The 65,438-nt window shown below is 42.3% G+C and overlaps 1 protein-coding gene across 2 annotated transcripts; it reads left to right on the top strand.

Annotated features, from left to right (window-relative positions):
* The first annotated feature begins 6,402 nt into the window (after positions 1 to 6,402).
* Positions 6,403 to 60,703, top strand: LOC137872318 (glutamate receptor ionotropic, kainate 2-like). 2 transcript variants are annotated; one of them, XM_068710512.1, is made up of 16 exons: positions 6,403 to 6,976; positions 23,757 to 23,924; positions 24,597 to 24,860; positions 27,329 to 27,510; positions 28,814 to 28,867; positions 30,225 to 30,398; positions 41,507 to 41,650; positions 43,147 to 43,254; positions 43,411 to 43,524; positions 43,625 to 43,831; positions 44,521 to 44,744; positions 48,300 to 48,418; positions 49,239 to 49,456; positions 51,401 to 51,626; positions 55,189 to 55,439; positions 57,867 to 60,703. In XM_068710512.1, the coding sequence occupies exons 1-16, from the start codon at positions 6,853 to 6,855 to the stop codon at positions 58,029 to 58,031; spliced, it is 2,742 nt and encodes a 913-aa protein (XP_068566613.1). In that variant the 5' UTR covers positions 6,403 to 6,852; the 3' UTR covers positions 58,032 to 60,703. The 2 variants fall into 2 exon arrangements, with proteins under 2 accessions (XP_068566613.1, XP_068566614.1); XM_068710513.1 differs by having other exon boundaries at positions 24,597 to 24,854.
* The last annotated feature ends 4,735 nt before the right edge of the window (positions 60,704 to 65,438 follow it).

Genomic DNA, 65,438 nt, shown 5'->3' on the forward strand with positions numbered 1-65,438 from the left:
GTCTGGGACATTTTGTTTCCAGTCACAGTAGCTGATCCCTTGATTGAAAACATTGAATGCTGAGAGGGTGTTATCCCTGTTTGGAGTTTCTGATCCTGGATGTTTGAGGCGACTGCTGGGCCCTTTCATCCCCCTGCTGCAACAGTTGATCCCTGGATCTTTGTGGAAACAGAGTGGATTGCATTACTGAGATGGAGGTTAGGGATGTGCGCCTGCTGTAACTCATCCCCGACAAGACCTTTTCATGTGTCAACACAGTTTTATATAACATGTTGATCTGCTATTGTGTACATTTACAGGTTGTTTCCATGTCTCTTTTGTCAGTGCTCTGTGAAATGGTTAGTATTAGATCAAACCCTAATTAGTTTCTAATAGGCACCAAGAGAGCCCATTAACGAAGCCCCAGATGTATGAAAATCAACCGTGCGTGTCCGCTCTTTGTTTACACTTCCATGTCTGTCTTGGAAAGGCCCTCTTCTTACTCTTGTTCATGGACACCAAATATGGAGATGTCTTTGCAGAAAGAAAACTTTATAGGAGACTTTCCTGTATCAGAATGTTAAGTCTTGTGATTCTCTCTTATTCTCCATTCTGTCTCTGCAGGCAAACCCTTGGCAGCTAAAAGTCCAATGGGAAAAGTCACTTTTTGCAAGCATTGCCAAGATTTCTATTTGATGGCCAAAATATGTAGGCAGACAGATGCATCTGTCCACATTCTGTCTATTCCTCTCTTCCAAACGTTCTCTCTGGGGTATCTATCAGTCTCTCTCTCTCTCTCTCTCTCTCTCTCTCTCTCTCTCTCTCTCTCTCTTATACACACACACACACATTGGGCCGTTTCCTCATCGTTCACACTGAGAAATGCCCTGTAAGGACGTCCTTATCCTGCAAACCAGACTCTGCTGGATGCCTTGTAATAACAACTCCAGCCGTCCACCATCCAATCAGCCTAGTTTCGTTGCTGTTTGTGTGTGCGTTGTTGTTGTTGTGGGTCTGTGTCTGTGAATACGTATGATTTCTTTCCTAAGATAAACCGCAAAGAACAGAAAGCATTCATTTTCCTGACAAGAACAAAGACATAAACAACAAAAAAGGGGGACATTTCTTTATTTGGACTTATTTATGTTGTTATATGTTTAGGGGTTATTTTTTGGAAAATCTCAGCATCTTATAGTTCTCTTATAAATAATGCTGTTGACAGTGTCATGACTATTCTGAACACCATAGGTAGAATGGGCAAGAAAAAAACATTTTAATAATGAGTGCTTGGAACATGACAGGACAGACAGAAGTGGAATATGCTGCTGGAGAAGTTTAAGAAGTTCATATCGACATTCTGACTTTTTTACACCAAGCTTTGCAATCCAGCGTGAATTGCTGTGAACCCAAACTGACTTTTCAGCCCCGCCCCTCAAGCCTATGTGTTTTATACTCACAATGTAGGGTTTTGAGTATTCCATAGTGGCAAATAAGTATGTTTCAATAAAGGCAGCCAGGGTCATCATTTGTAAATGTAGTCTGTTGGCTTTTATTTTGAACTTTTGTACAAACGTATAAGGGTCTTTTAAGCCTATGAAGCATAATCTTTTATTTGTAGCCTTTTTTCGTCCTTGTCTGAAATTGTGACGCTATCTTTAACTCAAACTAATTAAAAACTATGGATCCAGAGAGTGAAGTAGATATCATTTAAGATATATGGTTTATGTAAAATCGGAACAGGAGCCAATTTGAAGGCCCCACAAACGGTCTTTGCACCCTCACCTGTGTGGCTAATAACAGTGACGATGGCTCAGTTCCATCGTGTCTCAGTAAGCCATGGCAGTGCACAATACCTGTAAATCTAAATGGAATGCAGTTGTTTTTTTATCGTAGAGATTACACCATGCTTATCGTGTTGCGAAATGTCAAAACGTTTGAAAAACCTACATATCTTTACAGATATTGTAAAAAATTGTCAAATCAGCCACCAGTACGGATTTGAATCATCAGGAGACACTGCATTGCAGATGTACTGGACTACACCACAACAAACAAAGAACAACTCATGGAAGCAATGTCACACATGTATTTAAAATACCTCTATTCTTCCGAAATTACTGGTGTTACGATAATCAAAATTGTTCGTAAACCCTTCCTCACAACTGGCCCGCCTACAAGTAACCTGATTGGACAGGTTCAGGTTCGAATCAGCCAATCTGTGAACAGCGTTTATCTTCCGGTTGAATCGTTTCAAAACAATCAATTAGGCACCGCACTCTGGAGCTAACGTCAATACGATGATCCTGGGTAAGCAAGTTATGCTTTACCAACTGTGACGACCGGTCCGTTCTTGTTTTGATAGGAACGGTAGCCCTGATCAGGACGTCACAATACGCAGGCAACCAAATTGCGGAGGTATTTCTGTTTGCATATGTTTGGTAAAGCTTCATACTTTTGCAGAGGAAAGACAGTTTTCCCTAGTTTAAAATAAAAAAAAAAGTTAAGGCCGTGTTGTGTTTTCTGTTGGCAGTTAGAGACAGAACTGTATGTCATATTGGCACATTGCACGAATTTCAACTAAGTGGGACGTATTAACTGCTGTAGTACTGCAGCATGGTAATGTAGTCACTGCAGTAATGTACTCGGGACTCTGGTACCACACAAGTTAAGTGACACAGGTGTTTTGGTCGCAATCATGATGCTACGATCATAGAGCTGGTTATATTACGTTACCATCATGCTGCTGACTTTACTGTATTTCAATGACATCTTTTTGAAAGTGTAACCATGGTAGACAGAAGTTGCAGATGGCTGTCAACAGTGTGCAGCACCAGAAGAAAGTCTGCCTGACTGCAATTGCTGGGGGGGGGGGGGGGGGGGGGGGGTTTGCGGGCATCCGTCAGCACTAACTGGAAGTGACAGTTTGCAGAGAGGTCCTAATTACTGTCTCACTTGACTAATTGTCGTCTCTGAAGAATGTATTCCCACTGAGGTCCCTGGGATCTCACTGACAGCACTTCTCAAGACATATAGGCCAGTGCTGACTTCGGCATGCTGTTTTGTTCAAAGGCATTTGCTGAAGCAAAGCCACATGCCGGAAATGTAAATATGTCGAACTCAAATCTGCCACGATTTCAGGCTCGAGTGGGCCACGCATGGTGTGATGCATTTTCAAGGATGAACGCTGTTCTATAGTAGCAAGAAAAGGAGCAGGTTTAAAGGTTTTGTATGTGGGAGTGCAAAAGGAGTAGCCTAAGTGTGTGTGTGTGTGTGTGTGTGTGTGTGTGTGTGTGTGTGTGTGTGTGTGTGTGTGTGTGTGTGTGTGTTTTTGTAGGGTCCTTCTTCAACTTGCCAAAGTGTTAAGACATCCTCAGCCACAGTTGTCCTGACACAATGGGCTGATGAAGTGTGACCATTGTTGGTTTTCTGGAGCCAACCGTGTTAGAATAAACTTGTAGCATTTAGAATAATGCAGTAGTGATGAGCCTTTAGCAGGGCCGACTGAATTGAATGAATGTCTTCTCTTTCAGGGTCTTACCATTCAAAGTGCATCAGCTTCTCGTTTCCATGGTTTCCCTCCCCGTGCCAATGCTATCTTTCCACCAGTCTGCCTGGGCGAGAGAGAGAGAGAGAGAGAGAGAGAGAGAGAGAGAGAGAGAGAGAGAATGACAGAAGGCTTTTAGCAGTGGTTATCTCTCCTTTGCATAAAGTCCCCTTTGCATTACTCAGTGCATGAATGGCGTCTGAATAAACACACCAGCCAGCTCATGTGGAAACCTCCCTGGGTTACAAGCAAGTGGGTGTGTACAAAGTAATCTAATTTGTGGTCTCCTTTAAAGAACGACACGGTTTGATCTGAGATGAAAAAAAAAAAAGGAGTACATCTCCCAAATGGTATTTTCCTATTAGTCACAACGAGCTAAAGGAGCAGGAGTCATTTTAACATCATAATGAGGCAATTTGCTGTTCCTTTCACCTCCTCTTTTCCAACTGGTTTACAGACACAGTTATGTTATGCTGACTGGCTTATTGGGGAGGAAAAAGTGTGTTAAACTAAACTACAAACGGAAAATGAACTAAGGAGATTTAAAGGGGAGCGTTCTGTCGTCCTTAAAAACCCTCTATGCTGATGCATAGACTGTTTTGATTAATATTAAAAAATGAAGTCAGAATTAGTTGTGGCAGCCTTCATTCTATTCTGCAAATGAAATGTTGGGTGCATTGACTGTAGGGGCACCTGAGGGCATTACTTGGTGCAATACCTCAGGATTTGGCCAGAGGGCGCTGTGACTTTAAGACGAAACCAATGTGCCTGTCTGTTGTCTTCTCCCTGAGCTCAATGAGCATTCCTTTCATGCTGTGTGAAGCTCTGCTGACTTCTACGGAAACCCTGATTTTCTTCCATAATTATGCTAATAGTCCAGATGGTGGCATGATGAGTGTCATTCTCTTTGATATTCTCACGCTGCAGATTGCTGGTGTGCAGACCCACGCAAACTGACACGCGTTCAAAGTCAGCGTTCACACCACCTACTTGATCCCATGTAATTACTTTGTGTTTCCTTTAGCAGATACGAGCACCCTCTTCACTATTAAATGCATTCGCTTCTATTTGTGAATTGGCATTTGACAGATGTGGTAACGCATTATGGAGTAGCACTCTAATAAAAGAGAGGTTGTAAGTATCCTTTGCCTATCCACACATTTACTTTTAATATCACTATTCTGCAGTCTAATAAATATACAACGCATGTTAGCAGCAATTTGATACTTTTAGAATATCTTTGTGACATCTGAAGAAATAAAGGTGCCATGAAGTATGTCAAGATCACCCGGAGGATCTATTTGAACAAGGCCATACAGGAATGATGAAGTAATTACATGTTTGAGTATAGTTATACGCCACACACACACACACACACACACACACACACACACACACATATAGGCAGGCACAGACCAGCCATTCACACTTCAGTGACACAATGACTGTGTTCATCCAGGCTTTGGACTCTGGTGGCGTCGATCAAAGACCTCCTTTCACAGCTCCGTTGGGATTAAATAGCTCTCCACTCCTCTTGGGGCGGGGCGCCCCACTGTACCCAAAGCTCCAGCTGATGCAGTGGCCCATAAAGAGCTGCTCATTGGGCTGATAAGGTGCATGTAGTGTTAAATCAATAGCATGTAGACCCACACAAGAGCCGCAGATGTCCATATTCTTGGTGCATTGCATCCTATATAGGATACAGCCTCGTTTGAACTCGCTAATCGGATAGAAACACGATAGGCCTGTTACCATCTCGAGAGTATGGCGGTCCCTGTGAAATTTAGCGTCGTATGCCACGTGCACCTTCACGTCGGAGGAGGGCTCTCACTCGAGAAGTGTCTGTTGCTGGAAGGCTTTTAAGTCTAAAGTGGAGCTATTTGCATATAGGTTAAATATTCGCCCCTTTCAGCAGCTTCTGTCGGATTTGCATGTTCTGCCATTTTTGATCTCCGCACATTTCTGGAAAGATTGTGGAAATTGTTGAAAGGTTTCGAAAGGGAAGTTGTGAATCACCCAAAGTGGGCCTGTCACTCGGATGCACGGGAGGAAATAAAAAGCGGTGCAATGTCCCGCAGACATGAGGTTGTATCGCTAGTGTGCAGAAGTTGGCCGGGTGTTGTGTGCAGGACAGTGCGTGAGCATATAGTTATTTCTGTATGTGCCTGTACAAGAACGTGCCTCTAGAATTAGCCAAAGATGAAAGATTCTCCAGTGGGAACATGGACTAAATCATGACTGACTGTTTGAACCCTGACAAAGTCAAAGATTCCTATTTCTGTCAGATTCTCATTGCTTTCTGTGGCCGATATACAGGTGTGCTGTGTCTCTGCCCATGGTGCTGAATAGCGATCTTACACTAAAGCGAAACATATTAAAAAAAATATTATATATATATATATATATATATATATACATTGTAAAATATAGGTTGCTGTTTCCCCTTACCACGAGCAACTTCATTACAAGTTGACCACACTTTATTTTCATCATCATATAGATTTACCCATCAAAGATGCTTTGCTTTTGTAAATGGATCCATATGTGGTGGTAATCGGAAGGCTTGCACATTATGGGGGCTACGGGTTCACGCTGAAGTTACTGCTGTGTGCATCTGAACGATTGCATCGTTACTGACACGTCTCAAAATGCATGGGAGCTTGACGGGAAGTTTTGGGGCTAACAGAGAAACTGGGATAAAGTTCCCCGCTTCTCCTTCCCTCCATCCACCTCCCTCTCCCTACATCCCCTCCCTCCCTCTTTTCCATTTCTTTCTATCTGTATATTCATCTCCCTTCTCTCTCCCTTCTCTCTCCCTCACTCGCCCCCTCTCTCTCCCTCTCTCTCTCTCTCTCTCTCTCTTGGTGCGCGTTCACAACACTAACCTTGGCTCGACGTCAGAGCCTGTGCAGCAGTGCAGTATAATGGGAGCGCAAGCAACCCAGAGCGCCTCATAGGGGGCTGTGTATCGCTGCTGTATCCTATGCGTGGTGCTCTGTAGCCCCTCTCCAACCCTCTCCAGTACCTTACCTACAGCCCATGCTTGGGCTCCCCCCTCCCCACTGGATCCGTACCCCTCGACATGGATGTCCCGCCGTCCCTCGACCCGAAGGATTGTTGCTTCTTGGCGCAGTGAAGGAGAAGGAGAAGGGGAAGGAATCATGCCGGGACTGCTAATGGATTTAGGGAAAGCGCGAGTGACCATGCCGTGATCTTGCGCATCCAGGGCCGCCGTCACCCTGCCTTGCCCAACGAGCGTAAAATAATTACGGGGGAATCAAACCCGCGCACCGGGGGGATTAAACCACTGTGCATTTTTTAAAAACAACATGAAGATTACCTCCCATCATCTGATGATAAGCAGTCTCGTTTTCAGGTCCAACCTCAGGCTGATCCCGCTTCTGCTGCTGTTTCTTGGTCACTCTCGCGGGATGCCACACGTTTTAAGATTTGGTAAGAATCTGTTTGTTTATAATACGGTATCATCTGTAACGATGTCTGGCCGCACGCTGCCTGGATTGTCGACAGCGAATGCATGAATTCACGGACCGCAATAAGCAGATGTATCGAGACATTTCGTCCCACTCTTGCCTTGTTTTAGTTGGCAAAACAATTTGACCAGCACTCTAAAGATTCACGTTCGTTGATGAATAGTTGACAGTTGTTTCATTATAATCTCATAATGTTTTGTAACGATATTTTGAAGGCATTTTACACCGTCAATGATATAGTGAAAGATGTTACAGTAACTTTGAACGAAAATCCACTGTAGCTAACCCGTAAAAGAAGGAGCACACATATGCAACAGTTCACGGACAGAAGAAGGGTATCTCTACCAGACTCGTTGCTCACGGAGTCTTGTATCTTCACGGCCTTTTAAACTGCTGACACCCCCAACATGTCCTCTGCAGTAAATGTATACATGTAAACATTACACCCGGAGTGCAGATCAATCGCTCTGATCTGTCACAAGAGCCAATCGATATGCCGGGCAGTGGGCTACTTTTCATCCTTAATCCCACTCAACTGCTATCCAACGGGAATCCCTGCGATTTGGCTTATTTATACCAGTATTGGCAACGATCAAACAGTCCCAGTTCTCAGTGTTGATTGGCTGAGGCACGTTGGGAGCCAAATGTACCAAAAGTGAAATGCACCTACAGAAAATAATACCTCATACTGAGACTATGTGTAGTTCATTAGCCTAAACGTTGATTAGTCACTTCTCTTTAAGAACGCGCCTGGTGGCAGAATGATAATTAAGGATGAGGATTAAAGTAGTTCTTCAACAGTTACCACTACATTGCATTGTTGCTGATTCACAACCTCAAACTGCTGCTATTAACATCTGTGTTCCCACCAAATCACGGCCTCCTGAGGTTTCGCATGTTGCTTAATTAGATCCGTCTCAGGATGGTTGTGTTTTCGCTTTTTTTTTGTCGAGAGCATCTTGGAGTGACAGGGGAGCTCCCCCACCCCCCACACACCCCCACCCCTTCCCCTCCCTGACAACGGATGTCATCAAGTGTTGACAACACATCCTTACAATCCCCAATTCCCCCGAGGGTCCTGTTTAAGAGTCAGGCTGCGTCCGCAAAAGCCGCCGCTATGGTAACGGGATGTGCTTGTCTTCCCTACTGCATCCTGCATCCCGATGAGCGGTTTTCCCGTCTCACACGTTGTCTGACAGTCGCCGGGCGTCTATTCGGTGATCCTTGGGAGACAACAAAAGTCCCTGCATGGTAGCATTTGACACAAAACTTTCCATGCCGGCAAACAAGGAGTAGATTCCTGGGAGAACCGATGTCGGGGAAAAAAATGATACGATATTTGTTACACCTCGGGGGGGAATTTGGGTAATTGATATCACGGTAATTTGATAAAGTCAAACAGTATCAGATTAGATTCGGACTCATTAGTTGACTGTACGTCGCCATGCCAAATACATTGCATGCTGAAACCCTGCAAGGCATCCGGCATCAGGGAAAATAATCATGCGAGATAAGAGGCGATCCATGTCACCTCATGCCTGATTTTGCCTGTGCTCTGGGGGCAGGAGCGGCTGAAACGAGGCTAAACATAGGCGGGTCTCTGTCCGTGGTCCTGCTAGTGCGACCAAACAAGCCACTGAACCGCCTGTTCAGGACCACGGACAGCGAACCCGGCAGCGCGGCCTGCTGCCGGTTGCTGACCAAAAAGCCCACTTCTTCTGCTTTTAAATCGAGTATGATGTGTCGCTGGGTTTTTAAACAGCGTGTTCTCTGTCAGTCACGTAGCAGCCACGTCTCATCTATCTGTTGTAAGACGGCTCAGTTCCGTGTCGTGTAATTAATTCTCTTTAGAAAAGATGATATGCGTATCTGTCTTGAGTTTCCAAAAGACAAAGATAAAGATAGACTCGTGTCTGCTTGATTTTTATTAAAAAAAAGAAGAAAATGTAAGTGTGTGTGATGTGTGAGAGAGAGAGAGGAGAAATACAAAAATAACTTGAGAGTCAATGGAGCCCATTGGTCCTTTTTGCGTGCATCTCCTGTCCTGCAGGATGTGCTTGCTCAGCAGATAATCCCAGCTGCTTGCAAGAGGCTGACTAAACGAGGGGGTCAGCTCCCCCAGGTCTGTCTGTTCCTGCCCCAAGTTCCATTCTGCCCAGACAGGCGCTTCACATTGTACAACCACTGTTCTCCTGTCAGGCGGAGACCTTTACACATGCACACACACACACACACACACACACACACAGTAACACCAAAACATAGTCAGCCCTTTGTATTCACAGCATCGGCCTCGCCGTGTAGAGCGACAAGTGTCAGAGAAAGATACAAAAAAAAAAAAAAAAAGTGTTCTGGCCACTAGCTGCAGGCAAACGTGCCGAGCTAATTTTCCACACAGAAATTAATTATTGTGTCGAAAGTTCCTCATTTATAAATCTTAAAGGTAATTAATTGACTTTGATTCTGAAACGGGGCCCGGTGCAGCCATACGCGACGTAATAAGATACGTTGGAGATAAGATTCTCTTTTTATAATAATTTTACACTCGCCTTTTTGGGAGCACCGAAAGAGACTTTGTAGTTACTGATGCTGCGAAGGCTCTCCCAGAACAAGATCTCTTTTCTTTTTTTCTTTTTTTTTTTTATCACATTGCCACTTCGGTATTCTCTCCACATGCATTCGTACAATGTAGGCTAAAGCAAAAGCTGTAAAATGTCCACTTCAAACGTAAAATGTAACAGCTTAGTTGCGTGGCACGAACGGCTGAACTTATTTGCAAGCTGAGCTACGGTTGGCTAACATCATTTTGCCCTTCAGTTACAGTTCACTAAGGTGGAGATGCAGGGCTACATTATATTCTTCAGCTTTATGCGTCAGCTAGCTGGTATAGGCGGGAATAAAAGAAGCTCATTTTGCACTCTTCCATGGAAATGGCGCTTAGCCGTCTCCCCTTTACAAATGCTCAGTCACTCGAGCGATGAGTCATCACATCTGCCATTCCACCAGTGCTAATTGAGCTTTACTAACATGTGTCTAATTCATACAACAGTCCCAGGAAGAACTTCAACGGAGGGAAAATGAAATGAATTTTGATGACCATAGTTGTTCTGCGGCTGTGAGACATTATCGCCGCCATCTTCAGACCGCTCTGGCAGGAGCGTGTCCATTAGCTGCAGCTGAAAGTATTGTTGACTCTGAAATGCTCATTTTGTTTGTTTATTTCCTCGTTACATGTTTGTATTTTCCCCAATACAGACGCGTGTGGGAATATTTATGACTAAACACGACATTGTTTTTAATTTTGGAAAGATAATCAAGGCATTTTCTTCAGTCCTCTGGCAAATGACAGCTTTATCCAACTACTTCCACAACGCGGTGCCAGGATGAAGGCCTTTTATTGCATTTCTAATATTGAACACTCTTCTCACTCCATCAGCTGTGTTCATGGAGGCAAAATTACAAGGTTGACAAAAACAAGCAAGGGCAGAGGGAACAAATTCAAGGAGAGTTCGTCGCTAATTGACTTTCGCTTTCCGCCAGCCTGAATTATCAGCCTGGAGTTTAGTTTGGGATTGCAGGAATTAAGGATAACACCCTGTGCCCTGGCCCAGTGCCAGCGCGTTCACAGCAAACACATTTAAATAGGCACAAAGCTGCTTAAAATATTCATGTGTCACTTGGCCGCGCTGTAGCTTATAGAAATATGAAACCTTCTCCTCTCTACTGGCAAATGATTTCCACGGTTTAAAAATACCCACTGTGGGTTCCAAGAACAAAAAAAGGAGATCTGTCTTACATTATCATGCGGCACCACACATGGGCTTGAAGCAGAGAACTATCTAGATGGATTTCTTAAACATGTTTACATTCCTGAGACTTTGAAGGTCTTGCTGTCATGCCTCAGCTACAAAAAAAGGCTCGATGGTGATTAAATCTTGGTACAGATGTCTTGGCATTTTGAAATGGAAAATATCTGTGAGGTATGAAATTAGTTTTCTTCTTTTGCTTAGTGTTTACTCTTTTTTTTTTTTTTTTTTTTTTTTTTTTTTAGATTTACCAGCTTCATTGGAAAAGATTACTCGCTTCAGAGAGGAGGCTTTAGATGATTGACCGTGTTTGCAGGGTAACACGTTCTAGCATAACTGCCTCCTATGACATATTGTCTATTTTTAAAAATCAAATCTGCGTCCTGTATTCTTCTACTGCCTTGTGGAAGGCTCCTCTACTGCATTGGCTTTCATTATTCACAGCCTATCACTCCCTGTCATTGCCACTCAGGCATTTTCCCTGCGTATCAGAAGGGTTAGGGATTATATGTGCGATTGTTCTGTGAAACTGTCCCTTGAGAAGAGCCCTGCAGCGTGCCTTGCTGCCTGGTCGTCTGGCTCAGGGCTGACTGAAGGTCAAAGCTGGAAATGCTCACAAGGAATCTTTATTTTTTTGTTTTAAAGAAAAGAAGAAAAAAGAAGTTTTAACACATGTGGCGCTGTCCTTCTCACAATCCCACCAAGGGAGATGGAAGAAAATCTAAAGTCAATGAGAGGTGTAAGAAAAACAATGGTGTTTTTTTTTTCGAGAAGGAAAAACAGTGAGAGAGGGAGTCTGTGTAAAGTGAGAGCGAGTAGAAAAACAGTGAGTGTTGAGGCCAGCAGATACAAAGTAAAGATAGATTAGTTTGCCTCTGAGCAGTCCACTCTCAGCCCACTCTCAGTCGTGGTCTTTTATTACTGTTTTCTGATGGCTTCGGTGAGGAGACACAGAAAGGACAGTAGAGTGTGTTGTGGAAATATAGTGGGAGGCCAGGAGTCATGCACTGCGGCTCTGAATAAATGTCAGCGGTATAGTATTAGCAAGGCGGGACTATAAGCATGAAATAGCTTTTACAGGACAGAAAAACGGTAAAAAAAAAAAAACACATTGGTAACACAAATATCCTCGCAGGTAGTTTCTTGGGGAACTAAACCCAAAATATCTTTTTTTATTATGATGTCATGCATTTTTCCTATATTGCCTCATTACATAGGTGGCTGTCATTACATCGTGGGAATCAATAAAAATCAAATGCGTTTGTATTGCTAAGAGGAATCGTGAAAAACTACGAAAGAAACTGGCAGCATAGCAGGTATTGTGCCATGGTTTGCCTCCTCCTGTGTGGGTCTATCACAGGTCACCATCTGTGAGAAGAGCAAACCGCGTAAACTAAAAACTACGTGTGCTTTGAGACGGATGTGGTTTGGATCAATAATGCATGTTTACTGTGAATTAATGACGACTTTAAACGGAAACAAGAAGCTGCAGGGATTTTCTGGCAGCCAGTGTGGTTTTTTTTGATGAAGACAATATCACATTTCTAACACAGATCCGACACGTTCCAAACGCAGTTGGAATATTTCATTTAGTCTCTGTGTGGTATACGTCCTGAAGCGGCTGCACTTTAAATGATATAGTACTTCCGCTCGCCGCAATGTTGTTCCATGCTCTGCGTCATGTGTGGGAGTACCATGAGACTTTCACCTTCATATAGGAGCCGAGCTGTTGTAATTAACTACTATCTGTTTGCGTAATGGAGGAAAACACACTAGGCTTGTCAATGGTTTATCATGGATGCTGGTGATAGTGATCATTGGGAGACGGATTCAGTGTTTGCCGTGTATTTGCTCTAATTATTAATATATGGTCATTTGTTGAACGCGTTTGTTGCTATAGCGCTAAGAGGCAAATATCTATAATTTCATCCATGCCACGATATATATATATATATATATATATATATATATATATATATATTTAAAACTGTGTCTTAATGTGTCCCGTGAACAGGAGCGATTTCATGTGAATTCCAAGCACGCAGTAGAAATAGTTGGAGGCACATACGGCGTAAGTGAAAAGCGCCGACGTCCAAACTACAAGAAGTCGATCGATTGCAGAAAGCCCTCCTGTGTCGGCTGTGACGCGAGGCACCGATCAGGTTAGGATGTAGTGATTCACCTTCATCTCCAGCCGGCTGGATAAAGGAGTAAGAGGAGGAGGGTTTAGCGACTGACTGACTGAAAGAAAGAAAGAAAGAAAGCAGAATACGGACTCCCATCGACAGCGCAGCCGGTCGGACGTTATGAGCGCTTCTCTGTGTGAACCAAGGACACGGGGGGAAATGGGCTCTGTGGGAGGACGTATTGAAGCAGGCTTACCTAAAATCATGTTCTTTGAATCAGCATGACACTCTATTGTCCACGGCCCACCAGGGCTATGCAAAACGTCTCCTCCTGCTATGTGGAATTTCATTTTTTGCCTGTCCTTCCTTCCCTCTCGCTCAAAGGCGGTGTTTGTGTAGCGTTCTCTAAATCAGTCTTCCATTATTTATTTATTTTTTTTTTTGCTTTGAAGGTATTTGTGCCAGGAAAGGTGAGGGGAGAAATATGCGCAGGAGAAAGAAAGACTTTGTGTCAGCTTTAGCTAATAGAAACAGAGACGGAAAGAATTTGTGTCAGCTTTAGCTAATGGAAACAGACGTGAGCACAAAAGTCAGTGTCTGTAGTTGATGAATTAAAACTAATCTCATTTCGGTAAAGAAGCTGTAATGCTAAAATTGCAATTTTAAGCTGTTGTAGCTTTTTTTTTTTTTTTTTCTTCATGTTATTCGCCCACACTTGAAACAACGCACTTCCCCATCCATTTGATATGACCCTCCAATCCATTATCCACACGCCAAGCATTACAGCGGACTGAAACGCACTTGGATTAATTTCTCATTTTGTGTAATCTGTTTCAAGATTTTGAGTAGACATATTGAAGCAAGTTGACTCCATTTCCCTACCGATGAGCTATTCTCACACCCGGTCATTGCTTTATTGAACATGACAAAAGACAGTGAATTCTCTAGCCTGCAGGGTGTGAATACATGTGAGAAACTGTGAAATAAACAGACGACAGCAGATCACAACAAAGATTAGGACTCTTGATTCCCTCCCAATTTCACCTCTATTGTCTTCTTACATTCATCCTCAACAGATCGTTTCTTATTTTTTGGAGAAATAAAAAAAAAAAAAAAAAAATGAGCAAGCATATTTGAGGAGCTTCGGTAAAGCCTCTGGCTGTTTTCCTTTCCAAAGTCAGTGCACAGGTCTCTTTCATTTCCTTCTCTCTCTCTCTCTCTGCCGCTGTGCAATTGTCTCTGTGTGTTCGTAGAGCAGCAAGCAAGAAAAATCGACACACCTTTGCAGCGAAGAGTTGCATATTGACTTGTACCTGTAGCTCTGATTATCAGCTAGCTTGTGTACGGCAGCGTCTGAGGGGAGGCTGATGAACCCAAACCAGGAGCTGACATTTTCCTGCCCTGTGGCTGAAGGAGAGGAGGGGAAGGATGCAGGTGTCCGTTCAGGTCTAATGGGCCATCCATTCAGCCGTTTAATTGAGTGTCTTTTATCGGCCTCCTGTGACCTCTTTTATTCTCCATTTCTCCCTCTTCATTTCCTTCGCTCGTCTATTGTTTTCTTGCCCCGCCCCTCTTTCCTTTTCCCCCACTGCCTGTCTCTAAACCCTCCTCTCTTTGGTCGTGTGACAGTAGACTTTGCAATCTGCCTCTGTCATACAGCTTAATCTGACTTTAGACATCATGGCCATCACCTGGTATTTTCTAAACACATCTGACTGCCTGCGAGGAGGTGCACTTTCAGCATCAAATCAATATACAGAAAGAAAGAAAAGTCCATTTCCTCTTTCATTTTTCTCCTTTCTCCGTTTTTTTCCTCCTTTGTCCTCTGCTGTCCTTCTCTCCTTGCTGTTTTTGTCTCCCTTTGGCTCTCAGCTTGTCTCCTGGTCCTTCCCCTCTACTTTGTTCTCTCTCACTATCATCAAGCCTTGCTTCCTCTCTTCCCCTGGTCTCAGTGTCCTTGCGCACAAAGGCATGAATCCTCATATGACATACACATTCCAAACCTCTATTTCCTATTGTACCTTTTGAATTTCAAAGCAAAGAATACCTTTTCAGTCTCGTTGAACTTTTCCTGATCCTGGAGTAGAACACTGTGATGTGTAGCTCTTATGTCCAAGACTTTGTATACACAATACTCCTTTGTCTCTAGCTTAAAACCAACACTCATATTGTCTTTCCATATTCTATTCTTGACAGAAATGTCTTCTTATAAGACAATATAGATACCGTATGGATTTACTGCGCTGACGGATGCTTAAACGCACTGCAAGCTACGAGAAACGACTCTGTGTGATTATCATTTCATTTGTATATAGAACATCATTGCCCAATCTGTATATAGTTATATTTTACTTCATATATTTATAGCATATTATTTACCAGCTTCTGTCGCATTATCTATCTGAAAATAATATCCACCTTCTGCTCTAGTATCTCTAAATTATGAAGATTAAAAATTATTATGATCAGATTAGTAAAACCCTGCTCTGAGCTTTAACAAGCCGACTGCTGAATTAATTCTTGACCTTTTGGCTCTGATGGAGATAACGTCTGCCCTTCTGCACGAAAGAGTCTAATTTTACAGCCATTTTTGCACAAAATGACAATGGATATAGTGTAATACAGGGCCATTTTGATGAGCAGGAGAACAGTGAGAATTGGAACGAGAGCAGAGGAGGGAGCAAAGAGAACAATGGAGTCTTGTCTAATTTGCTGTGACCTAATTGCAACATTATATATTAAACTTCTTTTTAGTTCTATTCCAAGGTCGGCTGTGTGTGATACATGTTAAATGTATGTTAGAGATGTTGTAATATAAGTGTACCCCCCCCACCCCATCACACTCTTTTACTATAAGAGCTGTAGTTTCATGTCAGAAGTTTTTTTTGGCAAGTGTACTGAGAGACAGCTGGAAATCCCACTGCTTTACTTTTAGAGAGTTTGTTTTAAGACTCCAAGATTACTGGTAGTCAAGTTTGTCGTCTATATGTATTTTGGTGAGCGATACAGCTTGAGGGCTGCAGTACTCGGGGACGCTCGAGACACCTAGTCCATCCTGTGTCGTACTTCTCAGCTGCAGTGCCATAAATGAATGCTAACGCTTCATATCGCGACAGGGGAACGTGATGGCAAGCCAGCGACGCACACGCAGCGTTACATGGTAGCAATGTTCTCGAGGCTTTGACTCCTGCCTCTCTTAGCCTGCAGTGGATAATTAGCGTCTCTCACACGTGCTTAGGCTTGATTAAAACTCAGTTTACAGCGAGCGTTGCTGCGAGGTTGCCATCTGTCACCTGCCGAGGCCACCGTGAGACGTACTCTAGTCAGTGGGAGTGAGGAACGCGGCGCGTACGCGTGCGGTTGTTTGATAAAGGGCAGGAGGAAAAAAAAAAATGGCAGAGGAGGGTGAGGCATAAAGCATCGGGGAAAGCGTACTGTTAACTGCAACTGGTCCCACTCGCTCCCTATGGCCTGTTTATTAGAGCCGAATCACATATCTTCTGGAGTTGGCAGGGAAAAAAAAGCCCCTGACTGCAGTTTGGGGATTTGTGTTATTTACTTAAACTTCATAACCTTGTGACGGCAGTTTTGGGAATATTCATGTTTGTACTCGGAACTCGAAGGCTCGTAAAACCCCACAGTGTGTGGAAGTCACTGTATTCTTCAAAATACCTGTGCATCAATCAAACAATAGCATTTTTATTTCCCACTAAAACACAGCTACAATATACAGCACGTCATAACTGCATGGTGTATATTTGTTATGTTGATGACAAACCTTATTATTGAGTACATTTACATACAGCGAGCTATTGTTATGTACTAATAGGCATGTTTTCCTGTGATTTGTATGCGTCTTAATCCAATGGTAATGGCCCTGAATATTTGCATGTTATACCCTGGAATATTTGGGCAGGTGGGAATGGTGCATTCAAAAAGCAATCAACAAACTCTCAGCTTTGGTATCTGTCGGACAAAGTGGGGGAAAGATTTCCAAAGTGACCCGCAGAGACACAACATGAAGAAAACTGAAAACTCTTTGCTTGCTATTTCTATATTGCTGTGACTCCAGGCCTGGTAAATAATAGCTAGTAGCATTATGTGATTTGTACTGAGTGAGTTCTTGCCTGCATGCTTCACCTCCACAAGTAAGAAAGACACTTGGTCACCTCGGGCATTAGGGAATTATGAGTAGGCATATATATACTGTACTACAGACCACACAATTAATAAATAAATCGGAAAAATTGAAGTTGCAACCCTAAATAGCATCTGTTTGTTGTGCAAATTAAATTCTCGTTCTACATGCGGAGCCTCTCCTTGTGAAATGTGTTTGTACCGACACGACAAAACATACGCCGGCCTCTAAACTCAAATCGTGTTTGAAACTCAAATTGTGCAAACACATAGCTGTTACTGCAGGAGAGATGATATTAAATATTACAGCGAAACAGTTCATTTTAATATCACACATAGTAAACCAGTTGTGGCTTTTTAGATATTGAGAACAGGCTGTTATGTTCTGTATTGTGTGATGATGCCACAGATAGAATAGGAATAGAACGGTCCTTCTTTGGAGAGGCTTGGCTCATTTTCTGTAAGCGGTGTAGCGTTCCATTACATTACATTACATTATATTACATAACATTACAGTCATTTAACAGACGCTTTTATCCAAAGCGACTTACAATTCTGTATCTATCTACACGCCGTATCCATACAAGTGATTGAAAGGCGGCCCTGCTCTCCACTTGGCCACGGTCACCCCTGTAGCATTAACACATGGGTGAATTAGCATGCAAAACTAGCCAGCTGTCAACTAGTTAGCTTGCTAACTCTACCATGCTTTAATGCTACACTGGCTTCAAAAAAGTGAGCTAAACAAAGTTGTCACTCATCTGGCAACAGTAACGTTTCCTACACTGTGACAGGAGTGTGTGGGTGAAGCATTAAATTGTTAAATTTGGCTCATTTACACTGGCTCTACGCTTCGAAACATCGCTACTCCACTGCAAAGCCTTACCTCGGTGAGTCTACGAGATGCCCTCAGTCAATTAAGTTAAGACGGAAGTTAGTCCGCTACAACGGTCACAACGGCCATGGTAAAACCGACCGCTGCTCCGACCACCCTGTCATCCTGCTGCGTGGGTTAGAAAGGGGATGTCCGTTCTACTCCTATTCTATTTCTATGCTTTGACTCAAACTGCACTGCGATATTTCTTTAAGGAGCTCATCTAATCTCAAGAGCCGGCGCATATTTGTGTGTGTGTGTGTGTGTGTGTGTGTGTGTGTGTGTGAATGAGCATCTGTGTGTGTGTGTGTGTGTGTGTGTGTGCACTTTGTGCTTCTACATTTTCACAGGGGTAAGTATTTCTTTACAGTTGCATTCACAAGTTGAGAGCAGTGGAGAGGTTGGAAACTGCGAGCAGACAGAAGTCATTTGGGACTTCAGCAATTCAAGGCCTGTGAAAGTGTGCTCACAGTTTGGCACAATTAGTACCAAAAGGGGTCCCTGCTTGACAAATTAGCACACAAAATGTCAGCCGGTAGTTTAGCACATCAACAATGAGCCCTTGCAAATTAGCACATATTTTGAGGAGGGAGCTGGCACATTATTATGAATAGAGAGAGCCGGGCAAATTAGCACATCTGTTGCCAGCGCTCAGCATTAATACATGTTTCATGATCACTGGTTTCCTGCTTGGAGCTGGGTCAGGGACGAGGGTGGTGGCGCCCATTTCTAATCGAAGATTAAAATGACATTTTGGCAACGCTAGAGCTAATTTGTATTAGTGTAAATGAACTTAGGGTATCTCTGAATGCCGCAGGCGTGGGCATTCATTTCTCACATCGGTCATATTTTCTCCCAGACTCAGTTGTTTCTTGCCTGACATGTTTGCTTACACTCAATCTTAAGAGTGCGTGATTGTGTGCGCTCGCACCACTGTGTCGCAGTGTGTGAGTCAGCCCGAGGCTTAACGGAGCAGTGGCAGGTGACAAGTCCAGTCTAGTGTCAAGAGGCTTTAGGGTGACAAGAGTGATTCCATCCTGGAGGAAAAAAAAACCACACAACAAAGCCAAACAAGTCAGATTACAACAGCTAAACTAGTGTTCACTTAAGCTGCTTTCTTATGGTTTCATGTTTCAGTTTCCATAACTCCAGAGTGATTCATTAGGAAATGAATTGTTTGATGACTCACTGTGTTGGTTGTTTGTGTTTTTAACAGTTTTCTCTTGGGTTGTGGAAGTTTTTATACCTGGTGTTTTATGCTATATAACACCTGAGTTCCTATTCAGCAATACTAGTATTTCCCTCCATTGATTTTAGTCTTATAACGCTCATTTCATTTAAGCTGAAGTTTGGCTTCTAAACAAGTTTGCTGGACTCAAGCAAGATCTCTATCAAGTGTCAGCTTATAAAATGTACCTCTATTAACCGAGTTTAATGCTTTCCTTATCCTGCCCTTACAGCACCAAGGCTCTGTAGGATGTTATCTCTGAGACGAGGAGAGATGTAGCCGGTCAAATAATACACCATACATTATGTTTCACCTCCGCTACTAACAATACTGAAGAAGCGCGTACGTGTAGAGTATAACATGCAATAAAATGTCAGTCGTCAGCAAAAAAATAAATGTTTACGGATTTTTTTTTAATTTGTATTTCAATGATGTTGTAAACCGGGACTTAATTACCTTGAAATGATGGTTTTGTTTGTGTGATATCGCACCACAGAACATCCTGCACATGTTGATGCGTCCCTTGGCCCGGTCAGATTTCTGGGGATTTTCAGCGTGACAGAGAATTGGCCCTTGTGCAGCATAGGAAGGTCAGTCTACCGCAAGGGGATCTTCAGATTAATGGCCAGGGGCGGCGACTCTCTGCAGGCCTTCATGCATCATGTCCCATTCACCGCCAAACATGTCAGGGACCGCTCCCATCGGGAAATTCAGGGATATTTATGGATCTTTTCCATCACTTTTGCCTCTTGCCTATTGGCTCCAAGCGCCGGCTGAAAGACGGAAGGAGACAGAAACGGTCCAGGGTTGGGGTTTTTTTTGGGGGGGGGGGGGGGGTTGGTGGGCGGAGGTCCTGCTTTTAACTGAGCTACTTCACGTTCATACCTGGGCCACTTACCCTACCGACAGGGTTGCTCGCTGGTTACCATGGCACCCACCCTGCAGCCCACCGCTATCCTGCAGCTGCACTGCTGGTCATTAGTCACAGAGACAGGCCGTCCGCACTATCGCAACGCCCTTCCTCCACCAATCAGCTGCCCAGATTCCAAAACTGCCGATGCCTATCAGCCATAGCATATGCATGAGTCGCCATGGCAACATATCTGATTCCAGAGTGAACAAGAGCATCCTTGAGCAGAGAGGGCTAATTGTATTTTCCTTCATGGTTTAGTTAGTACGTGTTTTTATTGTAGGACTAAATTCACTTTCTCTGCTGGTAATTAGAGAGAACTGAAGTCACTGAAATATGGTGTAAGTTTGAATTCTTGTTCAGAGCAGCATGTAGAATACATTTTATGCATACGTTCATCACCTGTACATACATTTAAAGGTCTGTTCATTGCTATTGTTTGTGACGCATGAATCTATTCAAAATTAATTAATTTCTGTCAGAAATATAAGCCATTGACAAAGTCACTTTACAATGACCAATCCAAAATGTGCGTGATTAACTGTGAACAAAGATTAATTAAAAGAGAGTCAAATTTACACCCCCCCCCCCCCTCCTTTTCTTTCCACTTTCTGCTCATGCTCTCTCTCTCACACACACACACACAGACATACCTACACACACACACACACACACACACACACACACACATATCAACAGGCCTGTTTTCTCGTCAGGGTGATTATCCAGCTCATAACTCACTCAGAGCTTTCATTTGCACTATAATTCACACCAGTCCCAATGATGGCACGATAATTCATACACGCACGCACACACACACACACACACACACACACACACACACACACACTGATTATCTCAGCTGTAACTCACACACCTGCAATCAGATAGACCACAACACCAACTAATAAGAGGAGGATGAGTAGATGGTTTATATTATATATATTAAACAAGATTTCTTGCAAGCTAGATTACAACCAAAATTCTGTTTGGGAAGGAATCTTAATGTTAAATTCATCATTCAGTTGAAACAATACTGAAGATATATTCTCATGTAACATGCTACACTCCAAAGAGCATGAAATCAAACAAAAAACATTTCATTTTCTGTATTTCAATGCTTGGAATTCTGAAATGTAACCCTTTTGTGGACTGAATTTTATTTTCCTGCTCTTCTGTGTTCTCAAAGGTACGCGGTCAGTTTCAAACCATCATGTCCGAGCCATAGAGCATGCCAAAGAAATCCGATGAGCATAACTTAATATCCTTATGCTCATTTTCAAACTCGTTCAACAGGCCATTGGAGCTCTGTCTGCTCCCTCGGGCCACTATTGTAATTATTATCTATTAGGTCAGACTGACGCGATTCCAAACATCTGTAATGGTGATTCTCGGGTATTCAGTCTTTTTTTCAGATTAATGTGCAATTTCAGTGAAATTAAATGCCGTGAATAGCAGCATGTTCGCATCCCATCGCTGTATAGCGGGAGGACCAACGCATGAGAACCTCATTATTATCACTCAATGACAGTGAAGCACAAAACATTTACTAAAGTGCCTTTGCAGGTTTACTCTGAATTCTCATCTTCCACTGAGACATCCGGCTCCCTCTTCCTCTCCACGTCACCTTTTTTTTCCAATTCTCTACTGGACAACACATATATAAGAAAATGTTCGAACATAAAACAAGGAAGCATAGCATATGGGTGCGCCATGGCGACAGTGATAAAACTCTAGTTAATGACATCTTCTTTTCCCTCCTTCGTTCCCTTTCTTTCCCTTCCTGCCATGGCCGGCCGCTATTTATAGCCGTCTGTCGCTGTACAACTCTCACTCTTCCTCCGCTCTTTAAAAAATGCCTCACTCACTCCCTCCGTCTTCTTCTCTCTCAGTCTCTTTTCCCTCCCGCTCCGTAAATGAATCAATAAACAGGCTTTAAACTTTTTTTTTTTTTTTCAGTTCGGATTTCGTCAAACCGACTCTCTGTCCTCCGAGAGGATGGGAGCCGTGGATGGACTGCTGAACTCAGCTCTTGACTCCGAGAGTTTTTCTCAGAGCTGCTCTTACAACCCCCTTTCATCTCCCACCCCCCCCCCCCCCCCCCCCCCCCCCCCCCCCCTCACGTCATACGTTCTCTTTTAAGTTTGATTTCTGTAAAGCTTTCTCAGGATTTTGTCCATCCTCAAAGGTGGACCAGCTTTCGGAACATTGGTTCGCTTTTTTATTTTTTTTATTTTAAAAGTTTAAAGTAGTTGCTCCACTCTACAGCTGTTTCAGTTGTTTGACATAGAAATGTTCTCTTTGAAACTGTAATATGGTTAATACTCCGGCGTATTGCACCACCTACAACATGACATCGCCTCTTCCTAACACTGTACGTGTGAAAACACTCTCATCAGTATTCTTACTGACCCCAACATCATCTTATAGTATGTCCTCGTTTGTATATTGGCTGAATCGAAACAAAAAAATATATATTTATTTAAAAACAGCATGTAAATTTGATAATAACTTTGCAATATGTCCTTCTAAAGTTAGTGTCAAATTGAATGACATGCATTTCTGTTGATTGTCAAATGAATGCAGGTAAAAGATGTCTTGTCATAATCTTTAAATGAAACGCATTCGCCTCTCTTTGTTTAGGATTCTGAACCGCAGTGATTGGACCATCTGGAGCTTTATTCGCTTTTTTGTTCGGCTCGAGATAATTGACAAGTCTGAAAGGAGCTGTTTTAAGTTGACAACACCTTACTTTGCGGTGGTAATTATATTGTCTGGCTCATGCGGTGTGGTGAAACAGCGTGTATTGTTTATTTCTGTGTTGTAGGCTTTTACTTTGACAACTAATGAGCATCCCAAGGTGTGAATCACATACATCTAAAAGTTAACAAGATTTCTCAGGCAGGCACAGCACGAACCTCCCTTCAGGATGCGCTCCCATTAAAAATCAACAGCCAAATATGACGCAGAAATAATCATTTCAACCTCTGAGTCGATTTGTTTTTAATGAGTATAATTAAAAGCTTCCTGAGGTTTTCTGATTTGATTGGCCTTCTCCTTCACTTTGCCTGTCGTTCTGTTGTCGCCCTTCTTTTTGTCCCTCTTATATACATATCTCACTGGTTCCTACCATGGCTCTGTTTTGCCTCTCCTCTACCTTTTCTTAGTCTTTTTTGTCCTCATTCCTCTGCTCCCTGCGCTCACGTCTTTTTTTCTTCTTTTTTTTTTTTTTGCTCTCCTCTCATTTGAGAATCACTGAAATCAATGGGACAAAGTGGAAGAGTGAACCGTTCTGCCAAGGCTGAGTGAGGGAGTTAAAGAAGGTCACTCACCCCTGAACTCACCTCCCAATGTCACTAATTGCCTATAATTACACTGACAACTGCCACAGAATGCAAATTAGCTGAGATCCAGACGCCTTATCGGCACTGTAAATCAGTTCCATGTCAGTGTCTGACTGAGCTGTGCAAAGCATTGAACACAATAGCACCAGTTTTGTAAACGATAGCACTGCTTGAGCTGTAATATGCCTGCATCATATCGACCATTTACTTGAATGTCAATTGCGTTAAGGAATCTTCTGTTCTTACAAGAGAAGGAATTGGTTATTCAGAGGTCTTTTTCTCAGCTGTTATTTTTATTTTTTTTGCTTCACCCTCAGGAGGAATATTTGAATCCATTGAGAGCGGCCCTTCCGGAGCAGAGGAACTAGCCTTTAAATTTGCCTTGAACACAATCAACAGGAACCGCACCTTGCTCCCCAACACCACGCTGACCTATGACATCCAGAGAATAAACATCTTCGACAGCTTTGAAGCCTCCAGGAAAGGTGAGTCGGGGGATTTGCTGTGAAATTGTGTGAACGTTTGTGTTGAAGAAATGAAGAAATTAATGGTTAGTCATATGGCTCCCATGCATTGGGGAAATGTACTCCATACAGGGATGACTACACTTATAAAAGAGTACAAAACATTCAAAACGAGTAAGGAAAAAAAAAAATCATCCAAAACTCAGCATGTTTCTGCAAAAAAAAAAAAAAAGTTTGCTGTTGAGCAAACGGCAAGCATTGTGTGGAAATACCAAAAGAGAGGCGACAAACACAAGAAAATCAATTTCGACAATCATTGGCTGTGTCTGAGATCAAACTCAATGGGGCACTCTATTTATCGCCGTTTTGAGTGTAAAATATATGAGCTATACTAGAATAGGAGTCTGACACCCTCTAAGCACTACTAAAGTAGATGTTTTTATTAGAAGAGTGGTCTAAAACCATTGGCAGAGATGTGTATTGCGTTATATGCTGTGCATGTGTGTTTGTTCTCACAAACAAAACGCCCCCCCCCCCCCCCCCCCCCATCAGTTGGGCTGTGACCATTTTAAAGCACATGTTCTTATTACTTCATGTTTGTTTGGTGTGACATATGTGCGCAAACTTTAAAGCATTACGCTAACTCGTCGCTTCTTCTTCTTCTTCTCCTCCTTCTTCTTCTTACCCTACTAGCATGTGATCAGCTTTCCCTCGGGGTGGCGGCCATTTTTGGCCCCTCACACAGCTCATCGGCCAATGCAGTCCAATCGATCTGTAACGCTCTGGGAGTGCCCCACGTCCAGACCAAATGGAAGCATCAAGTGTCGGACAACAGGGACTCGTACTATGTCAGCCTGTATCCCGACTTCTCCTCCCTCAGTAGAGCCATCCTCGACCTGGTGCACTTCTTCAAGTGGAGGACGGTCACTGTGGTGTATGACGACAGCACAGGTACAGGTACAGTCAGTGTCTGTCTTCATCTTTCCGTGGTGCTTCTGTTTCTGTGGGGTTTTTTTGCCTGCTTAGTGTGACGGTGTTTATAACCTTCAGCGTTTACGCCTTAAAATGTCCAGATACTAGGTGAACTACAAAAGAGGCGCTGCAGCGTAGAGTTCAGTGAGTGCTTTGTAACCTGTCAAGTTAATTCAGAAATCAATAGCTTACTGTTCTGCCTCAGTCCTGCAGGTGCTGCCCATGTCAGTCTTCCAGGAGAGTGAGCAGCAGCGTAGAAAAAAAAAAAAAAGAGAGAGAGAACGGCATTACCCAGAATGACCCAGTGTCTCTTCAGATTAATGCAATGCAGAATTGTACGATGTGGGGGCTGACAACAGACGTTAATAACACACAGAGACACTTGATTTCTAAAGGGTGGCTATCAAACGTGTCTGCGAGCCATTTTGTCTGTCCTGTGACTTTGTGGAGAGGCTCATAATATGCATTTTGGAAGATGAGTCGTATTTTAGCTCGAGTGCAGCGATATTATTTTTATTTTTTTTTTAGTGTAATCGCCCCAGAGAAGATAACAATATTCAAATGCTCATTCGCAATTTATGAGCTATTTGGCGTGATGTGGTTGACAGCTTCATGTAGGTAAATTAGCCTGAGTTGAGGGGAGGTTTTAAATTTTGGACAGGTTGCATAATGAATTCACTCCCTACAAATGAATATTGTCTTGGAGTTGACATCCCAAATTGGGCCGCTAAATAGAAATTTACAACCTTTTTTTTTGTTCCTTTTTTAACAAGCAGTGTGATCGTTTTACTGCTATTTTGCTTCCTCCATTATCTCTATAACAGGCAATCCTGCAGCATGCTAGTGCCCGTTCGCTAACCTCGGACTATATATCCCAATGACTCGTCCCACTTGTCACATTATTCTGACTCATCTCCTTGACCCCTCTTCACTTCCTGCCTTGGAGCTCAGTATGTTAACACCCTCATTCTCCAGCGAAACTGCCCCAGCGAGATGCCAAAAAGGTGACCTCTCGCCTCTCGCTCGGTCAGAGAGGAGCGGCTTGGTTCCTCCTCTGCGGAGTGTTTCTGCTATAACGCACCTGACGCCCCGAAAAGTGTGACTGCTGCATAGCCGCGTCGCTCCCCCCCACCGCTTCCACCTGGTCCCGGGCTGTAATCACACAGCTTCATGCTCCAGGGCCCCGCGCTGCTGATTGGAGCCTATCTGACGGCTGGCAGGAAAAACTATCGGAGGGGATAAAATATTCACACACAGCCGTTAGAAGATCCAGGGGGAAAGTCTGAAGGCATTAGCCAGAGCCCACAAACATCGACACTGACAGTGTTTCCCAAACGTTGAGCTCCCTTGACAGTTTTTTTTTCTTTCTTGCTTAACACCTCCCCAAAGTGTCGGCACGAACATAAACAGGGAGAGGTGGACATGCCCTAGAGTAGGGATCTATTGGGATTACCTGAGGAAAGCTCTAGGTGGTTCAGTATTCCTCCCTGTAATGGTACTTTTCACAACAAGACCTGCATGTTCCTATTTCACACCAATCCTTCTATAGGCCTCAGGGAGACCCAGCCCTACTCACAGTAAGACCATTAAACTGCTCACACAGCACTTCATTTCAAAATAAAAAATAGGCTGAGCTATCTTAAAGTGGTTCCACAAAAAAAAAAAGAAAAAAAAAAATCCTATCTCTCTTCAGTTCCCTCTCAAACTACCCTCACCGCTCCATCCATTTTTATACCCATGACAAGTAATCATCTCTCCCATCAATCCAGCCTCTTTCATCCCACACTCTGAAGTTCTTTACTGAGGGAGAAACTCATTGTAATCTCGTCGCAGTATCTCCCGGAGAGAGCTTTCTCCCCGAGTGTGTGGCCGAGAAATGAAAGGTGAAGATTGTAGCTCAATATGTGACGGTGGCGTCAGGCTCCCTAGGGGCAAGAACAAGCTGTGCAAACAGAGCCTCTCTCATCAGAGCACATCTGAAGTGTGTGAGAGAGACCGGAGAGGCGGGATTGACCGCAGCTTTCCATCAAGATAAAATTGAACCTATTCCATACTCCTATTTGGTATCGTGGAAGACAAGAGCAAAATTTACATTTTGGAGGCTTCTATGGGATTGGAAGTTTCTGTAGGAGGGTGCAGATCGAGGTTCTTTCCATTTCGTGCTTTTGGTATAAAAAGGGTGCAATGTGCTGGGTTGGTGTTAATTCTCTTGATAGGTCTGTAGCAGTCTGTTTGCTTGCCAAGCATGAGTAGGAGGATCAATAGACTGTGGATTAGGAAGGTACGCATATGAGCCTTTTTCTGCTGAGAAAACCTGAATCCAGTTGGGTTGTTTTTTTTTTTTGTGGCCTCCTCAGCATCGGGGATACTTCAAAATGGCAGCAGATCAAACACACTATGTAGCTGCGTCTTTAAAATTCCTTTTTCACGCTATGTGTCCTCTTTGTCTGCAGGTCTGATTCGACTGCAGGAGCTGATCAAGGCACCGTCACGATACAATATTCGTTTGAAGATCCGACAGCTGCCCACGGAGACCAAGGATGCCAAGCCACTTCTGAAGGAGATGAAGAAGGCAAAAGAGTTCCATGTCATCTTTGATTGTGGACATGAGATGGCTGCCTGGATCCTTAAACAGGTATGAGGCCAGCTTAACGAGCCAGCATGGTTTATTAAATTCATTACAGCAAAAACAAACCTGGGGACTAGTTATGGCACCCCAAAGTAATTCATATGAAATAAATTAATTAATTAATCAGGATTAAATTAATAGCAATTTGAATAAATGTATGTTAAATGATTGGGAATGATTTGGGAATTTATTAAATGTAAATCTGTTGAATTATTAGTTTTATAAGAGTTCATTAAAAAGCATTTTTTTATTTCACAATGTCACTTTTCCTTTCATATTGTCAAATTTCATAATGTCACTCTCCATGACAAAGATGTTGTCACTTTTGATTTATATCAATATTTATATATTACAATTTTTTTTAAATATTATATATATTTATTTCATAATGATGTCTTATTATTGAACAGTTTGGGGATCCATGCTATTCACATTTAAGTTAAATATGCAAATAGAGCAGTTCATGCAACAGTGTGCTGCATTTATAGGATGAGTGATTGCATCGTAGCGCTTCTGGAATTAAATTAAAACTAAATTACCTGCAGTCCCAAAATGTGCGTAATTTCACTTAATAGAAGCGTAGACTCAATACATAGACTCAAAGTACACTCATTATGTGTATACTGTGAAACAATAAATATAGTTTTCCCTTTATTACTCCTTCTCTCTTTAAGCACTGATGCAAGTGATTCAGACACCTACTTTGTGCTCCGTGCATCCTTAATCTCTTCCTAGAATATTAGATCTCTGCTACTGACCCGTCATAATGGAAGCTCTCCATTGCGCAATAAAGCTTTTTTAATTAGAAAGTCTAATTCCGCTCACAGGCATGTTAAATTAATTTTACAAAGACACGTTATTTATGAGAATGGTCGGGGTCCTTATTGAGCTGAAGTCTTCTAAGAAGCATATTGCACTGTGTGGATGATCAATACAGCTGTGTGTCTATGGGAACCAACAAGAACTGTTTGTATTGATGGTGAATACTTAGGCTCAAGAAAACATAAACTGTACGACAATGACTTTCGACACACTCCTTACTTAAAGTTTATAGAGGGTACCTTTCTATCCAATAACTGCGATGCTTTCTTCTATTTTGTATTATGGCCACAAGTGTTCAATGGTAATTCAATGGTTCAATTCAACTCAAAATGGTCGAGACACGCCTGCGGTTTCTTTCCTCAGAGATGTTAGTGTCGGACTATACAAGTTGCAGACGAAATAAATGAATTAAATGAACAGTCACATGTTCATTAAGCTATGAATATTTGATTTTCTGTTACTGCCCGATGTTCTTTTCTCCCCGTAGGCCCTGGCCATGGGTATGATGACAGAGTACTACCATTATATTTTTACTACCCTGGTGAGTACGCTGGCACAATTATATACTATGTTGTAATTTTTGTTTGTTGTTGTTGTTGTGTTTGTCTTTTTGTCTTACATTGTCTGTCGAAGCGTCTGAAAGCAGTTTTCCTCTCTGAGAATAACATTAAATATTAATCGACCCGGAGCCAGTCAGAGAAAAACATGCTGTTATTTTCCTTTCGTGTGAAGCATTATGAACCCTAACTACAACCTGAATGTCTGCTGTTAGAAATAGATAACCATGAAAAGCTGACTCATTGTCATGTATTTCATTGTAAATATACTCTTTGCATTTGAAAGTATCAGCTCTGAAAGTTGAACTTCGGTTTATTTTCTCAGTTCTTCACCAACCTTCTCGCCGCATGTGGCTTTCCACAACCCTGAGTGTCGGAAAAGCAGAACAGTTGGATATATTTTATTCTGACTCTGGCAGCGATTGAAGTTCTCCAAAGTTCTTTGATCCAGTCACTACAAAGATTGCTTGCTACGTTGCAGATGAACAGACGCACATCTTTACTGAAGCCCAGAGAAGACTGAAAGCTCAGATAATAGCCCTGACTCTCCCATTTGGTCCATTATAGCTAACAAACAAATGGCATGCTGTGTTGTTCGCAGCACAATTGGGAGGTCTGAGAGAAAGGTCAAAGAAAAGTGACCTAAAAAGACATTTACCAGTGCACGGGACATGTAACCATCCCTTGTGTGTCCACATAAGAACCTGGCTAGATGAAAGGGGAGTGAGTGACAGCAGGTATGTCAATGGAAAAGAAAAGAGAATAATGATCACAGGCCTCTCTCAGCAGCATGCTGCCGCTTGTTGGGGGTGGAAACATGCCTATGTTAACATCAGCCAGCGTTTGGCCAGTTGGAGGCTACTGTGCCCGGCCAAAGCTGCTGTATACTGGTACGGAGCCATCCGTTTGGATTTAGGAATAGGACAGCAAACATTGACCGTGGCACCCCCCCCCCCCCCGCCCATTCTGCATCCATCACCTGCTGTTGTTCTGTCAACTGTGTTGTTGCATCCCAAAGACATCTGCCTGGTGAGATGCCAGACATGCTGTATGCAGGACGATTGGGTTGTCCTTTCACTTCCACATGATAGATGGCAGTCCACCAAAAGCCTGCCTGTAACCTTGAAAACATTGACTTCATCAAGGCTGCTGCCTCAGCGTGAGATAAAATAGCTCCCGAAACACCTTCAACCGTACTCTTCTGCAATCACTTGTTAAAGCTGCCACTCAAATGTCTGATCTTGATTATTGAGGACAGGTGAGAGACGCACAGGTGTGCAAAGCAAAGATAATAAATTCATTATTTTCGCAGCTCAAACACTTTCATCTCTATGCATCCAGGACCTTTTTGCCCTCGACATGGAGCCGTATCGTTTCAGTGGAGTCAACATGACTGGGTTTCGCATCCTCAACACAGAAAACTCTCAGGTGTCTTCAATCATTGAGAAGTGGTCAATGGAGCGGCTGCAAGCCCCACCCAAACCAGACTCGGGCCTGCTGGATGGATTCATGACGGTAGGCTCAAAATCTTTTATGCTGCTTGCGTAATGCAAATGTTTTGCTGCGTATGCAAAAACACGTTTATAGCTGCAATTCATTCTTGTATGTCCAAAGGACCAAATCGATCTGAATCCATATGAACCGCAACAGCTCCTGTGGGGGTTTGATCCGCAAGCACTTGCGTTGTATCGAATGTTTTTTTGTTTTTTTTTATGAACCAATGTGACTGCACATTTAATAAGAAAATTAAATAAAGGAGAACCAGCTGTCAATCACAAGTCCCATGGTACAGGGCACCTGGGGTGGGCGCAGGAGCAGCGTGAACGCCCTCTGCGTGGGGCTTTTGGGCCGGTCCTCCTGGGTCTAAATGCTCCGTAATGAGGCGGTGTGAATGGTAATAGCCGTTTATCTGCCCTCCTGCCTCTCACAACTCTCCTCTGGGAGCGTGGCCAAAATATGACAATCTGTCAGTGTTCATGCAGAGAGAGGGAACAAATTGGATGGAAATAATGGCCTTGGATTTTTAGGATGGCATCCAAAAAAATCATGGGATAAGGTGATTTGAAAGTGAAAAAGGGAATGGGGCTCTTCATGGACACTCAAGGTCCCTCTCTGGGTATTGTTGTACGCAGTGAATTTACTCCGCCTCCCTCATAATGCAGACAAACACCTTTTCTTTCCTGCTGTTCAGCCAGCTTCTCTTTCTTCTGGCCCAGCTAATATCTGGTAAAAAGTAATCTGAGTAATGAAAACTTGTTGTTGTTTTTTTCATCAAAGCCTAATTCATACATCAGTCTTAATTCACACTATGTAGTTCACGACACTAAACAAACAGCTGTAAATAGAGAAATATCATATTCATTTCCCTCAAACATCAGTGTGTGTATTCTTTTTCTCATGTGTCAAACTCTAGTAAAGCAGTTACCGTATGCAAAAAGATTAATGCAATGCACAAAGAGGTTAAATCATTTGAATTTTTTTTTTTTTTCTTCCTCTGGAAATTATATTAGTGGAGAATGTTGAATTGATTAATTAGCATCGCATGAATCATTTTGTCAGATCCTATACTACATATTGACATATCTCACCGGACTAGAACTGCCGTTAAATAATGAATAATGCGTCCAAAGGCTACCGCAACTTTGATAAAGTACTTCATTAGAGTGCTCTTTTTATAAATCCCGCCTCTGATGTATTTTATTCTCGAGAGTGTTTTTGCCCTAAGAGGATCCCTTAGAATGCGTCAATGAAGAAACAGCAGCACGGATATAAAAAACATTGTCATTTTATTGGCATAATAAAGGATTAATGGAAAAAACTGTTCTGCTGGTGAATTTGAAAAGCAGCACGTAGCTACATTAAAAACCTATGGATTAGAATAACATTTAGTTTTCTCTGCAACTCAAATGCATTTGTTTAATTTGCAGATCTGCCTGATATTTATGCTACAGTGCTCATTGCTGAAAAGCCACCTTGAAGAGTATCATTAAATTAAAGTGGCCTGCAGCAGCCAGTGGGTGACCTTCCCTTCACCACCCTCCTTCTAGCCTTTTATTTCCCGTCTCTCATACCTTTTTTTTTTTTTTTTTTTTTTTTCCCCTCATTCTCTCCAACACAGAAGCCTTGCTGGGCTCTGGGCTTGTTTGCGCTCGCTGCCCAGGCAACAGTTTTGTAGCGATGGTTACCAGGACAACGCCATCCGTGTCACCTTGTGATTTCATGAAGGATTGATTGACTGAGATGGGAGGAGGAGGAGGAGGAGGAGGAGGAGGGTTATGGGGGTGGGGAAGGTGAGATAGCGGCAGCAGGAGGGGAGTTGATGAGGATGAGGAGAACGGGCAGGAAAGATGGGGGTGGGGGTGTTACGAGCGTCGAGAGGTGCATGTGATGTTTTTATCACGCCACTTGGCTGGCATTAATGCGGGCTAGTGTATAATCACTGTGACACTCTGAGCCTTGGGTGAGGCCGAGTGTTGCCTCTCAGGGTAGGACGCATAATGAGAAGGCCCTCCTCGGCCCAGTGCGAGCTCGCAGCCACAAACGCACTCGGACGTGTGTGTGTGTGTGTGTGCGTGTGCGTGTGTGTGTGTGTGTGTGTGTGTGTGTGTGTGTGTGTGTGTGTGTGTGTGTGCGTGTGTGTGTGTGTGATCTCGCTGGTTTATGTCGACTCTTTAATCATATCCCCATCAATCTCTATGTGAATTAACAGCAGTTTGCGACCTACAACCTGTTTTAATAATAGAAAGAAAGATAGATAGATGGATAGATAATCTGATTATTATTTTTGTCCCATCTGTGTATAATTATTGCCTGCAGCTTAATGAGCTATTTGGTCTGAATGCTTCATTGTAATTTGCATTCTTTTAAATCCCCATTCACTGAGCTAAGTATATACTCGGATTTAATTGAGTAAAAAAAAAAAGAAAAAAAGTTGTATGCCTCACTAAGGCTTTAGGGCCAGATATTATTTTTTTTACATCTGCATCGTTTTATTAACGTCTACATTTCATTGAGATATAATTACCACAACAGAGGGCGGGATGTTCTCCAGTGTCAACACTGCAATTCTGGTGTAATAGCTCATAACAGTGGCTCTCTTTTTAGTAGCGAGCGGTTATTTGGGTAATATGTTTCACATGATAGGGGCTGCTGTTGGCATGGGACACTGTAAAAAAAAAAAAAAAAGCATGTTAGCTTAACACGGACTAAATTAATTGTAAACAAAACAGACGCATGAAGATACTCAATATAGTGACAAACCAATAAAGAGAATCCTCCCCCCCCCCTTTCCATCAGCAGCTATTGCTGAGATATCCTTAGGCAAGGCCCTATATTTCAAATCAGCACAAGAACATGCATGCTCAGCAAACTTTCCCAGGATGCTGTGCAGTAAATACTTGCTAATGACAATGAATTTGTCCCCAACGCAGAAAAGTGGGGGTTTTTTTCGTTATAAAAGCACTATTTTACTGCATATAGAAGGCTACGTTTGGTGACATAAAGATGATGAAAGAGGGAAGGAGAAAGACAGATGCATAGAAACGCCCAAGTGAAAATTTACTACAGTATATTTTCCATACTTATGTGGTTATAGTCCTTAAGATCGTATCTATTTATTGCTGTTTATGGCCAGCCTTCTTTCAGCAATAACGACTCAAAGCATTTGCATTATGTAACTGCCTCCCTGTATACTCGTTAATGGCAATCTGCCCCCCCCCCCATGGGACGCAAAGCGCATACCCACGCACAAGGGATTGACAGGAAATGATGCATTTCACTAAATTTGCAACATAAGATGATTTCCTCTCCTGTCGATTCGGACGCATTTCACTAATCAGAACAAACTATCCGCCCGTTTGCATGGAAGCGGTGCTTGAAAATCACTTCTGAGAAGACAAAATCCGGAGCGTGCGTGCATTTTACATAAAGGCAACATTCGATCATGAATCCAGTGGATTTTCTCGTCAGACTTGGATTAAAACAATTACACAATAACTTTCCTTTGCAATAGTTTGTCCGGTTGCGCTGTAAAAACACACACACACACACACACACACGGGTTGTTCATCTTCTTTCACTCAAGGTGTGTTTGCTGTCCTCAGTGGTCGATATTCAAGCAATAAGGTACGAGAGGCAGTACTGTATCGTCAATAACGTACAGTTCAAGGGTGCTGTTAGGCCGGCAATCATTACGTTATTATGAACTGAACTCTGGGACGCGTGTTATTAAATCACACTTCACACCAGATCAATAAGGACTGAAATCACATCCACGGGGTTTAGTGTAATGTCACCTTTTAGGGGTGTTTATATTGGGATTAAAAAAAGTATGCCTATTGAGGACGATGTATGTTGTTGTTGCATTCGCGTCCTTCTCGAGTAAGTGATACTGTGTAGAAACAGGGAGGGAGCGGGGCTGCGGAGAAATGTACAGTGGGACTGACAGAAAGAGCGAGACAAAGGGAGAGAAAAGAGACCTTCCTGCATTAACAAGCACTGCTGGGGATAGAGTAGGGGCCACCCACACAGTGCTGGACGGAGGAACCTGCTAGATGGCAGCTATGCGCTCTGGTTAGAAGGTGTTTTATTAACATGCATGTTTACATGCAAGTGTGTGTTTGTCATGTACCGCGTGTAAGTGTGAAGCACATTCTGTAAGACGTCTGATTCGGTTCCCCCCCCCCCCCGCCCCCACGTTTGTCGGAGACTTGGCTCAAGTTTGCCGCTGGGTAGAGCGTGGCCGCCTGGAATCTGACCGCGGGAAGAGAATGGCGACGCATGAACCCCTCTCTCCCATGTGAACCTCATTCATGCAGCATTTTCACAAAACGAGGGTCCTCGGTGTGGAATGTGGAGCCACATTTTGAGTTCATCCAGTCCATAGGATATCGAATAGAGGACGCATTGTGTCATTTTGCCTGATATGAATCGCTGCACAAATACACATTTGATTTCTTATTTTGGGATTCATTTTATTTATTCAAAACTGAGTTTTCAGCATGCAGCTGAAATAATTCTACAGCGCACTGGAAGCGCTGACAGTAAATATTCAACTAGCAGCATCGTGCAGCAGATTCATTTCATTCAGTGCCCAGCCGATGCAGTAACATACCAGCCAATTTTAGCTGATATATAAATATTATGTTTTATTTATTTTTTGTGCATCTCTTGGTCGCTGTTCATTGCTCACCAAATGGAAGTTGTGTACCTGTGTTTAAAATCAAATACATACATCATTTTTTTTCTTAAATATATGTATCATATCTAGTTAGGTGTTATTGCAACCTGCTCTCCAGCGCTTTGATATCACACGTGTCCTTCGCAGCTACGTCGAATAGCGCGACGCTTTGATGTCGCATGTGTCGTACAGAGCTAACAGACTGCACTGCACACAGGATCGCAGGTTGGTTTGCAGTCCATTACAGCAATGTGATCTCCCTCCCTCTGATCCCAGTTGGCAGAGGAGAGGGCCTTTTTAAAGAGCGCAACTGTGGAGAGCAGACACTCGATGCCCTGTGCCGGGCACCACCAGCTGGGCTTGGCACAGCATCAACATTATTAGCACCGACGCTCCCCTTGGTCCATAGAAGCCTTTTGTGAGCGAGAAAAAAAACAGCAGCGGGAGAGAGATCAAGAGGCGGAATTTAGAAAAAGAGATTTATTATCTTTTTGCTTCAATCATCTCATTTGTTTATTGTCTTAACATAATGAACTACACTGAAAGAAGAAGAAGAAAAAAAAAAGAGAGAATCAGTCCAATACAAATAAACAACCCAACGCATCGCCAACCTGATTACCCAACAATATCCTTTGAATTGTAAAAGCTTTGTTATTCTGGATATTGTGGGAAGTGCATGATGTGAGGGGAGGAAAAAAAATGTGCAGATCTACTATAGCTAAACATGACTGGAGGCTGATTAAATATGAGGAAAGGCCATCATGTTCAACAGCTACTTTAATCAGATGCAGGTTAGGCAGCGTGGCGCTAATTAGGGTGGACTCTGAAGTGGACATTGCTGTCAACAGCAAAGGTCTGGTGGGACACCACTGCTCAGAGCATCCTCCGCCTCTTTGGTCAGGCTTAATAAATCTGGTCAGGGTCTGAAATTAGCTCTCGCCAAATGTGTGTAAATTGTTAGCAGTGGGCAAAAAAAAAAAAAAATCTTGTGCCACAGAGAAAATGGCCAAGAACAAAGACACGTTTAGTAAGGCCAGCGTATGATCGGATAGAGGGACACGCCCACTTTTTACTGTATCGACTTCACTAGCTACCTCGCGCGTCGGTTGCCTTGTTATCTACGCTTTTGCTTATTGCTTCGGCTTTCGCACAGATTTGAACCCACCGTTGTAGGGATACAGCTGGTTTGCAAGAAAGCGGTTCTGGTGTCAGCTTCATGGGTTTGTTTGGAACAAACAGAAGAGGCGGCAGGAGCAGTCTGTGCGTGTTTGAACTGGTTCTCCCATTTAGCTTTCTAAACAAAGTGGTTTGTTTTAAGGCCACTTCCTCTCTCTCCTCTTTGACTTTTGAATTATACTATTTACCGGGCATTACAGGGTAAACTTTATTCAACTTATTCTTGAAACGCAAAGATCATTAAGACATTGATAAGTACAGAAGTACAGAGGAGGTTTTGTCAATATTTAAATATCTCTCGGTATTTGATAAGCTGAGCGTCCTTTAGCTCCACCGTTACTGGATACATGTATATAGACATAGAGTTCAGCTCACTCTCTCACCACTCCCACTGGATCCTTTCTTTAAACAAAAGATCTCTGCAGTGTAGTCCTTTATATCCCTCTTTAAAGTGTGCTTAAATCTACAATAAAACCATGAATGTGCTTTCACATAAATCCAGCAACCATCAATGGATGTGTTGCCAAGGGATCCTCATCGGAAGAAGCCGGTCTTACTTTCCTGCGGAAAAAAAAGAAATGCATAAAAAAAAAAAAAAATGCAACAAGGCTGCTCGGTTACCTCAGCATGTGGAAATGCAATGTGAGAAAGGGATTAAACCTCCAACACAAAAAAAAAAAAAAAAAAAGAGGAAGAATGACAGTGACTACAATGGCAAAGCTCCCTATATACCCACACTGAGCAACACTCACGCACAGCTCAGTGAAATGCTGTAGAGAGCAACCGGGGAAGGCAGAAGGAAGACAGAAATAAAGATGAAAGGTAGGGACCGAGGAGAGACAGGGGCAGAACATCGGCAGCCCGAAAGAAAGAGACGAAGAGAGACAGAGTGTAAAAGTTATGGACAGAAAAAGAGACGGCACCGTTCTGAGCCGCAGTCACCCGAAGACTCCCCCCCCCCCCCCCCCCCCCCCCCCCCCCCCCACCAAGATGATCTGACACTGCCTGCTCTCCCCTCTCTGCTCCGAGGCCTGAAACACCCATAATATGCTCCATAAATCATACATGTCACATTTCGGTGTTTTTCCAACTTTTGGTCTTCACATTTTTTTTGTCCTAGAAGTGAAAAGTTTGCACAATTTTCAGTGCACTGACTATTTCATTATTCATTCACTTTTCTTTTCATTGCCCAAGGTCTCACACACCAATACCAGGACCACACGCGGCCACACCTTACGATTATTACTACAGTGATACTAAAAAGAGCAAAAACGTTATAATATCCGGACAATTTTGACGCATCGGAAACATCTGTGAACTGTACGCTTCTTTCACTTAAAAGATAGAGGCCGTATGAAATGTATCCCTAATTATGTGCGTGCAATTTCCCACCAGTGTCCATCCTCCTCATGAGGATTCCATCTTGGCAGATAAAACATTATGCAGTATCTCACGCAGCGAGGGGTTGGCGAGATTAGGCTTTGGCGTAGTTTTTTAGAGAGAACTCTACTTGACAAGTGAAGATTTAATTGCTAAACATAATGAAGTTTAGAAAAGCAGTAATGTATCTGACAGCAGAAATTGGCACTCAAAACGCTGGCACCGACTGTGCAGTGAAGCGGCACAAATACATATAAACTATGGAATGGAATGAATAATTACCTCCTTCTTCTATCAAATCATCAAACCCCATGGGTCTGTCTGTGATCTGAGGGCAAAGTGACTTCGGCTCCAAGAAAACAATGAGCTTCTCTCTCTCTCCCGCTGACGCTGTGACTCTGATGCTGATGGCAATGCTGCCGGAGTGTGTGTGTGTGTGTGTGTGTGTGTGTGTCTGTGTGTGTGTCTGTGTGCATATCTGCACATATGTATGTGTGTGTGTGTGTGTGTGTGTGTGTGTGTGTGTGTGTGTGTGTGTGTTGTCGGTCTGTAGCAGCTGCAACCCAGTGATGCATGGTGAATAACAGGTCAGTGCTAATCTCATTAGGGCTAATCAGATGTATATGATATGTATAAACAGTGGGGCTCTTCTGTACACAAGCAGCCCGCATTACACGTCTCCAGACAGGAAGTGAAATGCATGTGTGGGTTTAGAAGAATGCTGGGGGGGGGGGTGAAAAAGGGCCGACTGACGACTGATTGAGACGAGGTGAGAGGAGAAAGAGAGATGTCATTTTTCAGGGTGCTACATTATCAGAGGGATTATGGAATTATGCACAGGTGGAGAGCTGGTATGACTACTGATGCAGTGAAATGGAATATATTTGTGTAAACACACACATATAGACATACACACAGCAGCTAGTTCAGTGGAGCTTGCGGTCCACCTTTTCTAAATGAGGAAACTGCATGCAACTGTGACAAACGAGGCATGCCTCAGGGAAGCTTTAGGTTTGTCACTATATGCCGGGTTGCGTTCCCGTTTTTTTGTGTGTGTGTGTGTGGTGCACACACACACACACACACACACACACATGCTGCTGATTGGTTTCTGCATGTGTGTGTTAATATCTCCATGTGTCTCACGTGTCATGTTTCTAAGAGAGGGAACGTGCAGAGATGAACTGAGAGATCAAGGGCAGGAAAGGAAGATGTCAGGCGTAGAACAAAAAAAAAGATTTGAGTCATTAAATGTAGGAAAAAAGGGGCATCTGGGCTTGTACTTTTATTGAAGCAGAGGGAGACTGTGTGATTGCAGATGGTTTTCTGGGTGTTTGAGGGAGAAAGAGGGAGAGAGAGAGAGGCGGGAAAGACGAGGTGAGAAAGATTTTGGGAGCTTGTCTGAAACCCCTGTCCCCTCTCTGTCTGAGTGTCCCAGGGGTTCGAGATTGGTTTCACTTAAAGCACTTAAAACACCCCGCAGGGCCGTGCTTGGCTCTGAAATAAATATCAAGATCACTCTTTGATTGTTTTGAAATTGAATGCAATCTGCCAGAGCTGTGAGCCATCATTTCACTTTTTTTTTTTCCTCCTCTTGATCTCTCCTTCCACTTGATGCCAGCCTCTCTTTTGTTTCCATCACAAAGGGGTTTTCAGGAATTGTTCTGCTCCAGCAGGAAAAAAAAAAAAAGGAAACCGATCTTTGCCACATAAATCATTTGAGCCAGACAATATTTGATATATATAAAAGTTAAAGATGGAGGAAATATTTCCAGGAATGGTTGTTAAATCGAAGGAGAAGCTAATAATAAGGATAATAAACATGAATCCTATAAACTCCACAAACCGCCCTGATGGGGGTTCTGTGGAGTATTTTGGCCTTCATCTGATAAATGCCTATTCTCAAATAGACGGCTATATCTAGCCAAAATCAATCTTTATGTTACAATATACAAACTGCCATCTCTTAGGTTGCCCAGATGAAAAAAAAAAAGTCTTCGCACTGCTGCTGATGAAGCATGTTTGATTTAAAAACTCTATCGAATGTTAATTGTGGCACGTTTTAAGGCTTTTCCTTTGTTTTGAAATAAGATACGGTGATAAGATTCTTGAGTCATCAGCCTTCAGTCACACATGCTAAAATACCCCAGCTGGATTTAATATTAAGGCATTTATATAAAGAAAAGATCAGTTGAAGGCAACACAGATTTTATTTAAATTGCATGAATTCAACCCTGTCACATCAAGCTAAAATCATTTCTAAACTGAAACTTTGTGTAATTATTACATCTTTTCTCAAATCAGACTGAGCTGTTTTTCAAAATGCATCCGTAGAAGAGTTCAAATGAGCCGCTAAGTCTTTGTATGTAGCTGGTAACACAATAATTGGATGATTGGACATGATGAACTTTCCCTTCAGTGGATAAAATAGAGTTTTCGACGCTGACTGTGTGCAGAACTCAACAAAATAGATGAGCGGAATGACACTCTTTTCCTAATCAGCATTTGCCATGAGCACCACAACACTAGCACGCACACACACACACACAAACACACACACACACACACACACACACACACACACACACACACACACGCATCCACACACTGCCTTGCACTGTGAGAGCAGATTTGGCATTAGCTGTCCCCTTTCCCAGGGAAGCAGTGGGGATGAAAGAGTGCAGAGATGGGTCCCCCACCCTCTGATCTGCTGCTGCCTTTGACATCAGCAGTCACCAACATCCAAAAGCGCAGGAGAACTCGGGGACAAGCTAAAAAAACTGACAATCTGCCCACCGTTGCAACCGCACACCACTCTCTCCCCTCCTCGCTGACTTGAATTTCTCTTTTCTTGCTGTTGGAAGTAAGATTTATTTCTTTAATTGACCTGCCACTATAAATATAGGTCGGATATATTGTAGACGTGGTATAATTTCTGCCCCTCCCAGACCCTTCCTGCTCTCATTTTCTCCCTGCGTGGACGCTCCACTGCACCTATAGAGACAACATAGGGAACCGATATGAGCTGAACAGCAGCTCGGGGGTCTCCTGCGGTGCAACTTGCCGTGCCGAAGCTCCGCTCATTCTCTCTGACAGCCGGCACGTCCACAAAGACCCTATAGCTACTACTTTGTGGTTTTCGTACTCCCTCACAGGTTGGTCATCCAGGACTTGTCGAATAATATCACCGCAGAGTATTTCAGACTGTGTGGGACCATGGAAAGAGGATAGAAAGCTAAGCTGCAATGCGTTGACTTGGGTAAATGTAGAGTGTCTCGAACTGTGAGGACGGACGATATGAAAGGAATTGATGTTTGCCAGGCAGAAAGTAAAGATAAAGCTCAGCGTCTCACAGTCACAGTGACACATTTTAGCTTGAGCATTTTACTCCCCTTTTGATGACTTGGGGTTGTGTGGATGGCTATCATAGGCGCTTTTCAATGCAGTGAACCATCCCCGCTATGCTTTGTGCATGTTACACCAAGCCTACCAGTCAGAGTTTTCCCGTATGCACTGGTGCCTGTTTTTGCATTCCCTCTCTCTAGAAAACAGGCACATCCATCAGGAACCATTAGTCTTCACAGTGACAGGTCGGCCTTCCACTGAGAGACTCTCCCTGGCGGAGCGCTCTCATTGCCTCAAACAGTGGTCGGGTATTTTCACTAACAGGCTGAGACACAGTGTCATTTGTGTGGGGCATTTACTGCTGGCATTACGTCTAATTTATGTTCTCTTGTCCTGACAAAAGAGTAAAACAACTCACCCGAGACTTCACACGGCTTCTTATATCCCTCCGCAGGTGAACAAACGGACAGATTAAAGGTCATGTGGACAGTTGTATTGGCAGGTGTCATAAAAATGTCTAATTATATTACCTTCCTGTCCGCAGACGGATGCAGCGCTGATGTACGACGCTGTGCATGTGGTGGCGGTTGCGGTGCAGCAATCGCAGCAAATCACGGTCAGCTCTCTGCAGTGTAATCGCCACAAGCCGTGGCGCTTCGGGGGACGTTTCATCGGCCTCATCAAAGAGGTACAAGGCCATCCGTGCTGTCAACGTGCAGCCTGTCTTGACCTCTGACCTGTGGAATGTGCTGAACACTGTAGCTCGGGCATGTTATATTGATCACATGTTCGCAAGCATGTCCTCTGTGGATCACTGGAGCGCTTCCTGTGAAGTTGCACATTTTGCATTTTTGTGTTTCTGTTGTAGAAAATTACAATTATTACGATAAAACCTATAAATATACTTAAAGGCACAGTGCGTAGCATTTTGGGGGATCTATTTGCCGAAATGGAATATAATATTCATAACCACCTGTAAGAAATAGTCATTAGCTTTTGCTTATGTTAGCTTGACACGGGCCCTTTATATCAAGATTGGCAGCACGTCCTCTTCACAAAGTCCAATGTGTCGCACCACTAGCGCGAGCCTCCGCAGACGGCGCTCAAGCTCCGAGCACGAACAGAGGCATTCACGCTCCGTGAGCTGTGCGCCGCATTATTCTCCGAAAAAACGCCAGAGGTTGTACAAACAAAAAGGCAACGAGTGTAACCCACAGATATATGCCCATGGACTGGGTTTAAATATCTTTTAAACTCGTATCTCATACGCATGGAGTACTTTATTAAAAGTATTAAATGCATTAGAAAGAGAAGAAGCTTGGATATCCTGTAAACAATTTGATTTGGCTGGAAAAAGTATGAAGATTTTTACACCTCCTGTTTCTAAAGCATCTCAAAACGACTTGGCCTATTTTGTACAATCCCTAGACATGTAAATAGTTTTGGGGTTTTTTTATCGGTGAAGTATTTCTGACAGTCACGTGAACGAGCGCTCCAAGTTACAAGAATTCCGAGATAATTACGTCATATTCTGCCGCGCCTCACGCCGGCTTCACTACGACAAGTACCATATGAAATAATTCTTAACACTTTAAATCCTCTTCACCATGTAATCTGAATAACCATCGCATTTATCCGCAGCAACTACATGTATTTTGGGATGTTTCGCTCCCTGCCTCCCACTTTCTCTCCGCGCATATCTCCACCCGTGTTTGTATCAAAGCCTTTGTGTGTCTCCTTAACTGTAGTCGGGGTCAGCCATTTGCTTTGTTCTACAAAGCTCTTTCATTCTGTGGATGGTATCATTGCAGGTCATTTTCAGATTGAGCCATTGTAGTAGCTGGCGCTTCCTCCCCCTCCCGTGTCTGCTATCGCTCTCCATGCCCGTCTGTTTCTCCAATGGCTTTGAAGTGAAACTTCAATCACAATGAACCACATGCATAATGAACTCTTACCTGTCAAAACTGCTTTTATTCTGGCTGCTTTATTGGGGGATTTTTTTTGTTATGTTGTTTGAGATAGACGGCGAGGGGGAGAGTCGGACAAAAAATTCATAATTGGGACAGAAAAAGTTTTGCAGGTAGCGGGTTAGATTGATGCTGATGAGAAAGACGATAACTTAAGGTTAATGGAATGACTGCGCTGAGGATTTTGATTTATTATGATGTGTGCTTCTGTCCGCAGGCTCACTGGGACGGTTTGACAGGACGTGTTCTCTTCAACAAGACCAATGGACTGAGGACAGATTTCGACCTGGATGTCATCAGTCTGAAGGAGGACGGGCTGGAAAAGGTGTGTCAGACCTCGGTGTAGTTGATGATGTGTGACTTCTGAGTCTTAAAGGGGGGAGGGAAAAAAAAGGGAAATGTTGGGCTGAATGCTTTAAAGCATTATGTGTCCTGTCGTTAGACAAGGTGATATAAACTTGACACTGAATTGTTTCAACAGATTGGAACATGGGATCCTCCCAGCGGTCTCAATATGACAGAGTCTCACAAAAGCAAGACATCCAACATCACAGATTCTCTGGCCAACAAATCCCTGCGTGTGTCCACCATACTGGTATACACAGGCAGCACAAAGTCATTCAGCAAATACACACAGAAAATAAAGACGCACAGACAAAAAAAAAAAAACAGCTTGACTTATTTCCCCTGTATAGGAGGAGCCATACGTGATGTTTAAGAAGTCGGACAAGCCTCTGTACGGAAACGACCGTTTTGAGGGCTACTGTATCGACCTGCTGAGGGAGCTTTCTGGCATCCTGGGCTTCCACTATGAGGTGCGATTGGTGGAAGATGGGAAGTACGGAGCGCTGGATGAGACCACGGGCCAATGGAACGGCATGGTGCGGGAGCTAATGGACCACGTGAGTCGCTAATCGCCAGCAGTGCACATAGGGAGACGCAGAAAAGACAAACAAACAATACAAAAAAATGCAAATACCTTACTATAAATCTCTAAAAGCAGATTAACATATATTTTCTGCCTTTTCAGTTTGTTTACTTACAACAGCCAACAATGCAATGTCCCAAACATGCCCGAGACAATTTATTGCTTCGATAAATGTTTCCACAACTGAGTCATAGTTTGTTAGTTGGCGTGAACAGTAGAAAAAAGAAAGCGTGCCAACTACACAATATAAAACAATCAGCAGAAACAGAACGTCTGTGCACTGTACGAGGAAAAATATATTTCTTGGAGAGGTTATGCAAAAGTAACACCAATGATGGCTAATCTTACATTTTAGGGGATTTAAGGATACTTTGTCACAGAATAATCTAATCCCCAAATTGTTGCCTTGGTGACTCACTTTTGACACCGCATAAGAAGGATCAAACATATAACCTGTAATTTCCAGAAAAACTCAACCTCCTGCTGATCCCTCTGAATGTATGACCCCAGCTAGTTCCTCTCCTCTCTTATGGCTCCTCCTGTACATATTGAACAGACCAGCTGTTGATGGAAATCAGTGGTTAATTCAATTGATTGTTTTTTATTGGTTGACTCTTTCACACACACACACACACACACTCAACCACTATTATCTCATTGCAGAAAGCAGACCTGGCAGTGTCTCCTCTGGCCATCACCTACGTCAGGGAGAAGGTCATCGACTTCTCAAAGCCCTTCATGACGCTGGGGATAAGTATCCTGTACCGCAAACCCAACGGAACCAACCCCGGGGTCTTCTCCTTCCTCAACCCGCTCTCGCCCGATATCTGGATGTATATTCTGCTGGCTTGCTTGGGTGTCAGTTGTGTGCTGTTTGTCATAGCCAGGTAACATGTCAAGCCCCCCACCCCCACCCCCACCTTTCCCTTTTTCCTTCCTTCCTTCCTTCCTTCCTTCCTTCCTTCCTTCCTCCACGTCCTTTTCTTTCCTACCTGTTTGCCTGTTTTCACTAACACACAGCAGTTGCTCCCTCCGGGCATCGAGCTTTGACTGGTTGGCAAAAGCACTCCAGCAAGAGTCATCGCCTTAAAATACAACTGGAAGTGAACTGTGGATGCCAAAAAAACAAATCTCAGATTTACAAACCTCCCACCAGCACCTGAACTCACCACCCAACTGTTTTAGCGTCATTATCAAACATTGATAATGACCCTAAAACTTGAAACTTAAAAACTTTGATGAAAAGATTAAAAGGATGAAATGATTTCATTACCTGCAGTGCCTTACAGTAAATTAGCTAAAACAAGGAAAAACACTGGTACGTCAGGAAAATCTGCTGACTCCTGACACTATTTCTGGCATATTTGCCCAAGCATCAGCAACTGTTAAACCAGCTACTCGTTATAAATCTCTGTAAGAAATGTACAGGTACAATTCTCACAGATATCTCGGTGAACCCACACCCTCCTAAAACCCCAGATGCATGACCGATGTCGAAAAAGTTGTGCGTTAACCCCAGGGCTCCTCTTCTTCTGCTTCTATTCCGAGAGGTTTGGGTTTAATGCACATTCCATCTAATGTTACCGGCACAATGATCACATGAGAGGAAAGCAGCAACTGTCACCTAAGTTAGTTCAGAATATGCAAATTATACCCGTAGCCCTTTGTTTCCACGGTCGGTCAGGGTAAGTGATTAGCATGCAATTATATTGATATTCCTCTGGTTGTAATGAAATGGTCTCGGTACTCTTATTAAATTATAATGTCCTTGTCTGCATGCATGCATTGTGCCATTTTTTTGCACACCATGGCAAAAAATAGTGCTTGTTCTCACACTATATGACCAAAAACATTCAGCAAAGTTTAAATCTGAAGTACAGTGGTTTCTTCTTCAGTACGCTGAGCTAGTTCTCTCATAATTGTGGTATTGATTCCACGGCCACTGATTGATTGGTCAATCCCCCCCCCCAATGCAGAGTATATTATTTCCTTTAATCCTCTGCAAATAGAGCGAGTTGAGTGAGCTTATGAAGTACTGGTTTTGCACAATAAAACACTAAACACCTCAATCTCACCAGGGATTCACGTCTTTGAACTGCTTCCCACACACACACACACACAAACATAATTTTGTCTGACTTAATAAGCTTTCTCATTTCAAGCTCCAGAGAAATACATTTCACTCGGTGGTTCCTTCCAGCTCCGTTTGTGGTTGAATTGATTCCTCTCTTTATTAAGAAAAGAAATGGTATCCTCTCAGATCGCAAAAACCTTTTTCTAGTATAGAAAATGTCCACCTGCCAAGAAAAATGGATGCTTTAAATTGCATTGTAAAAGTTTACGTGTAATTACAGGATGTTGCAGTTTTGCAATCCGAGCCCCGGACACCTACGGTTTTAACATCCCCAACACAGCCTCTTCACTCGGCCTGAGAGAAGAAAAGGCAGCAGATCCATAATGCCAGTCAGAGTAATTGAATCCAACAGACAGTTAATGAAGGGAGCGTGTCGTGTTATTGAGGCCGGGGACGGACGAAGGAGAAGAGGAACGGGAGAGAGTGGATTATCTTTTTAGAATTCTGTGCGCAACGCAACATCTCCCTCGTGCTCGGCGTGAGGAGGTGACCTTACGTTCCGCATGTTCCACGTCGCCTTCTTCCTGGTGATCGGTGTGCAGAACACGGCCTGCAGGAATACGGGCCAGCTGCAGGCAAAGGTCACACAGGGGAGCCATCGGCGGGGGTGCATACAGAATACACATGTAGACATTGAGAAGGACAAACGCAATCCAATCATGGGCATGTTGCATAGATTTACACCGACTTAGACTCACCTATGGCACGTATCAGACGTCACCAAACAATCGGCCTCGGGCTGCAGCTCAACGTTACACATAAATAAATAAATCATCGCAAGAAAATATTTGACTTTGAGATGGATTTGATTTAGCAAAAATGCAAATACACAGTTGCAACCTCAGACAAATGCACACCCACACGGCTAAAGGCACATGCGCAAACATTCGTTTGCCAGAGGCTTGATACACACAGGCATAAAACCGTACACGAATATGAACGCATGTGAGTGCACACACGGCATTCTGCAAAGCTCCATAAGGCCATTATGCCATTTCAGTCGCCTGTGGTTCCGAGGAGACCGAGCTCATTGGCATTCCGGCAAATCCAACATCCTGATGGGGTTGACAGGAAGAATTACAGTGTGTCATCACAACCATGTCAACGTAGATGCTTCTCAAGGGGACGGCATAGAAAATAGCTTCAAAGTAAGAGGAATATGACTATAAAAATGTTGCCATGTTCGCAATGCTTGTAAAAATAGGGCTGGCAATTAGGCAGCTGCAGTCAACAAGGAGAGATCAAGTGACATCTGTATGGCAAATATGTGCCGCCATAAAACTGCCGTCAAATAACATTGGGTTTTGGTCATGTGAAACGCTGCTCTGTGTCTTACACGGTATATTCATATATGTCCCCATGCGTCTCTAAAAAGCGCAGCGGGCAAATTGCATCACATTTCTGCGCAGCCTCAACCTTAAGAACTCGGCTTATTAGCATGTGGCATATTGGGGGGGGGGGGGGGGGGGGGAGCTGCTAAACAGCCTTACCTGATGCATATGCAATGTTCCCGCTATCACCCACTTCAGCACAAACTCAATCAGTTCCTGATGCTTAACACTAACCCAATCAACCTGCGCTAATACCATGCCACTTCTGCTTAGGATAATAAATGAGAAATGTCCACAACTGACCTGAAGACACTGACAATCAGCCAAAGCAAGCAAAGGGGGGGTTGGAGGATGTGGGGGGGTGGGGGTAAACGGGGGAGGTTCATCGGGGAAGCAAGGCAATTGGTGGGAAAGTGAGGTGTAGAATTGTGCAGGATGGGGGGAAAAGAGATGAAGCTGTGAGGGGAGTGTGAGAAAAGAGGAAAAGCAGCCGTTGGGTGGAAGAACAGGGGCCGCATGTTGAGAGGCCAAAAAAGAAAAAGAAAAAAGAAGAAGACAAGTCCCATGTTCCATGAGTAAGGAGGATGTGGCATCTGCAGAGTAGCAGTGATCGCAGTTGATGGGGGAAACACATAAACGCTCCGGAGTCAGTGAATCCAAATGAGCTCCAAAGATCATCGCGCACTAGGACATTATCATCAGTGACAGCGTTATTCCAGCCTATTGATCTGTTCCCACAATAAACTGATGGCATTTGAATATGCCAATACGTTGATCTTGGCGAAAGTCAGAATGATTTGCTTTTGGTCTCTGCAGAAGCTCTGACCCTGAGGCCACAATCCAGGATTCCTACACATTTGCATCCCCCTTTTGTTCACGCTCACGATGTTTTAAATGGTATGTGTGATGTGCAACGGTGAACACGCTGTTCTTTGCTTCGTGCTAACGTTTTGTCTCTGTGCTCTTTCTTTTTATAGGTTTAGCCCTTACGAGTGGTACAACCCGCATCCATGCAACCCCGACTCGGATGTAGTGGAAAACAATTTTACGCTGCTCAATAGTTTCTGGTTTGGAGTTGGGGCTCTCATGCAGCAAGGTAGTTGCCTCAGCCTGTGGCTGCTTTTGCTCTTTGGAGCTGGAGCTCTCTATATCCCACTGTCTCTGAGGGTTGGGGGGGTTTTTTTGTCCAAGCTGGCGGCAACAAAGAGAGATCTCTGGGGTTTCGACTGCTAGAAAGACAGAACTTTGAGTAAATGTGCATATTTTTGTAATTTAATCAATTTAATCTCATAAGAGCATAGAATATATTTTTATATGAGACTTATAGTATTTAGTAGTATTTATTTTAATTTTTTTATCAACAGCAGCTCAACTTGCGTGTATTGTGAGATTGATTTAATAACCATACCTTGATAATGATAATGCTAGTACTGTAACACCCAGTGTCCTTCTCCTCTTGCCCTTGGCCCATCAGCACCTAGAGATCAGTGGGGTGTGGAGTCAGGATGTGAGGTTACCTTGGGTACATGACTCTCTGGCCCAAACAGCCTGTCACTTCTCCACACATGCTTCTGAACCATCGATATTGAATGTCTTTGATTTGATGGGATCGATTTATGCAAACAGCTGTTTTCTTTTTGTTTGTGTTCCCGGCATTATTTAAAGAATGTACTTGCGACTGAGACAAGATAATTTCACTTGTTTGAAATCCAACAATCATCTTGTCTAGAAGAGCTCTCTCAAGTGATTTCCTCTTGAAGCGACTGGTGCATCTGCCTGAGCTGAAAACTTGAAGAGAGTTCTTCAAACAAGTTTTGACTGTTTTTAAATGAACTAATCGTAAATGAACTAATCATAGTTTTGTTTTTTGCATGTTTCAAAATTAACAATGCCTCCTGCCACCTCCCTCACCCCAGGATCAGAGCTCATGCCCAAGGCCTTGTCGACACGAATAGTGGGAGGCATCTGGTGGTTCTTCACCCTCATCATTATTTCCTCATATACGGCCAACTTGGCTGCCTTCCTCACTGTGGAGAGGATGGAGTCGCCCATAGACTCGGCCGACGACCTGGCCAAGCAAACTAAAATCCTGTACGGGGTGGTGGAGGACGGTGCCACCATGACTTTTTTCAAGGTAGCTAGGTCTGCTGGGGTGTTTATAGGGTATTTATTATATGAAATCTTCTTATCAAAGTTATAAGATTTCAGTCACCTGTGGTAACAGCTACTTTTAGCAGCTACTTCGTCATAAATACAACACAAGAGCAACTGTCAGTTTACAAGGCAGTCGAACAAACTCGCATTGTTTTAATAAAGATATCAGTCAATAATTATTGCAACATGCAATTTTCATTTATATAGCTCCCTGCAATATTTAAATCTGATCCGCTGTCCAAACATGAGTGTGTCCTGTTTTCTAGATGCATGTTTGTTTGCGTTTTGCACTAACCTTAATGACAAATACATTGCACTTCCTGTTGCTGCTTCACAATAAAAGCCACCACGTGTTTTGGCAGCTGAACACTTTTAATCTGAACTAGCAGTAGTAGGAACTGTTTAGCTTGCGTTAGCAGTGACTTAATACAGCTCTTATATGACGCTATGAAAGTGAACGGCAAACAGTGACGCTGATATCCATGAAATCAAATACGCTAGATTATTCAATAAATACCAAGAAGGAAATTCAATCTGGGGCGTTAGTAAAGACATACAAGGATAAGACACATGCACTAACAGACTATTACAAGCAAAATAGCTGTTGAGCTGATTAAAAAGTAATGAAAGTCATATTCTATAATATAAAGATACAAATAAATAATAAATAAGGAAGTAGTCCACATGGCAGATAGGCATTTAATTATTTTATGTGCCAAGCTTCAATTAAAGCCCAGAATTCCCCTTCAGTTCCTTGTTCACCAGGCTGATCATGGCTTCCGGAATGAATGGCGCCCAAGAGGAAGCATCTAGAACTGGGGGTGGATGACATAAGTACTATCCTCCACGATGTCATGGGCATTCGTTTTGAACTGCTGCTCGTAGAATGAGACTAGGCTTCGGGGGGCAATTGTTTAACAGGTGTTTACTATGGTTTAGAGGCGGGTTCTGCTTTTGACAGTGAAGGATGGGAACCTACAAATGAAGGAGAAACACAGAATACTCTCGATTAAGGAACTTTAGAAGATCTGTAGGGTGGGTTTTGGACTCTCAATGTTTTAGTTTCCTGAGGAACTATTGTCTGCTTTCTTCATTACGGCTTCCGTGATTTGCTCAAACTTCATGGTGTCAAATACTACATTATATTACCTAGTTTTTTGTTGTTTTTTTTATGTGTATTCTGACGGATGGGAAAGAAAGCTTTTAAGTGTATGCATGTCTGTGAAACCATAGACAAATTTCCACAAGAGTGGACCCTTAATATGTCTGTCAATACATGTAGCAACAATCATATTGTGTAACCACTGGGTCTGTCCTAGGAGGCTCCATCCTGAAATCAATAACAATCTCTTTAGTCTTGGGGACATTCAACTCCAGCAGGGCATTTTCTCACCACTCTACTAAATCATTGAGTTTGGCCTATGCACCTGTGCGGACCCTTAGACCATGTTGCCCTTGAATTTTATGGCGTGATGGTTGGAACGGATGCTCTTACAGCCATTAGTGGAGAGAACGAACATGCATGCACATGCGTTCATGCAATGGCGGAATGGCGGACGCCACCATTAATTCAATTCAATTTATTTAGTACGGCACAAAATCACAAATCAGAAATTTGCCCCAGAGGGCTTTACAATCTGTACACATGTCGCGGCACCCTCACATCAGCACAGGGAAAAAATTCCCCCCAAAAAATAAATAAATCTAAGCTATTATGTAAAAATGTATCATAAAATGTGTCGCTGAAAAAATGCAGAATGTAAATAATATAAAAAATATTAGGATTCTTCAACTTCCGTCATAGCAATATGAAGGGGTTTTTTTCTCTGACTTTGAAACTGCAGAATTTAGGGTTGATCACCGTATTTATATTCCTAATACGCCACCATATCTTTTCCCCCTTCTATTCTCTGGTGTCTCGTAGAAAACAAAAATCTCCACCTACGACAAGATGTGGGAATTCATGAACAGCAGGAGGCAATCTGTGATGGTCAAGAACGTGGATGAGGGCATCCAGCGCGCCCTGACCTCAGACTACGCCTTCCTCATGGAGTCCACCACCATCGAGTTCGTCACCCAGCGCAACTGCAACCTCACACAGGTTGGAGGCCTCATAGACTCCAGAGCCTACGGAGTGGGAACACCTATGGGTAAATATCCTCAAACCTGTACAGTGTAAGCCTCTGTTGCTGCCCGATGTGTTTATAATCAGGTTTGAAAAGCTTTAGGAAAGAGAGAGATGCTGTGTGGCCGATAAAGGTACTGTACATAGTGTGGATGATTGATAAGCTCTGAAAACAAAAACGGTTGACCTTTATTGATGGGGTCACGGGTGTAATGGTTCAACAGTGCCAGGTGTAAAAGGTTTATCTTAATGAAAAGCGAATGGCTGAAGAGGTTGAATTTATGTTTAAGGTTAAATTGCGCCCGGGGCTCAAGAAACAAGTGCCGTTGGAGCTCTCCTTTAGCAGGGTTTTATTTATTTTTCTACCCATAATGCATTGTCTCACGGGATTATTTACAGAGAAGGGAATCAAACCTGGGCTAAAACAATCACGATGCTTTAATGGTGTGCTTCAGCCTACTTTGCAGTCACATAAGGCAGCGAGTGCAAGACCGTGAAACAATCACAGAAACCAACCCGAAAGTCAATTTAGTGCAATTCCCTGTGACTTACTTGACGCCGTCTGAATTGTGAGCTTCAAACCGCAACAACAAAGCACTCGTGGTGTGTGTTCGAGCACCGAGACATTTTCACACCTGCTTATTTATCCCCATTCCCGTCAACAAATTTGCATTCCGACATTTTGAAGGCGCCATCCTGTGATGAGGCAGAAGAACCAAAACCGCTTTCCACTTCCTGTAATGTGATAGCAATTTTGTCGCATATATAAAATAGTCTTTGCCAGGTTGAATAAACGCGTGCCTTGCAACCCTGACGCTCCAGGACGCCCTACGGTAAAGGATGGTTCCAATCCCCGCGTTGCAGAGGTTAGAGTGGTCATGACGAGGCCACGGAGAGCACTTCAACCCGCTGTAATGGCCACATATATCATGAGTGATATGAAGGCCATCAAAATACGGAGGATTAATGCTGGCCATCCACATCTGGACCCGGCTACTGCTGATGAATATGTGGCAGTTATAGATCTGCAGGGATGCCATGATTGCCGTGATTGTAACAAAGCTGAGGTGATGAAATATGGTCCCAGTGTGGCCCTTACAAGTGCAGAAGTACTAACTCCGATGCCCTTGAGATGGACGCACATGCAAGAGAACGTGGATCAGCGCTATTTCCATTAATGTGACGAAATATACCCCAAATCAAATTTAATTCAGCAAATAAGTGGGTTAGTATTTTAATGCATACATAAAATAATTACAGATATTGAAAGTTGTTACTGCTCTCTAAATCATTTCAATCTCTAATGCTGGTGTTCATCGCTCAATATTTCAAAAAAATATAGTTGATCGCAGCCTGTAAAATGTTTCTTCTCCTAACGGAGGAGGTCTTGAGATAGTTGCTTGCATCATTAATTCAAAGTGAGTTCTGTTTTCGTACCGCCGATCCACTTGGAATAATAGGACTATTCCTATTTCAGATGGTGGCACTCCCTTTGTGTCCTGCTTCCCAAAGAGACCTCAGCCTTCATGTCAACCTCCGGCCTATAACTTTCGCCGTGCTTAACACTGTTTTCGCCGCGCATTCCCTGTAGGGCTGTTCCAGCGATAAACCAGAGCAAGCTGTAAAATGAGCCTTAACCTTTTAGTTCTTGATGGTTTGCGCACGTCCTTCTCCCAAAACGCAAATGCATCATCTACGGCTATCGACTTAAACTGTGATCACATTAATACTTGAGGCCAGACAGTGTGGGAGTGATGGATGTCCTCCAGTGTCGAACATCTGTCAGGTAGTTGTGTATGCACAGCGTGTCAAGCACAGCGCTTTTCCATTTGCCCGGGCCCCGCTCTCCATATCCTCCTCTCTAAGGACCCATCCTATTAGCATTTATCCAAGGCCTGCTTTGTTAGGCCATCATTAATCATTTGAAATATGAGGGGAGCCTGAATCGGGGGACTCGGATACTTGATAGATTTCTCATCTTCAAATGAAGCAAGCGTATGCTTTTCACACATGCTCGTGCACATGCATATACATGACCGCACAGTCGACGCTGTATGTGCATGAACAGACTCATGTAGCGCATGAACTTTATTGTCTTTTTCATTTTTTCAGCACATGTACCGATAAGCGCAGACACACAAACAAAAGATGGACTATTTATGATCAAAGAAGCAAACACTGACAAAACTCAGTGGCACTTTTTGAGTAATTTTCTGCTTTTGTGTTATTGTTCACTTCGTCGGTCTAAATACACAGAGAGGTGGAGATGAAAGGATGATGGATTGCAATAGGTAAATGATAGATGAGACAGAGGGAGCTAAAGGGGCTGAGAGCTAAAACTGTATGAGAGCAGCAGACAAAATTATGCTAGCTGCTACCTGGGGCCATAATGAGTTCATTTACCCCGGAGTTTTAGCACAAAATGTTCCTGTGTTCGTAAAATGATTTCAATTAGCCCACATTACGAAAAAATTTTACATTTTACTACTCTTTCATCTCTTTTAAGTCACTAAATAAGCAGATGGAATGGAAATGTACAACCCAGGCTTCATTATGTATGAGTTCTGTAATCTTATAAATACACTAACAAGCTTTTGAACCAGTTTATAAATGAAACATGAATACTCACAGTAAGTATTAATCTTTCCTGGCCTGGTTCGGGCAGAGAGTGCATGCGTTTGCGCCTCGATCGGCCGTGTGTTGTGGCGACGCATGCTGTGGATGGGAGAGGAACACGACCTCACTCGGGGGAACCCTGCGACGATTACTCCTCCTTTGATCAAAGCGGCACCCGCTGCGCCTTAATGCCTCGTCGCTAATTCTGGCGCCTTCCCACCGTCTGTGGATTTGGGTTCTTTTTTACTCATCATGACATTAACATGCATAAAAAAAAAAAACACAGTGATAGAGCAACCCTATCTCCGATACACACATTTAATCCCAAACACTTTTTTTACCCATGTAATGTAGACTCCGCTGGGCTTCTCTGTTATTTTTTTCCCTGTTTATGTGCACCATTTGTGGCATATGAAAGCGTGCGCAAACAGCAGCTAATTCGTCAGAATCAACAGCAGCTCCGCTACACAAAGCCAAGTCTTTGTTGCCAACTCCATGTGCATTATAATTCACACACTGCAGAGAGGAGTGAGAATTTTGGAGTCACTCTGTGAATATAGGGATTAGTGGGATTTGAAGAAGGACTTACAAAAAAAAAAAAAAAAAAAAAAACTCCCTCTAAGCAGCCAACAATAACATGAAGGGTTATATGATCACTTGCAAGCCAGAGCGTGTTTCATACACCCACCACCGTTGGATATATATATATATATATATATATATATATATATATATATATATATATATATATATATATATATATATATATATATATATATGCAAAGTTATTGTTGAGTATATGTGTATATATATATATATATATATATATATATATATATATATATATATATATATATATATATATATATATATATACACATATACTCAACAATAACTTTGCAAGGCATAATCAGGTTTTATCGTATCCGACTATGATCCATGCCCACTAATCTCGTGTTGTGTCCTCTCAGGATCTCCGTACAGAGACAAGATCACGATAGCCATTCTGCAGCTCCAGGAGGAAGGGAAGCTGCACATGATGAAGGAGAAGTGGTGGAGAGGAAACGGCTGTCCTGAGGAGGAGAGCAAAGAGGCCAGCGCTCTGGGGGTGCAGAACATCGGCGGGATCTTCATCGTTCTGGCTGCAGGACTGGTGCTGTCGGTGTTTGTGGCAGTAGGGGAGGTGCTTTACAAGTCTAAGCAGAACGCCCAGCTGGAAAAGGTACTGAAGTATGATGCATGTTGAATTCAATATATTTTTTTTGCCATATATTCTTTGTCTTAGAGATTTGTTGTTTCTATTTGGAGGAGGGTTTTTCTTCTTCTTCTGCGCAGTTGTCAACCTATAGGTGTGCATAACTTCTGCTCTTTATCATTTTTAAGGTAAACTAAACTATACATTTGAGAAATGAAACCAAGCAACGTTCCTTCTTGCGTTTCAGACAGTGTTTCCTTGCTGAGCTGCAGTGGAGGGATAATATTAAAGTGACATCATTTTCTACTTTTTACACTGTAAATTAGCTGGTGCACCTATACTTATTATATGCTGAAATTCTACAATGCATTGTATGCATTGGGGGACTGTGGATTTTGTCTCTCATCTCAGGATGGTGATCTCCTCATGGCCAGTGTGAACCAAAGGAATTATCACAGCGACCAAAAGCTGCATGCAGACTCGGAACAAAAAAAAATTGCGAACTGGTCCTTTCATTTTTCAGCTTCGTCTGAATACGAAAACATTCACCATTCAGTGCAGCATATTTGCAGCCTTTTTTTTTTTTTTTTTTTCCTTCCCCCCCCTCTGGTTATGTTTCTTTCTAGCAAGGAACTGAATATATTTTAGACTGTTCTATCTGTGCTCTATTTTAGTACTGAGTGCACATGATTCATCACACAGTGTGGAGTGTGTATTTTAGAGCTCTTTAACTCGTACTATGTTTCCAGATAATTGTGAAAGTCCTCTTCATACAGCGTGTTTTAATTATTTCCCTCTACAGAATTAGCACAGTGCAGCGGCGTGTTATTTCATTGCAACAGTAATATATTTCTGGCTTTTTTTTTTTTTTTTTTTTTAAAGGTTTGCATATGTTTCAGAGCACATCTCAGCTATCATTAATCATAAGCCGCAAGACTGGGTCACAATATTCAGATAGTTTGCAAATGCCACAATCTCTAGGCTGCCAAGGTGCTGGGAATTTACATGCACACAAACAGCCTCTCCTTCTCTGTTTTCTTTCCCTGCGATTCTCCTCCACCCTAACATCACCAGCTTTTTACCCCCCCCCCCCCCCCCCCCCTTCATTCTGCTTTTCTCCATCACTCTAATCCATATCCCGCTTCAATGTTTGTCACTGTTTCATTTCCCTCTCACCCTTCCTTCCCCTCACGACTTCTGTAATCACTCATCTTCTTGAGTATACAAAACATCTCATTCATGCAGTAGCACAAATACATGTAAAAAATTGAGAGAAAAACAATAAAATACCTGCTGTATAAGCCACCTACAGATATCCATCTCACACACCTACGCACAAACACAAACAGAAAAATAATAGCTTTATACTTTACTGCTCTGCCTCCTCGTTCACATCTTCTCTCTTCCTACACCCTCTAAGAATTTGAATCAGATTTTGCATAATCAGAGAGTGAATGTATGGGAATTTGTCTTGGCAACGTTGATGCACAAGCATATTGACATTTATAGGATTTCACACCCCATACATATTGCAGGGACAACAGAGGCACATATTACTGATGTTACATAACATGTGTCCCTCTATGAGAGGGTGAGGGATGTTTTACAAAAAGATACCAAATATTTTTTGGGGGATTTAATCTGCTGAAGTGGATATTTCGTCCTTCATTCGATATTGTTCTATTGTCTATTTGCACGCTCTTTGTTCTTGGCTGGGTGCAAAAGGCTCTAAAATTGCATTCAGACCTTTTTGTAACTGTAAAGCTGAAAAGGGGAAATCTGGGACACAGGCCTTTTAAATAAAGGCCTGATTTTTCAAAATAATATTTTGACTAATTAATATGTTGGACTGACTATTACACTATAGTCAGTGTTAAGCCTTAACCTATTTTCAAAAATGTCAATCAATCATTAATTGCTGCTATACGTCTAAATCCATCTTACCGTCTAGCTAACCATATTTTCAGCTTATTAATGATGCTACTCAATTAGCATTATAAGATTACCCATTCAATTCTTCCTTATCCAAACCTTGGGTACTTTTGGTTCTGGAACTGTTTTTAAGGTTTTGTTTTGTCATGCTCAACATATGACGGTAATGTTTGGATGTCCACATACTTTTGGCCAAGTTTTGCTTTATGATATACAGAAACAATATTGAAATAACAAGGCTTTACAACACACCATTTTCTTAAGAAAAGATACTTTAAAACACTATAATTAGGCCAGTATGGACATGGATAGCCCCACCAAAATGTTACCAATACTGTATTTTGAAAAAGTACATTTTCATCAGTTGGGTATACCTATCATCAATGAACCTCTTCTTACCAATATTCACTCTGTTCTTAAGAAGACAATATTGGCTAATGGTTGTATTATGCAGAGTTGCATTGCTTTGAGTAGAGTGGCAAACAGCATGATGCCGGCTGTAACCGTTTCCTCTCTCTGCAGCGATCTTTCTGCAGCGCCATGATGGACGAGCTGCGTGTGTCTCTGAAGTGCCAGCGTCGTCTCAAACAGAAGCCTCAGCCGCCCGTCATTGTTAAGACAGAGGAGGTCATTAACAGTCACACATTCAACGACCGCCGACTCCCAGGAAAGGAAACCATGGCATGAACGTTAAGCATACCCTGAACACACACCATGATTAAAAACCATGGAGGGGAGACGGGGTCAAATTAACGCTGACTCAACCACAAACTGAGGTTAGCAGTCAAAACAGGATTCCTTTTTTGAACCCACTTGCTTATGTAGACAGATGTTTCCTGTGGAAATATAGATACCTGAGCAGTGTCACCTCACTGTGACGTTCACTTTTTGAAGGGAGCTGGAAAGGAACTTAAAAGTATGTAAATTGAAATGGGATCCAAGCAGCTTTGGATCAAAACGTAAGTCTGGTCCACAGTAGAAGTGGACGTAAACATACACACATACATGTAACACATATATTCACACACACACACACACACACACACACACACACACTCATCTGACACACGTTACACCTGTGCAGAAGGCAAAACTCTATTGTGACAGTAACACCAGATGTAGTTTTTCTGTTGATGTCAATGCCCTTTTGTCTTACCTCCATGTGTGTTTGACCCGATTGGTTCCTCCCTCCTCAGTGGCTTGAGTTTCTTTCAAATGATTTAAACAAACACTAATCTCCCACAACAAATGGAATGGTAGTCAGTGCCAAATGGTTCACTATGAACTGATGTAAAAAAAAAAAAAAAGAAAAAAAAAAAAGTGATATTTGGTTTTGGAATCATCTATGCTGACCTTGTCGAATACTCATCGTTTTTCTTCTGTATCGCCTTTCTTGTGCCAAAGTTCTGCCGTTGTGAAGAACTTTCTATCATGCCTAATATTATGTTCAAAGCCTCTAGACGCAATGTATACTGTCAAAGTCCTTATTCATGTTTGTCCTTACATGCGGTCTGCAGTTTTCACTCTGTATCAGTTGTTGTTAAAAATGCAGGATTTCTACAAAAATGTTTGTTTTTGTACAAGAACAAGAAGTTTTGTAGTACTTTGTATCATGGTAGCCCCTCCTGTGGACAAAATATGTAGCAGATACCAACTCAGCCTCAAATTCTGTCAACTGTTGGTCGTGGGGCTTCAAACTCTGCTGTGTAGGGTTCATTTCTCTCATCAAGCCGAGATTCGGTCTTTTGTCTGTCGGTATCATGGGGGCCATGCTGTACATACTGTGTGGGGACAATGTGGTGGTTTTTGGTGGGTAAGAACAATGAAACTGTAAAGTAGCGGTGCTCAAAGTAGGGAAGGTGGTGACTCATTCTGAAAATAGGAACAAAGCTTCTGTCGGCAAACCTCTGCGGACAACAAGTGTGGTTAACTATCTGTAGCTGTGATGAGTCACTTGTAAAACACATAGTAAAACATGCAAAATGTTAAAACACAACTGTAGTCACCAAGCTACAATTGTGCTAGCGGGCTACATTTTAGCCATTGTAGATTGCAAACAATTAAGTTTTTTTCCTTGGGATCTTTGACAGTATCGAGTCATAAGGCAAACCGCTGCACTAGAAGAGGAAAAAAACGTCTCTTGATTTTTTTATTTTTTTTTTTTAAATCATAGTTTGATTTGATCGAAGAAAAGGGTTGAAATAATCTCGTAGAACAGACGGATTGTGTTTTGAAAAAAAAAAAAAAAAATGCTTTGAAAACTCAATTTTGGCAAAAAAAGACATATAGATCTTTGCAATTGTGACAGGCAGTAAACACAACAACTGGCTATAATGTCAACGCAAAGTCCGTTTAGTAGCTGTTCAGGAGCATTCAGTCACATCGTATGACTTTCATCAGCTACTAAACTTTGCTCAGTTTCCATGTAAGCTTCTAATTGTATTTGTCAGCTTTTTTTTTTTAAACCATCCCGACTAGACAGCTCTTATCTGATCGTGTGATGCGATTGAAAGCTCTAGAGCAGCTACTAAGTGTTGACCTTGTTTTTTCTCACCTGATGTTTCTATGGGCAGGAATTGAAATTTTGAACCTCAGTGACGGGCGACCTGTGAATGTATGTAACGGTACAACTGCAGTAAATGTGACGTGGAAATGATCAGCGGCTTCGAGGCACTTCCTGTATGTCTTTGGCTTGTTGCTTTACTTACTGTATGTTCCCTGAAGGGGTCTTGAGCAACCCGTGGGGGTGTGGTTGATGATAGCCTGTAGGCGGAGCAGATCATTCATCCACTAATTGTCTCCAGATGCTTTTCACAGAGTGACACAATCACAATTTGGCCCCACGACATATCTTGTCTGTTAACTCTGTCCATGTTGTGAAATGACAAGCATACTTGGTAGATTACTTCTTCACTGCCCCCCCCCCCCCCCCCCCCGTCTTCTTACACTATTCAGTTAATCATTGGATCTGTTGTTCCAGGGATTTTTTTTTAGAGACCAAAAAAAAACACACACACACAGCCCAATGCAAGTGATGACATCTCTGCTGTACATGAATGGAATTAGTCAAATGCTTATTTAAAACATCTGCATATAAAGATTCTACAAATTGACAGGGAATGACACAATACCTGAAACTCGTTGCCGTTCTACAAGTGTTGCTTGTCATTTTCCATGCAGCTAGATCTAGTGGATCGAGCTGAAGTGATCGAAAACCTGGAAACATTTATTAAAAAAAACGCCTTCAAAGGCTTGGCTGTCCTATCGAGAAAAAAACAAAAACAACAAATATGAGCTCATGGAATTTGACATTGATGCAAGGTTTTACAAATAATGTCATTAAAAATGTCATAATTGTAGTTTTGCCTCATGTTATTCATTCATCTATTTTTTTTATTTTTTTTGGGGGGGGTAACAAATGAACTGAAGACACGAGATGTTTCGGTAACTTATTTTACCGACGCCATGGAGCACAATGACTTGCAAATATTCTGAAACGTCATCCTCTTCTAATTGATTGAAAGGGAGGGCATTAGGTAATTGCTAAATTGTTAATTAAATCAAGATGTTAGGCATGTTGACCAACTCTTTCTTTCTGACTGGTCCATCTGTCCACCTGGCTGTGTGTCAATCTCTCTGACCAAAGAGTTTTTGAAATACCCCTTTGAGAATCCCACAAATCCAGATGACTGTGAGTATATAGATCAAGTATCAAATACACAATGATACTCGGGAGACTGCCTGACAAAAAAAGGTCCCGAGAATGTTCTACGCCTCCCGACTCTCTGATATTTCAGTGTTTATTTCTATTCCCCTCCCACAGGCGGCCCATCAGACAGTTCTGGGTTTCTGACAAGCTTTTTCTGGGAGTAATGATGAAAACTGTTTCTGCAGCCCGAGCGCTGTCCCCACAACATAAATGGCCACCCTGTCTGCCCTCCAGATTGACAGGGAAGGTCAGAGCATGCGTCAATGCGTTCAGCGGGGACCATTTAGTCTGTCACACTATTTCCATCATATTAAGTCCACTTCCTTCGTTTCCTAAGTGGTCATTGGAAAGGTATCCTTGAATAACATCTTGTTCATTAGCAATTAATGGCCAAGATTGCGTCGTGGACTGAAAATTGCTTTCTGAATGTGACTTTGGTTTGTCATACAGATATTAAAAGCCAAAAGCACTTTTGTGTGAAGGAGGAAATGTATTCCTCTGCTCATTTCCCAGTGCTTTAAATAATTCAGAATACCAGATTAAGAATCATGTAAATCACCTTTTCCCCTTTTATTAAGTAACGATTGATGCACTTAAGTCATCGCAGTAGGAGTGGTGAATTGATGACGACATAAATTGCCAGAGATTTCCATACAGTTAATGGCAATGGTACAAATTATGCTTTATGTCAAAACTTTATTTTTATGTAGTTTTTGCACCAATGTTCTGTTAAGTATTCATGTCTTGATTAACCATAAAACCGACATTGCTGTTCTGTTATTGTATTCACAGCTTCTTCTTCTTTCTTTTTTTGCCACATTAGCAGGAGGGCTCTATGGTTCCCCTTTGTACCAACAGTCACGTCCTCCTCAGGATAAATTGTAGTAACTTTGATCCCCTGAATTTACACTTATTGTGAAAATACAATCAATACAATTTGAAATACCTGCAAAACTACCATTCCCATCAGCATCAGCTGTACTTTACTGCTAATCTGCAAATGTTATTATGCTATATGGTCAACATGGTAAACATTATACCTGCTAAACATTAGCATGTTAGCACTTTCATTGTGCTCATGTTAGCATGCTGGTGTTAGCATTAAGCTCAAAGTACTGATGTGCCAAAGTACAGAACAGAGCTGCAAGCAAGACTATAAACTATCTTAGTCTTATTCACTTGATTTTCCTAAAAAATATTCAATATCCCAATACATATGGATATGATTCGAGGCTACTGGTCATTTTGGGCAAAACCCCACTTGCTGGCAACATGAAAAAGATTTGGTGGTAGGCGACTGAGTAACTTTGAAATTAATTTAATTCTGGATTAATACATGACATTAAAAAACTTGGTTGCTGGTGGGATTTATCATTATTCTACAATTTAAGGTCAGTGGCTAAATAGTTTTAAAATTGTGTTTTAAATGTGCTTGGCTAGAAACGCCCCATGCTGACAATAGAGTGCTGCAGGAATGATGTATTTTTGAAGGCCGACCTAGAAGTTAAAAATGCAATGCCAATATGGGAATTGTTATTGGATTGTGGATTATCCATAAAATAAGCTCTGTGGCAAACAAAAGTTTATACTACTTACACGTTTTGTCCATGAAGAGAATCTTAAAAAATGAGCACCACTTTTATGACTTTTGAAGCGTAAATGCCGTCTCCAAAGTAAAAAGCTACGGTTAGGATAAACAAACTACATTTTATACCTCGGCCTTCAGCGCTGTCCGGCTCATTGTGACGCCACAGCTACGGCTATTTGTTTCTAGAGGGTAACAATTATTAAGTATTAAACCGTCGAAAAGTCATTAAAAGGTCATTGTTTATTATGTCGAAAAAAGTAACGGAGAAAGTCACAGTATAGTTTGTCGAAAAAACTCATAGTACACTATGTCGGAAAAACTCATTGTATAGTAGTCAAAAAAAGTCACTAAAAAGCCATAGTATAGTATCTGGAAAAAAGTCATGAAAAAAGTTATAGTATAGTTTGTTGAAAAAGTATAAAATAGTCATAGTATAGTATATCAAAAAAAGTGACAAAGTGACAAAGTTATAGTATAGTTTGTCAAAGAAGTCATAAAAAAGTCATAAAAGACTCATAGTACAGTGTGTCTAAAAAGTCGTAGAATAGTCATAGTATACTACGTCAAAAAAGTCATAGTATGTCGAAAAAGTTTTTTAAAAAGTCATAGTACAATATGTCGAAAAAATTAATAAAAAGCGATAGTATATGTTGAAAAAAAAGTCATAGTATAGTATATCAAAAAAGGTTGACAAAGTTATAGTATAGTCATAGTATACTACGTCAAAAATGTCATATGACACAGTAATGACAAAATCATAGTACAGTATCTCCAAAAATGTCATAAAAAAGCCATACTATATTAAGTCAAAAAAGTCATAGTATAGTATGTCGAAAAATGTCATAGTATAGTATGTTGAAAAATATCATAAAATATAAAAAATGTCAAAAACAGTAAAAAAAATAATAAAAAGCCACAGTATAGTGTATTGACAGTTTCCATAGAAAGCCACAGAATACAATGTTGGAAAAGTCTAAATATAAAAATAAAAAAGTAATCTAAAGTCCTACTATAGTGTGACACAGAAATATGATGGTATGGAATGTCTAAAAAGTGTCAACAAGTCATAGTACAGTATGCCATTAAAAAAAAAGCCGTGGTATAGAATGTCAAAAAATATCATGAAATACTAACAGTATATGTCACAAAAAGTCAAAGTATGGTATCTCAAAAAATGGTATCGCATAGAATATCATTAAAAAACAAATTGTGAAAAAATTCTTATTTTACTATTGTCATTAACTATGTGGCAAATGTTAAATGACGCATTTGTAAAAATGTGTAATTTCCATCTTTTTTTCCATCTTCAAACTCCACTGGAGATACAAATATGAAATTAGATATAACAACTATACTCAACATCTATTATTCTTCTCATTTGAACTGTCAAACATCTAATCAGAACATGTACATGCATTTATATAATGTGTAAATACGACAAAAAAAAATACCAACACCAAATACCAATTTGTTGCTCAATAGATTCCTTTTGTTTCAGCTAAAAGTGCATTCTAGTGTTTGTGCACTTGTGGCTTTCAAACAAAAAGGCAAAGATTCAATCTCTGTGTAATATAATTGAATGATTGGTTACTGAGTGGCTCAACACGGCAGACATGATTGGTACAATATTCAGCTTGTGGGTAGATGATTCCCCCTTTTGTAGAGATTTCAGTCTAGAAATGAGCTTTGACTTCCTTTCTGTGGAGTTCAGCGCGCACAACATGAAATCCGGGAAACACAATAAACGGGGGGAATGGCAGTAACTCCCTGAGCAGCTGTTGTTGGTTGAAAAAGTGACGATTTGGTACACATTAGGATCTTGCCCAGCAGTGGCATGTGTCTGCACAGAGATATCACAGGTGGGTGCATTAGAAAAACCCATTGCCCCCACACGAAGAACTCTAATAGTCCCTTATAATAGTAAGTGCATTATCTGTGTGTGTGTCTCAGCCATTTGCCACCTGTATATGGGCTTTTACACACACTTGCGCCCAGGGACACACACACACACCACACACACACTGTGTTCGACTGCAAATGAATACCAATTGGAAGAAGTGATCTTTTGTGTCCACTTAGCAATTGTTTGGATGTGGTTTTTCTATCTGGCTGTTGTTGTTGTTGTTTTTTTTTTCCCTTCCCAGTGCAGATGTGTAGTGGTGGAGGCAGCTGCAAAATGGAGAGCGCAGCTTGCAAAGTGATTCACCCTGCTCCTGGCGTCTCCGTTACCCCATGAGTCTTTTCACTGACAATGTTTTCATTCCTATTTGCTTTATGTGTAACTAGGATGGTGAGCTCGACGCTTTGACAGCTCTGTCAGGAAGAAAAAAAAGAAAAGAAAATGACAGCGCTTGGGTTTTCTGCTTGAGTATAGAGGTGAGAGAAACTAATGGGACGTTTACAGGCTATTTAATTTCACCATGACACATTCTGCACTTGTCCTGCGGAAAAAAAAATACAAGGTGCGGCTGAATATGACACTAAATCATATTCTTCGATAGACATCTTGATGCTACTCGGTCTGATGAAAAAAAAAAAAAATAAAAAATCCCCAGACTGTTACTGCAAATGAGCTCACTAGCTGATGACATCTGCTGCGTTTCTTCTTATGTACACACCGGAAATAACAGTGTTGAACCAGTCACAATCTCCTGACAGGGGAATCACTGTGTTGTTCACTGCTGTCAGATAGCACTCTCTTTTCTCACCAGAATCCCCATTAGGTTCTCTTCAAATAAATGTTCTCTCCCTCCCCACCCTCCTCTCTCTCTATCTCTCTATCTCTCTCTCTCTCTCT

This window comes from Cebidichthys violaceus, unplaced genomic scaffold (genome assembly GCF_023349555.1).
Source record: "Cebidichthys violaceus isolate CVI_PGR_0920_01 unplaced genomic scaffold, fCebVio1.0.p SCAF_158, whole genome shotgun sequence".
Classification (NCBI taxonomy): Eukaryota; Metazoa; Chordata; class Actinopteri; order Perciformes; family Stichaeidae; genus Cebidichthys; species Cebidichthys violaceus.

Coding starts and splice junctions, on each gene's coding strand:
- LOC137872318 (XM_068710512.1), top strand. CDS start 6,853: ATGAAGATTACCTCCCATCATCTGATGATAAGCAGTCTCGTTTTCAGG. Junction 43,525..43,624: donor TGCGTGTGTCCACCATACTG/GTATACACAGGC, acceptor TCCCCTGTATAG/GAGGAGCCATACGTGATGTT. Junction 55,440..57,866: donor AGAACGCCCAGCTGGAAAAG/GTACTGAAGTAT, acceptor CTCTCTCTGCAG/CGATCTTTCTGCAGCGCCAT.